A 68,004-nucleotide genomic window follows, 5' to 3' on the forward strand; every position below is an offset into this window, starting at 1 on the left:
ATCTCGGCTGGAAGTTCTTTCAAAATGTCAATGTCATCAAAATAAAACGAAACAAAACAGACTGAGATCCAAACACCTGGCACCTAAATGCGGCAGACCCTCCTGGGAGAGTGGGGGAAGGCAATTCCCTCTCTCTCTTTTCCTTCCCTGTCTGAGGGTTGGTTTCTTTTCTTTTCTTTTTTTCATTTTATTTTTGGCTGTAAAGATATTATTTGAAAAATTGACAAAATTGGAAGAGAATCTTTGGGTTAGAGTGTAATATTGTCTCAATGCTGATTTCCTGTCACTGATGGATTGCTGAGGGTTTTGTAACAGAATATCCCTGTTACAGAAGGCACATGAGAGAATTTAACCCACAGGGACCCTATCAGTGCACACAAACCACGACTTTAATCCAATTCACCACAGTCAGGGTATTTTTCTTCCTGAGATTCTAAAGCAACACAGACCTCTACTGATAGGGGACTGAAAACTTGGAAAATTTTAGCTTAAGGTAAAAAGTCATATGTCTAGCAAGTGATGTGTATGTTAAAGCTTTTGTTTCAGAAACTACAGATGAGGCCCATCCTGGCCCCTGGGAAAACAGCTGACCTCCTGCTAAAGATTACCGCCTGGGGGCAAGTGGAGTCATCCAGACCTTTGTGTTCCAGGGAGAGCAGGTGACCACTGTCCCTGGGAACAGCTAACTGCCCAGGACAGGAATGTTGCAGCTTCTGAATCCCGCCCCCCCTCCCACTACACCTTGTTTATTTCCTGTTATGAAAAGTCTGGCCTGGAAAGCGAAGACAAGATGGTCTGTTAGGGTATGAACCCACCATCTTCTCAGATTGCTGGCCATCCGAATAAAGTGCCTGTAACGATTCAATTGCTGTCATTGCTTATTGAGTTTGGCAGTGACAAGCAGCCTGAATGCCAGTGTCTTTTCCAGTTTCACTACCTTACTACCCAAAAACACCTGAGAAAAAAATAAATTTTCCAAACACTTTTACTCAGAAGAGAAGGATGAGGACATTTTGTTATGATTACTAACCTATAAGCTTCTAACCACCTGCTGGGATGGGGCAAGAAAGAAATGGGGTTGGTGTGTGAACACTGAGGTCCCTAAAAATCTCTGTGGCAGAGCTCAGAGATCTTCCTGAGAAGGGAGGGCCTGGGATGGACTAACAAGTCTGACCACACCGGCTCCCAGAGCTTCAGACTCTTTCACTGGGACAGCCAGGCCCCAAACATTGTCGTTTCCCCACCCCTCCTAGTTGGAAGCTTCCTGTCCAGACCAGGTTCCTGCCTCAGGTACCACTAACCAAAAACAAGCATGTGCCCACCTTGATATTCTGTCATTGAAATATGCCCTGTTAAGTTTGGAGATGCCCTTAGACACAGTTTTCAGCAACTCCCTCCTCTTTTCCCAGCCTCGCAATGTGAGAACTCTGCATATGAAACCTCTGCTGGTTCACTCTTCCCTGACACTTTGCTGCGTCAGGCTATGTATGGGTGTCTGTGGAAGGAATGCTGACCTGTGACTCTTTGTTTCAGATAAAGAGCATTGGGAGGACTAGGGAGGGGAGAGGAGTGAGAGTTCATGAGGTGCTGAGGACCCTGAATCAGGGGTGGGGTAGATGAGGGGGCTCACCTCCTGAGGAGAAAGTCACTGGAGCAGGGAAAGTGAGGTGGAAGAGGAGAAGGAGCCATTCTTTGGTGTGGTATTGAGAGGCGGGATGGCTTTTGAAAAAAAAAAAACAATGAGATACCTGAAGACTCAGGTGAGTGCCTTTGATACTGGGACCCAACAATTCATTTGGAAAGTTAAGTGTGTACTGCTATAGCTGGAAAACAAGTACAAGAGGAGGAGAGAGAGAGAGAGAGAGAGAGAGAGAGAGAGAGAGAGAGAAGAAGAAGAAGAAGAAGAAGAAGAAGAAGAAGAAGAAGAAGAAGAAGAAGAAGAAAAGAGAAGAGAAGAGAAGAGAAGAGAAGAGAAGAGAAGAGAAGAGAAGAGAATGAATGGTGGGTGTGCTGGGAGTGGACAGAACATGTCACTATGCAGAGGTAGCCAGAGGAACCAGCCAGCTCTAAGTACTGGGGGAAAAGAGCATGCTGTTTAGGAATTGGTGGCCCCAGAGGAAGAGGAGATGAAGCCCTGGGAGAGAGGGGAGAGGGATATGCAGGGTGAGAGAGAGACTGGGGAGGGAGAAGGGATGGGAGGGGGTGGGAACCATGCAGTAGTCTGAAGGCTGAAGAGGAGCTGGGAGAAGATCCCAAGAAAAAAGGAATTCAAGGGTCTGTGTCATATTTGAAGAAGATTACAAAACTCAAGCCTGGGGAAAGGATGAGAAAGGCCAGAGGCCTGGTGTTGGGGGAAGCATATAGGATAGAGTCCAGGAGTCCCCTTTTCCAAAATGAGGGTCCAGGTTATTTTTGTAAGGTTCTGACCAAGGGGAGACAAGCTCTGCCCATGTTTTAAGGCCACTCTGAGTCAGGCAGTTCAAGCTTCGCAGGGAAGCACCTTAGAAATGTAAACTGTTGCCTCTCCAGTACTCTAAAAATTTTGATAGCAAGGCTAAAATTGAGAGTAAGTGTCCACAAAGGAGGCACCCAGTAGAGGGTAAGGAGCAGAGTGACAGTGGGTATTGGGGGGCCTGATTAAAGGGTATCCTCAGAGGTCTTGAATAGTTGAGTTTTTGATAGAGGTTGTATCAAATATGTACACAGTTGGGGTCTTCCAGTTCCTGAATACAGATGTCTTTCCAATTTTTTTTCTTTTCAGTTTATGACAGCAACATTTGGTGGGTGGTTAACTTTTCCCAAATATTTTATTCTTGCTGCTGCTATTGTAAATAAAATTGTTTTCTTAATTTTATTTTGGGTTTGTTCATTGTTGTGCAAAGAAATAAGGATGCTACATGTTGATTTTTTTTCCTCCGGAAATTTTGTCTTATTTATTAATTCTAACAGTTTTTATGTGTGTATGTCAGAATCTTTGAGGCTTTCTTTTTTATTCTATTTTATTAATTATGCTATTATAGTTGTCCCCATGTCCCCTTTTTGACCCCCTACACCTAGCATCCCCACTCCCTCTGGCAATCCCCCTGCTCTGTTCATGTCCATAGGTCATGTATGTAAGTACTTTGGAATCTCCATTACCTCTACTGTTCTTAACACCCCTTGGCCTATTCTGTGACTACCAATTTGTATTTCTTAATCCCTTCTCCTTTTTCCATAGTCCCCCAAACCCCCTCCCAACTGGCAACCATCCAAATATTCTCCATATCTATGATTCTATTTGCTTAGTTTACTCTTTAGATTCAATTGCTGATAGCTATGTATTTATTGCCATGTTAACATTCATGGTTGTGTTCTTCTTGTTTTTCTTAAATAACTCTCTTTAACATTTCATGTAATATGATTTGGTGATGATGAGCTCCTTCAGCTTTACTTTGTCTGGGAAGCATTTTATTTGCCCTTTGATTCTAAGGGAAGATATGATAGCTTTGCTGGATAGAGTAATGTAAGTTGTAGGTCCCTGCTTTTCTTCACTTTGAATACTTGCCAATCCCTTGCATCCTGCAAAGTTTCTTTTGAGAAATCAGCTGACAGTCTTAGAAAATCCTGCTTTTCCCTTGTTGCTTTTAAGAGTTTCTCTTTACCTTTAACCTTTAATATTTTAATTATGGAGTGTCTTGGTGTGGTCCCATTTGGATCCATCTTGTTTGGGACTCTATGCCTCCTGGACTATTTCCTTCACTAAATTAGGGAAGTTTTCTTTCATTATTTTTTCAAATAGGTTTCCAATTTCTTGCTATTTCTCTTTTCCTTCTGGAACCCCTATGATGTGAATGTTGGTATGCTTGAAGTTGTCCCAGAGGCTCCTTACACTATCTTCACTTTTTAAAATTGTTTTCTTCTTGCCGTTCTTGTTGGATGTCTTTTGCTTCTTTATGTTCTGAGTCACTGATTTGATTCTTGACTTTATCCACTCCACTGTTGATTCCCTGTAAATTGTTTTTTATTTCAACTAGTGTATCTTTCATTTCTGATTGGATCATTTTTAGGCTGTTGACTACCCAGTGAATTCTTTGAGCCGCCCTATCACCAGCGTTTTGAACTCTGCATCTGATAAATTGCTCATCTCCATTTTGTTTAGTTCTTTTTCCGGAGTTCTGAGCTGTTCTTTTTTTGGTCCATGTTTCTTTGTCTTCTCAGATTGGCAGCCTCTCTGTGTCTTTTTCTATGTATTAGGTAGAGCTGCTTTGACTCCCTGTCTTGGTCGTGTGGCCTAATGTAGTAGGTGTCCTGAAGGATCCAGTGGCACAGCCTCCCCTATCACTCAGTCTGGGTACTCGAGATGAGCCCTCATGTATGCTGAGTTCAACTTCCCCTTGTGGTTGAGTCTTGATTGCTATTGGTAGGTCAATGGGAGGAATTTACCCAGTTCAGCCAGTTGGTAGAACTGGCTTGACCACTGGCCACCAATCACCCCCCTCAACAGCTTATAGAGGTGGCGGTGCTCCGACGTGGTTTGTAAATGTCTGCAGGGTGCACAGGCTCTGGGGTTCCTTGGGCAGTGGAGGCCAAAGTCAGCCACCACCACCTGTGTTCTGTCTGGGGCCACTTAGCATAAGCTATAAAGCAATCTGCAGATGGCTGCTGTTCGTGATGGACCTGTGGCGACTCTGCGGGAAGTACAGGGACTGGGTTTAGCTGTTGCTTGTTGGAGTGGATTTAGGAAGCTCTGAAGCCTATACCTAGCCAAGCCCTTCATATGAACAAGCTACTGTTACCAGCTTGCGTATTTCCCTAAGTTGGATGGGGTGAAGCCTTATTAATCACCAGGACAGGGAAAACTGTGTGAGCCAGAGATATGATGGAGCCTCAGATATGGTGCCATTTCCCTGTGGCTTGGTGTGGAAGAGGACTTAGAAAAGGGAACAATGGCCACTGCCTGCAGTTCTGTCAGGGAGGAAGGTGTCCCCTACCTCTCACCCTGATGCCAGACATTTCAGTTCCTCCCTGTATGCCACTGATATCCTTCAAGCTGCTGCCTCAGTGCTGGATCCCAGAGGGAATGAGTGAGTAAATTGGTGTGTGGAGCACTTTAAAAGGAGATGCCTGAAAATCTCACCTAGGATGGTAACAGGACATGTGACATCAGCCTCAGGAAATTGCGCACACACTCTTGTTTTCCCACTTCATACAAGCCCATATGTCAAGTGATTCAGGTGGGATTAGGCAGGGAACCTGCCTCCTAAGTAGAAGCCTCATTGGTCAAAGTGCACCTTCACCTCCCAGGTCATGGTGATGACCTGCAGCTGCAGAACCCCGAGGGCTCTGCTACCTCCCCAGCTGGGATGGAGACGGGCACCAGACCAGTGGAGGATGGGCCTGACATGGTGAATCTCTCTCTGGATTCCTCTCCTCCCCACCCCAGATTCCTGTGAGCCCTGCCCTTCCCTCCCATAGAGAAACCCCAGCACTGGGAGAAAAGACAATGCCTTTATTCATCAGACACATGTGGCCACTGTTGGAGTGTCCAGCTCCCACAGGACCAGTTCAGCTTCTCCCAGGCCCTTCCGTATGTTGCTACCGGGTCACAAAGTGTGTGGTTGTGCGTGTGGATGAGAATTCATGGAGAAGATGGTAAAATAACCCAGCGTTTTGTTGTGAGGTCACAGGGAGGATTTGGTTTAGGGGTCAGCAGGGGCTAAGAATCACAGGGAAATAGAGTGAGTAGCGTGGTCATCCCACACCAGAGAGCTAGGGACAGCCCCAGCCCCACCACCCAAGCCAGGTAGGGGGCAGGAGCAGCCCCATTTTGGAGATCTTCAGGAGCAGCTCCACTTTGGCGATCTTTATTGACAACCCCAGGGAACTCAACTGTGTGGAATGGTCCAATCATGTTGGTGTGGTTCAACAAGGAGTTGAAAGATTGGGCCATACAGCCCTGAATGCTAAGTGCAGAGGTCAACCCACCTAGAGAGTGAAGACAGAGTCAGAAGGGTCTCAAAGCAGTGCACACTTAAATTCCTAAGACCCGGGAGTCCCAGACCCTAACATTTCCCCCCTCAGACCAAGAGATCAGGCTCCTTGGCCCCCCTCCCCACCTTCAGATCTAAAACTCTGGGTACATGACACCCTCACCCTCAAACCCTTGAGCCAGGATCTCAAACACCCTCCCACTACAGCAGCACTGAATCCTGGCCCCCAGTGCCTTCATCCTTGGGACCTGGCCTTCAGCACTCACCTCCTTCGAGACCAATGTAACCTTTATAACAACCAGTGGCACCCTTAGGGCACATGACATTTTCAGAGTCTGTACAGACTCCACTAAGCCCCACACAGGTGGGACACTGCAGGTCTCCTGGGACAGGAGCAGCTGGGGAGCAGAAAGAAGGTTGGGGTGCACAGCTCTGTACCAGCTGCAGGCACCCTCCTTAAGCACAGAGATTCTTGTCTCTGGGGCACCATCTCCCCATGCCCCCTTTCTCCCCCTTCCCCTGGGTCCCCTACCTGGAGGAGGGAGGGAGTTCAGCAGGACGCTGGTACTACTGGCACTGTTGCACCCGTTGGAAGAGCAGACATGGGTGTAGGAGGCGATGAGCATTCCAGGGGGCCCCAAGTGGATGGAGACAGTCTGGGAATTCTGTGTCTCCGTCTTGATGCAGCCTTTGCTCCCGACAATGAGTGATGTGGGTCCTGTGGGGGAGGGGAGTGACAGCTGGGTGGTGGTAGGGAGGGGTCTGAGCCAGGCAGGAGCCAGGGATTCCTGGATGCTTAGCAGGTAGAGGGTGAACATAGGTTCCCTGAGTACAAGAGCATGGGTGATTGCAGGCAGGGCCAAGACTGGAGCCTGAGCCTGAGTCCTCCCCTCAACTCTGTCCCCTCTCAGTTCTTGCTCAAATGTCACCTTCTCAGTAGAGCTTTCCCTGATTTCCCAGTTTTCAAATTGCGATCTTCACCCACTCTCCCTATTTTCTTTCTCTTCTGGATTTTCTGCTTCCCCACTGGTGCATAGAGCTGCAGGAAGGCAGGCCCAGCAGGTTCTACAGAGCCTGGCACAAAATGCGTGCTTAGCAAGACTCACAATCACTGAAGTGACTGTGCACCAGCTCTGTTCTCAGACCTGCATGGACCATCAGATATATCCTCATGATGTCCCAGCACATTACGTAGTAACATTTAGCACCTAGTTTTCAGAAGGGGACAGCATGGTGCAGAAAGAGAAAGAGAAAGAGTGAGGTGTAGAATTCCAGGCATTTGAAGTAGGTAGGAAGTTCAGGGAACAGAATCCAGGATGGGAGACTCAGGATGCCATGCCATGGTCCCACCCTGGTACACAGTCCACGCACCTACATCTATGAGCAGAAGAGTCTCCTGGCACACCTCCTCCAAACCACATGTCACGTTCGTAATTGCATCCCATTCCATGGGTTTCTTAGCCAGATTTGGTTTAATTTGATGCGTGATCCCCTGTTGACAGGTCCGAGAAGCTGAGAAGAAGAAATCACCAGCATTTGTGTCAGCCCAGGAACAAGCCATGTCTCCTCCTCCAGATCCCGCGTTTGGGAAGGTGATCACGTTCATCAGTCACACTCAGGTAAGCTGGACACAGTCACTTGATCTCACGTGGGGAAGGAACCTTTGATGTTTGTATCCACCTCCATTCCTTACACCACCACGTCTGCTCCAGTATCTGCAGGGACCTTGCTCAACACCCCTGAAGGCTGCTCCTCCCCTAGGGTGTGGCAGAGAAAGATGGACCTTTTTTAACCTGAGCCATCTCTGCTTCCCTCGCTGGGGCCCAAGGTCCCCATCTGGATAACGAGGAGTGTAGGTGGACACCTTATATTCTTTTAACTGAGAAATCCTATGTCCCAGACAAAGTTCCTCCAATGCCTAGTGTGCGTACTGAGCATTTACTATGTGCCCAGCTGTGGAGACTGCTTTCCAGGGAGTAGCCCATTTAAGGTTCCCAAGGCGCTCTCTTGTCCGGGTTACCTCATTTACTCACAGTGGCCACCAGAGTAGGTGGTGTTATTTACTGCTCCCCATTTTCAAGATGGAAAACAGAGGCAGAGGAGTTGTGAAGTAGATTTCCCCATATCCCACCACTAATAATTAGCTGAGCTGGGCTCCCTGGGGCTAATGATGGAGAAGACAGGGTTTGATGACTGTGCTCGGCTACCTTGACCTCTGAGGCCCTCAGAAGTCCAGTGTGAAACCCAGTAGCCTAGACCTTCACGTACAGCCATTGTGTCACCAGCAGGCATGTGTCACATGATGCAGGAACTCCTGGGCTGATGACACAGCATCCACCAACATGTGCAACCTTCACAACAGCCTCATGAAGCAGGACCACTCATTCCCTTCCCTCACAGACAACAACACGGTGGCTCCTGCTGCCCTTCTCCCAGCCTGGCCCCTGCTCTCCCCTCCCCCACCTTCCAGGTGTTGGTCAACAGCAGCTCCTGACTTGCAGTTGCCCACGTTGAGAACATTGCTGTCTTTCTTAACAATCTCTGTGTCTTACACCCCCATGTTGCACCCATCAGGATATCCTGTGGGCTTAAGCTACAGAATGATTCCAGACCCTGGCCATTTCTCACCACCTCAGCCGCTTCCATCACTGTCCAAGACCCTATTGGCTCTCACCTGCTTCTTCCTGAGTTTCCGCGGAGGTCTCCACCCTACACCCACCTTCCACTTAATCTATATCTTACTCAGAAGCCAGCAGAATCTCCATAAAAGGTTGGTTGATTCATATCACTTCTCTGCTCAGAAGATTCGAATAGTTCCCCACCACACTCATAATAACATTTTCTCTTTGGCCCCAGAGGCCCTGCCTCTCCATCCATATGTCCTGATCTGCTCTCTTTTGAACACACTTCTGAAGCTATGCTGGCCTCTGAGCTCTTTTTTGAGCCCTCAGCAGGCCCCCACCCACCCCAGGTATGTGCCCCTCTGCTCCTGACTGTCTGGAATCACCCACTCCTCCTTGAGTTTGGTGAAAGAGGCTCATAGAGGTGGTGATTCCCCAAAGCTGGTTCAGTGGCCCAACCCAGATGGGAACCTGTATCTCCCCGGTTGAGACCTAAGCTCTTTGCTGCTGTGCTCCTCCTGACAGTGCAGACCCACTGCCCTCACAGGCACCACGGCCCAGTTCCTAAGGGTGGGTGGCAGTCAAGGCCATTCATGTTCCAGCTCTTTGTTCTCCTTCAATGGGCTCCTGCCATGGCCTGTTTTGGGCAACCTGTGCTCTTGCACCCAGCCATCCCCCAGACCCAGGTCTTCCCAGAAGCTGTCTGTCACCCTGGAATGCTCTCTTTCCTCCATGATGTCTTGTTTTACTCCAACTTCTGATGCCTGGTCTCACTGTTGCTCAATAAATGTTAGTTAAATTCCTAAAGTGAACTGAACCATAGAGGGCAGACACATCCCCTAAGATCTAACTCCAATATTGAAAGCTAACAGAACAAGCTTATGTATTAGGAATATTCACTTGTGGCATTGTAGCTATGTTTTATGTGGCGTGTGTGTGGTTTGTGGATCATCTGTGTATGGTATGTGGGGAAGTGTGTGTGGGGGGTGTATGAGGTATGTGACATGTATATGATATGTTTTCATGGGTTGTATAGTATGTGTGGTATGTGGGTATGATGAATGTTGTGTTTTTTGCCCAGGTGCAGCATGGTATTAGTTTTTTGTGTCTGTGTTTAGTTTATGTATGGTGTATGTGGCATGTGATGTGTTGCGTGGTCTGTATGTTGTATATGATATGTGGTGTGTGAGGTCTGTGGTGTGTGTTATAAGGTATAAAAAGGCATGAGTGTAGTATGTGATGTGTCATGTCCATGTAGCATTGTGAGTCTGATTATGTCTGTAGTGTGTATTGGGTGTGTATCTGTGTGGTATGGTGTGTTCAATGGATTAGGTTTGATTTGTTTCAGGAATGCCTTGTGGATTAAGAATGTTTCCTAGTCTCAGAGATGAGGGCCAGACAACTAAACAGAATTAATCAAAAAGAGGGACTCAGACTGTTCTTATGTGGTCAATACCTTTCCATTTTTCCCTTGGCCCAAGAGAAATGTGAACCCTTCCTCCACCCTCCCTCCCTACACCAGCACCAATATCCATTCCCAAGACATGCTCCAGATCAGATCTGGCCTCCCTGGCCTTCCACCACTGATCCTTCTACTTGGATTACCTATTCTGAGGTCTCGCACACGCACTCTGTCTACCTGAACAACTGGTAACCACCCCCAAGTCACAGCTGCACCCATCCTCTTGACGAGAACTCAGACTGAGCTGAGGAGCCCTTTCTGAAAACAGCAGGCTCATTGCCATCTCCAGGCCTTTGCACCTGCTGTTTCCTCTGCTGTTCATGTCTTCTTCCTCTTCTACTAATGAAATGCACCTAAGCTTTAAGGCACAGCTCACAGGCCACCTCCTCTGTGAAGACCTCCCTGCCCACCCCCAAGACACTATTTTCCTGCTTACAGCTCCCTGAGACCCCTTCACCACAGCCCTGTGACCATCTGCATCTGTGACATCTCATCTCTTTGTCCTGGATGCCCTTTAGGACAGGGACAGGGTCTGAATCCTCTGCAGTCCCCACAGGAGACCTTGGAATCCTACACAAACTCACTTTTCATTTCAAGATGGCCCTTGTGCTGCCTCAGGCTATAAACATTGTTGTTGGTGACATCCAGACCCTGTACTCAACACTCCCAGTCCAGTCAGAGGGATTCAAAAACAGAGGACTGTTTGATGAATCCACTCAATGTTCTTCTTGAAGCTTTAAGGGCTGGGTGCCATGGGCAGATGAGGAAACTGAGGTTCAGACAAGGAAGGTCCTCTTCCTACTCTGCTAAGTCCCCACTCTCCTCCCTGACTCCTGTGCTTCTCCTGAGACACTCCAGGGCACTGTCAGTCTTTCTGGGGCATGGCTGGGCTGTGTTTGTGTGGGTGAGTGGGGACACCTTCAGTGTCCCTGCTTGGCTCATGCTGCCCCTAAAACAGCTGAAGCACCCCCAGTTTTCTCTGACCTTTCTTCCTCTACAGCACAGCTGCTGGGCTGCTCTGGTACCATGGGTGGGAGATACATGAGGATGGGGGAGGCAGGGTGGTGGAGAAGAGGTGAGAGATGCAAGGCTTCCCAAGGTCAAGAGTGGGAACATAGAACTAAAGGTAATGAGTCACTCCTTGCATGAAAACCAGGCACTCTGCACTTCCTTCTACATCCAATGGATGAAGCGGAATTCAAAGCAGCCAGCCCTGCATTCCACTTGACCTTTCTCCGTGTTCCCTCCCACATGGACAATCTACCTTCACTTAGTTGACCAGTCCTGGTGTCTCTTAAAACACCCACCAGTGAGATCCTGCCCTATACCGGTCCCCTGGACCATGCACCCTCTCCCCTTCAAGTGGAAGCCTCCTGTGAGTACCTGCATCCCAAAGCACCTACCACAACAATCCCTCACATTACACTGCCCTGAGTGAGGAATACACTTCTTAATTACTTGTGGGTGCTAGTGTTGGTGGATGTGCAGGATGCAGGACTTTCACAAGGGTCACTGTATCCTAAGCCTTCAGGGATGGTCACAGCATTGTCTTCAGGGCATGGAACTCACCGTCAGTACCACATTTTTCACTCACAGACAAGGATCCGATCTCCCGAGTCTCATTAAGTAGGTTGCAGGCTGCTTGGGACATGCATCCCTGGACTCTCAGTGTGCTGCTGATGCCCCCTGTGGGAAGGGCCCAGGCAGAGTGAGAGAGGGTGAGATGACAATGAGGAACCATCCAACCCCGAGAAGTCAGACCCACCCTCCGTCAAGTCCCAGGTCTCAGCTGCCCTCCCTGACTTCAGTGCCTACAGGGAGCCCCATGTTCCAGCTCACCTCCCCGGAACTGGAGGATCCCATTGTAGCAATGCGAATGCCCTACGGGACATGTCACCTCTGTTGCAGATTCACAGCCTTCTGTAGACAAGCAGACTGGGCACCGCACAGACCCTGGGACTGGGAGGTGAGAGGGAGGAAGAAAAGACTGAGCTGCCTCCGTACTTGGATCTGGTGCCTTTTACCCAATCCTATTTCCTGACCCCAGAATTAACCTCCTCAGTCTTCCCAGACTTGCCCTGCTCAGGTCTCTCTCATGTCAACCTGGGGTGCAAAAATTGGCGTCATGTGGTTGGGGAGAGACCAGAGGGTGGCATGAGATCTGGGAGGGGCACCAGGGACTGATACAGGAGGTGTGCCCTGGGAGGAACCAGGACAGAGTTCACCCACACACCCACTACCCAGTCCCAGCCAACAGGATGCCCGAAAGAAAGAGAAGGCAAACCTTCACCCCAAACCCAGTTTAGGATATACACAAGATTAGTGAAAAGTTATGGCCAAGTTTACTTCAGAATAGAAAATACCAAAACCCTAAAGGAAACATGAGTGCACCAAGCCCAAGAGTGTATAAAAGGGAGCACAGCCCAGGTTCAGGCCGTCGCCAGAGTCTGAGGTGCAGTCTGGTTTGCTGCCCCAGGACTGTGAGAGGAAGCTATGCCAGGGGAGGGAGTCCTGGAGAGTATGGACAGGCTGGGTGGCCAGGAGGGGTCTAAGCGAACAGTCCCTCTGTGCTCCCCTCCTCCCTACAACCCCTTTTCTCTCCTCCTCCTCCTTTCCCTCCCCTCTCACCTGCAAGAGGGGGTGGGGACCAGAGAGGGCGGGTGGTGGAGAGGTCATTGCAGAGGTCCTCATGGCGACACACACGGGTGTAGGAGACAATGGAGAGGCCAGGGCCTTTCCGGTGCTTGGTGACACGGGCCTCTTGATCCTTCTCCTGGGTACAGCCCTTGGTGAACACTAGGAGCACTTGGGGTCCTGGATGACAGAGGGGTCAGGCTGGGGGAGGATCGGGATTCTGGGTTCCTAGATGGAGGGTCTGTAGCTGGGGTGAGAGGCTGGCGTGGAGGTACCTGGGCTCCCAAGTCTTCCTCCTACGAAGGAGGGGACAGCTGCTGGTATGAGGGAGGGGGTCTCCTGAGTCTCCACACAGAACACAGGCAGCACTGGTCAGGAGGAGGAGGGAAATCCCTGCACATGTGAGGGTGGTGGTCCTGCCTGGGGTGAATGGGGCCCATCTCACCATTCTCAAGGAGCATCAGGGTGTCTTGGCAACCCCAGCCCTCACTGCAGATCTTCTTATCTGCTGTCCACTGAAAGGGCAGTTCTGCCACGTTCTTCACAGACAGCAGTGTTCCCGACTGACAGGTCAGTGCCTGAACTCCTGAGATGAGAACAGAAAATCCATCGTGGCCCATCCTCCCAGGAGATCCCCTCCCGAGTTGGGGTCTTCACTCACGGGGCAGCGCGAGGGTCAGTCCCAGGAGGGCTGGCAGCAAAGCAGGGCTCATGGTCAAGGCTGCTACAACTCTCACGCTCCTGCTCTTTCTCCCAGGAAACGGAGCCTTTTTATACCTCTCCTTGCCCAAGGCAGCCAGGAAAGGGTGCGGAGTGGATGACCTTGCCAAGGTTGGCCTGGGCCTATCCTCTGAGTCTCACCAGCTAAAAGGCCAAGAAACCTGAGTCCTTCCGCTTCCTTATGTCCCAAGAGTCCAGCCTCCCAGCCCCCTTCTCTCTCAGCTGCAGAAGTCCAATCTTCCTCCTTACTCAGACCCAAGAGTCCAGAACCCAGACTCCTGAACACTTAAAAATGGAAGCACCCTGACCCCCAGCCTCCATTGGTGAAGATCACAAGCCCTCTTTCCTCCTGAGCCCAGCTGTGCAGGTCCTTACCCCACTTTGTTACAGGGTGTTTGTGAAGGCAGTTTCTTCATTTCTCCAGGCAACCAAGCCACCTTCTGGCCCCAGGTGGGGAAATGGCCCAACTGCCTGTGAGGACATGAGTGGTGGGTCTTGGCTGGTCCCTACGGCTTTTCTACCCTGCCCTCTGCTTCTCACAGATAAATACATCTCTTTTCTTTCTCATCCCTTCCATTATGGCTTTCCTTTTTATTCCCCCTTTTCATGATCTTCTTCATGCTTTTCTTCTTCTTCTTCTGATTCTGACTCTTATTCTCCTTCTGTTTTCTCCCTACCAGCACAACACAGGCTTAGAGCTCCTGGTTCCTGTAGCCCAGGATGGAGCTGAGGTATCACAGAGAGAGTAATAGCTGTGGAAAAACTAGGCTATTCCTTGACCAAGCAACGTTTCTCCACCGGAAACAGATGGAAATGGTGATGTACTAAAAAAAGCAGCTTTTCAGAAAAATGGCATCAACAAACCCTGCATCATAATGTTGGCCTATGGTTGAGGTGTGAATTCTCTCACCACATCTGATTTTGAAGCTACCAACAGATTAACAGCGAGCTTGCCAAATCCTAAATAATTAACAATAGGTTTCACTGACATGTCCAAAACAGTTCTAGCCCACTGGGTAGGAGGGAGACTGGAAAAGATACAGAGCATCTGTCAGTGAGTGCAGAGGCTAAAAAAAAAGAGAGAAAAGAAAGAGTGAGAACAACAGTAGAGGAGAAAGATGAGTGAATGTGAAATTCACAATGCTATGTGTATTTTTGACATTTTCATATGCTCTATTTTTATTTTGTTTGCAGCGTTCAGATGTGTCACACAGACATATTATAATCTCCTATCTCCCACTGAGTCTGCACCACTAACTGGCATATCATGGGTACTCTGTAGATATTTACTGAGTGAAGGAATGAATGAATGAAGAGGAGGTTAAGACGGCACTACACTCATGTAGGTTGTGCAATTTTCAAACGCTGTCCCCTTCCCACCAATTCACGTTGTTGCTGTGTGGATGGTACCCTCTGAAGCTGTGCATGGCCCAAAGCAATCCCTGGAAGAAGAGGGGAAAGGAGGGGGCAAAGGGACACATAGGCTATCAGGTCATCCATTAATTTCTTGGTTTAGTAAACAAATATTTACTAAGGCTGAACTTTGTGCCAGACACTCTTTCAGTTGCTGGGGATACAAGAAGACCAATAAGAATGAAGGTCTCCCTGCTTCTGTGGAGCTCAAAGCCTAAGAAAAAAGACAGACATTAAACAAGTGCATGAGCACAAAAAAATCTTAGATGGTCCTGGGTGATGGGCAGGTGATGTGAAAGCAAGTGACTGAACTGTGAGCAGGGAAGGCCTCCCTGAGATGAACACTGAGCTGAGGGCAGAGTAAAAAGAAAGAGCCTGCCATGGAAAGACAGGTGGGAAGAGTATTCAAGGCAGAGAGGAGAACATTAGCAAAGGCCCTGAAGTGAGGTCAAGCTTGGATTTTGTGAGGGTTAGGAAGAAAGCAGGGCTGGAGTGTCATGCCTAAAGGGGGAGTGATAGAAGACAGGAGGGGAAAGGATGGCAGGGGTCCAGCCAGGTAGACTAAGTCAGGACATTGCAGCACCCTTCCTGGGATCCTGATGCGGACTCCGGCCAGCGGTGTCTGTGGTGTTGTGGATGTGACAAAGAAACTCCACACGGACTGCAGAAGTCCTGTGGAGAAAAGGAACAGCATGGCCACTCTCTGAGTGAGAGAGTGCCCCGACTCTTGCCTGGACAGGCTTTTATTGCTTTCTGGGAGCATTACATCAAAGAAGGTTCTCATTCATGCTTGAGTTTGTTTTAGGTGATTAATTTTTACAGATAACAAAGAAAAGAATGTTGCAAATGCAAGGGAATGATAAAAGTGATTGATCTTGTTACACTCCATCCTTGGGATGGCTTAGCACCGACTTTAGGGCATTACCTTAAAGATATACATTAAACATTTTCTGCCTTAACTCAGGGTGAGGTAGTTCTAGCAAAAGCAAGCCTCCAAGCAGCCTCGATATAATGCAGGCCTGGTCTCCCACGTGAAAGCCAATCTGTGGGCCTGGATCCTATGTGCCACTTTGTGCCTGTCAGTTTTCCGAACCAGAGCTGAGTTACATTCACCATTGCCATGCAGGCCGGTTCCCTACAGGATCCTGCATCTTTCAAATGGCAAAGTCAAAGTCTGTGTGTGGCGCTGTTTAGCAAAAAGTCTGACAGTTCTTGGTGTAAAATTCCATTGGCTACCTGGGCTGATTCTGTTTGCCCCTGACTATGGAATCTCAGGATTTTCACTTCCCTTCTCTGAACTTTCTTCTCCTCTGTCACATAGGTGTAATGATTATCTGCACGTCATGGGTGGAGGATTATCCCTATGTAACCCAGAGTGGACTCTCCACAAATGATAAAAAATATGTAATATTATGAGCCCTTACTCTGTCCAAGCCCTAGTCGAACCACTGTGGGTATTTCAACGCATTGATTCATGCCCACAACTATGAGGGGATCTTATTAATTGATCAGTTACATATGTAAAGAGACTAAAGTCCAGAGAGGTAAAATAACTTGCTTCAAGTCACAGAGATAAGTGTGACAAGTGTGACAGAGATAACTACCCACCAAAGATCTTTGCCCCCTTCAGGGTGTAGAGCTCTTCCTAACTGATGACTGTCCAGCTAGAGACTACACATTTCTGTCACCATTGCCTGTAGGTGGACCATGTGATTATTTTCTACCAATGGAACAAGAGCAGAAATGATGGGTGTCAATTCTGAGCCTCAGTGATTAAGAAGCAGGAGTGACTTCTTCTCCCATCTATGTGGCCTTCAAGGGTGACCTTGAAGCCAGACTCAGATTGTGGCACAACCTCCAGCAGCCTCAGTCCCTGAGAGTGTGAGTAGGGGAGAGGAAAACTTCCTCCCACCAAATGCTCTACCAAGTAGACATGCTGCAACAAAGAAAAATCTATTACATTAAACCACAGAAATTTCATTTGATGATGTACTTATTGTAGCAAGTAGAATTTCTAATACATGACACGCAGCTAGGAAGTGTTTTCCTTGAGATAGATGTTCTAGAAGCAGGGCCTCAGACAGAGCAGCTTCTTCAAGTGCTTTCCTGAGGGAGCATTATCAAGGAAGGGGAGTGAGGGAAGCAGGCTGGGAGGGCAGGGAGACTGAGGACAGAGGGTCTGGGCTGGAATCACACTTTAGTTCGACCCCACACATATCACCACAGAGTTGGACCAGCCATGAAAGAAAGAATACCATCCTTTTACATCTCCATTCCAGTCAGCCACTGGCCAAGGTCTGCCCCCTGAGTAGAGGGAGTGAAGGGTGTGTGGTTACTAGCTTCCACTGAGTGAGGTCAATTCTCGAGAGAAAGGGCAGCTCTGAGGTGTTGTCAGCCCAAGCCAGCTAGACAAGGGCATGTGGGTAGGACATGGTACATCCACTCCAGGGCTGGGGATGTGACCCCAGGGGCTGGCTCCTAACCATGACACCTGCATGGGGATCGGTGAATTTCTAGGAATACCAACTTCACCACAAGAACAGAAATACAAACAATGACAAACACTACCTTATGTTACCAACTGTATAGAGTGCCCTAGTTAAGAGTTCTAATGAATTCACCCAGCACTGCCAGGACAGCTTTCTTTCCTTTCTTTCCTTTTCATTGGGTGCAACAATGGCAATGACTTTCTGTTCTATAGAGAAGAGGATCCAGACACCGACAGAGGGAAAGAAGCCAGCCAAGGCCTCCAGGTCAGGCTGTGTCCAAGGGAGAGTCAGATGTGGGCCCCTCAGCTCACACTTTGGCAAACTCATTCTGCTTTCTCCTCCTTCACTGGCCACTGGGCTTGGCATGTCCATGGGGCTGCCTCCATACTTCTCTCCAGCAAACACACTTCTCCCTGAGACTCCCTTAGTGACTCAAGGAGCCAGTACTTCTCCTTGGGATTTCCCCAGGTCCAGCCCTTACCTCTGTCACTGCCCTAATCTTCCTGGGCAGTGACTGGTCTTGTCTGTCTCCTCATTTCTAAACCCAGAGTGAGGCCCCACGCAGGCCCTGGTCCACACAGGAGGGCTATGAAGGGTCTAGAAGGTCCACCTGTCTTTAAAGGGTTATTTCTCTTTGTTCCGTAATGTTTTTATTTACAAAGATATCCAACCCACCAAAAAGGTTCAAGGACACTCATATCCTTAGATTCATTACTGGTTATCATTTTGCTGTATTGATTCACACACAGTTTTACAATATTTTTAAATTAAAATAACAAGTGGTAGACTTTGTGACTTTTCCTGCTAAGTGCTTCAGCAACTAGAATAAAGACCCTTATAAATAAAGACCTGAGAATGCCATGTAACCTCAAGTCCAGGATCATACCCCAATAATTTACACTGGTACAAAACTGTGATATATTTGGTACCTTTTCAATTTTCCTCCTCTGTGCCAACAACATCCTTCTCATTGTTTTTGTTTTTGGTCAGGGATACAACCTTGGGTCACATACTGACTTCCCTGGTTTGTCTTCTCTCTGTTTTTTTTTCAATTCAGAAGGGTCCCTACTCTGTGGCACATTCCACATATAATGCCCCACATCCTAGGTTTGTGTATTTTTTGCTTAATGATTCATTTAAATGATTTTTCTACATAAGGGACATTGTGTCTTTCCTAGTGCATCACATGGGGATTTTAACATCACTTTGTTGCATTTTGGGCTAGTACATACGTAATCTGTGGGGTGAAGCTTTGAGGCCATGTGAATGTCCCCGTCCCCACCAGTGATGAAAATCCTTCTGTTTCCTTGCACATACTGTCCCGGAACCATTTTTAGGGAATCCATCTTTATCGACACCAACCACATGTCTGTGGATTATTAACTGACCGTGCAGAAGACATAGGAGAGTCCAGAAGAAGGTCAGCAGAGAAGGCCAGGGAGAAACAGGAGAAAAGATGGTCCTGGCAGCCCCTCGACCAGCAGGGATCAGCCCAGGGGATTCTCTCTTGGAGTCGATCCATAACGGTGCCTCTTATTTGAACAGTTTTCTATCCCAAGATTTAGGTCAGAGACTCTGAATATTTTACAGTTAATACACTGACAACCTGGCCAAATATTTATCCTCCTTCGCTGAGGGGAAACTGTGCCACAGGTGGCACAGTCTCTAAGGCAGAGTCACACAGACCATGGACAGCTGGTCAGAGTCCCTCAGGGTCTGTCAGCATCTGCAGCCTTGCCCACTCCTCTACACTGACTACGCTATTATGTATCTGTGGTTCCCTAGACCAACCACTGGCTCGGATCATTCTTCTTAGGTGTTTTCAGCTCAGAGGGAGAGGTTCTGGCCTGGGGAGTGAAAGGAAATGGAGACCTCATCTGGTTTTACTACAGAACCAAAGTACCTGCAAAGTACCTGTGAAGTCAGTCCTGGGAATGCCCAGGCCTCCCCGTCAGGTGGCTGATCCCACCTCCCTACCCTGGACTTGAGATCACTTCTTTGTTTCCCCAATGTGTCGGTGTCATGGTGTCACAGATACGAAGAAAATGACTTTCCCATGTCCCTTCCCACTCTATAGCTGCAACCAGCTTAGTGATGAACCTGTAACAAACACTTCGTGCTTTTGATGAATTAGAAGGAAATAAGTGGTAAATGAATGAATGAATGAATGAATGATCAAAAACCTCTTCATAGACTGGAACCAGAATGCAGAGTCCCTTGAATTCAGGCCACACGGGACAGGCTCCCTGTCCTTCCAGGACCTGAGACCCCTGTCTTCGACCCTTTGCTGCTCTCTAGAGAAACATTGCTTCCTGCAATTGGTCTTAGGCTGTGGGGTATTAATCGTAAGTTTCACATATGCAAGCATTTTAACTTCTTTTAACATATTTTATCTTATAACCACCAAACACAAATGGTTAGCAAGGGCAAGAATTTCAGCAAGTCTGTTCCCCACTCCTACCCTCTGACACCCCTTCTGCACTTGCGCACGTCCTCACCTGCCCTCAGCAGAGGTAGGATGACATTAATGACCTTGGGCAGAGCACCTGGTTCTGCTGCCCTAGTCAGCGCTTGCCTATTCCCCTCACTCTATTCTAGATCATTCCTTGGACTCTGCTCTGTTATTTATTGGCTCACTGGCTCAAGTCATTCACACTCACTGGTTAGTCCTGACCCACATTTTGCCCCAGGAGCCTGAGTAGTCAACTAACACTGGCTTGCTCCTGGTGCTCACGTGTTAGTTTTTCTCAAACCCCAGTTTCTGGGATGTCCTAGGAGATGGTGCCTCATAGAAACACACCTCAGTGGGGTGATGGAGGGCTGTGGAGCCTGAAGGCATAATGCCTCAGCTGGGCAATGAGGGACCAGGAGAAAGGCATGTGTGTCTCTGACTCCCAGTCTGTGCCTTTCCACAACCAAACACTGACACTAAACTGACACTGAGAAATCTGTGCTTCATCCCAGACACAGAGCTGGAGGACTTACGTTCTCTGAGTGCTCAGGTCCTCATGCATTTGTCTCGTGATACTTGGACCTGCCTTGCCCTTTCGAAGACCACAGTTGGCTGAGAGGTGAGAGGTGATGACTCTGATTGCAGAAGCCTTTGGGGCAATCACAGGTACCATCCAGGGCACTGTTCTCTCTGTTATCTGCACAGCAGAGTTACCCACACCCAGCATCACAAGCAACAACTCTGACTCTGAGAGTTTTGATTTGTGTTTTCGTAATGATAGTGATGTCCAGCATCTTTACATGGGCTTTGCAGCCTTTTGTATATCTTCTCTGGAAAGATGTCTATTCAAGCATTTTGCCCATTTTAAAATCAGGTTATTTGGTTTCGTTGTTGTTCTTTTTGTATTCTGGATATTAACCCTTTCGTACCATATTGTATATAGTTATAGTTTGCCAACTATTTTCTCTCACTCTTCAGGTCACCTTTTACTCTGTTGATTGTGTTCTTTTGAATAGAAGTTTTTTGTTTGGACAGCATCCAATTTTTCTAATTTTGCCTGTGTTCTTAGTGTCATATTAAAAAAAATCATTGCCAATTCAACATAATAATGCTTCCCCCTATATTTTAAGAATTCTATAGTTGTAGGTTTTCGTTTTAGGCTTCAATCCATTTTGGATTAATTTTTGTGTATGGTATAAGGCTACGGTCCATTTCACTTGTTTGCATGTGGACACTGCTGTTCAACACCATGTGTTAAAAAATTGTCTTTCCCCATTGAACAGTGTTGGCTTCTTTTCTGAAACCATTTAACTGTGTCTTTTCATGAGCGGACGTTGTTTTGTGCCAGTGTCACACTACTTTGGTTGCTTTAGCTCTGTAGTGAGCTTTGAAATGAAGATGTGTAAGAACTCCAATTTCATCCCTTTTCTTTTTGAAAGATCATTGCAGCCATTTGAAGGTACATTAAGATTCCATATGCATTCTAGAGTAGATTTTTCTATTCTGCCCAAAAGTCATTGGGATTTTGATAGGGGTTTTATCAAATATGTAAATAGTTGTGGGTCTTCCAGTCCATGAACATGGGTGTCTTTCCATTCATTTGTTTCTTCTTTACTTTCTTTCAGAAACATTTCATAGTTCTCGGTGTACACATCTTCCACTTCCTTGCTTAAGTTTGTTTCTAAGTGTTCTATTCTTTCTGATGCTGTTGTAATGGGAGCTGTTTTTTTAAAATTCAACTTTATGATTGTTCATTGTTGTTGGGAAGAATGGATATGATGCTGAGTGCTGATTTTTGTCTCTTGCAAAGTCATTTTATTAGTGAGTTCAATTTGTCACTGTTTTCTTCGTGTGTGTGTAGGGGGACAGAATATTTAGTTTTTGACATATAAAATTTTGCTGTCTGTTAATAGAGATAATGTTTCTTCTTTCTTTACAATTTGAATAACTCATTTCATCTCCTTGCCTAATTGTTGGCCAAAGTTCTGGTACTATTTTGAATAAGTGGAGAAAGCAGCATCTTTGCCTTGTTCATGATCTTGGTAATATTTTTGGTGTTTCTCCATTAAATTTTGTGTCAGCTGTGGGTTTTTATGTGTGGCCTTTACCATGCTGAGTGATGGTTTTCTTCTATTCCCACAGCTCCTGTCTTTTATTAAAGCCATAACCACTTCTCTCTAGAGATTTAATTCACCAGGATCCACAGACAAGAGATAAAGTCCTGTTCAGACTAAGAAATCCTTTAGATGAAACTTCCTTTAGAAATGTAATTGCAATTTGTAATTGCAGATACTTTCTCTGCTTTTTTTTTGGAAATATACATAAATCTTCCTATAAAGCTTCTTGCCAGTTTTAGGACCCAGAGAATATCTGTAGCAAGAGCCTGGGGACATCCCTTGAAATGTAATACTCCTGGTGTTTGTCTATGGTTTCAGTCTATGAGGGTGGGTTGAGCCGAACTTGGGTGGGGACCTTCACAATCAACTGGGCTGTGAAGACGGCCAAGATGTAGGACAACCTCTTGTCAGGATTTCATGAGAAGTCTTACTTTTGCGTGAGGCCAACTGGCAAATGCAGATGCCCGAGATTCCTTCTGCTGTTTTAAAATCTCCCCAGCCTTCTGTTCCAGGGGCGTTGAGTTCAGTCTCACTGCCTTGCTGCATGGTCTTGAATCTAGTCTTTCCTGCCCCTTTAAATTTGTGTGATGCATGGTATACTTTGACATCACCTACCTGTAACTAGCTGATCCTGTCCTCTTGCTCACAGTGTCGATCTGTGCCATATTTTCAAATCTTCCAATTTCTTTCTTGATTTGACTTCAATTTTTAGAATAAATGTTTCCAATTCCCCTGCCTCCCTTCTGATTTGGTATTTACAGCATATCACCTGGTTGCCCAGATTCTTCTGGAGCCCAGGTGGCCTCTGTGTGGCCTTTTTCTCGGAATCCGAGAAGACGTGCCAGCATGAAAGGTCACACCTTGACAGTGATGTAACCAACAGTGTTCTCATTCCACATACATTTTCACTGCATTTTAGAAGTTCTTTTATCTTCACCAAGCTTTGCCTTTAGAGAGAGAGGAAGAGAGAGACAGAGAGACAGAAACATTGATGTGAGAAAGAAACATCGATTGCTTGCCTTCCATAAATGGCTCAACAGGGGGTCAAACCTGTAACCTAAATATGCGTTTTGACTGGGAATCAAAACTGAAACCCTTTGGTCAAGGGATGACGTTTCAACCAACTGAGCCACATCACCCAGGACTTTACTGCACTTGAAAGGAGCAAGATCACAGAGATTTAAAAAAATATTCTGCCATAAAGGTCAACTACGCCAGTAAGTAATCAAGTCCCTGTCGCATCAGCCAGGCCTGCACTCGACGAGCCTGTTGTGTGCCCTCTGTGACACTGAGCTTAGGCCAGAGGTCATTGACCTCATTCTCTGTCCTTGCGGTTTTCATGAACTCCGCGTGACTGTCCTGAGAGAACCCAGAACCTGAATCTGGGAAACGGGAAGTCCATCTCTCCTCTGGCTCTGTTTTTACTTATTTTTCTGCTCCTTGTGGTCTTTGGGGTATTTACCTGAAAGACTTGGAGACCTGGCTGGAGGTGAATTGTGGATAAGCAAAAGGAGCCTGGGAAGGACGGCATCTGCTTAGAATCAGGATAAGAAATAGCAAAGCCTTGCGTATTTGGGGGTATTAAGCATTGTATGGGCTCAAGGGGACTTAAGGATGCCTCAGAAGAGGGCTCTTTTTGCAGGGTCTCGGGATGGGGTTGAGAAAAATGAAGGACCTGACTTACCTGTTGAGGGAGGAGCCACTGGAGCTGGTGCAGTGAAGTGAGGGCGCCATTCTCCCGGACTTGGATGAGCGAGCGTGGTGAGAAACAGGGTTGGCGAAAAGAATAAGTTTCATAGAGACTCAGAATAGTGCCCTGATACTGGGATAAGAAGGAGCCCCAGATGTACAGGCTGGCAGAGGACACAGGACATGGGATGTGGGAGAGGGAACAAGAAGAACATGGGCATCCAGTGTGGGGCCAGGAGTCTGGAGGGCAGTGAGGATTTGTAGAGATGGGGACACCATGAACACAGATGATGAGTTGAGGGAGTTTGGGGATTTGAGTCAGGAAAGGAGTTGGAGAGCAGGGTACTCAGACTGGAAAAGCAGTTGGGGTGGAGCCTGGGGGAAGTGAGAGGTGCAGGGCAGGGCAGGGCAGGGTTGGCGGTGAGGATCAAATAGTAGGTCAGAGTCTCTAGTGCCTACCCAGTAGGGACATGTGCAGCTGGCTCTTAAAGTGTGCTTTGAACCCTGGCTGGTGTAGCTCAGTGGATTGAGCGCGGGCCTGTGAACCACACGATTGCGGTTCGATTCCCAGTCAGGGCACATGCCTGGGTTGCAGGCCAGTGCCCGGCAGGGGACACACCAGAGACAACCATACATTGAAATTTCTCTCCTTCTCTCCTTCCCTTCCCCTCTAAAGATAAATAAATAAATAAATCTTAAAAAATAAAAAAATTAAAAAAAAGTGTGGTTTGAAGGCAGTGGTTTCAACAGAGCCTGGGAGAGCTGTGAAAAGCCAGGCCTTCCTTTCATACCCCAAGACGTGCCTCAGCTGAGTCCACAAGTCAGTCATGTCCCAGGGAACTTGTGTGTCGGTGAGTAAAGCTGATGAGGAGCCTGGGGACAGGCAAGGGAGTGGTTGATGCTGTGCATGTGGGACAGGGGTTGAGGGCCAGGATAGACTTGGAGTGTGTGGGGCTTTTTTCCCCTTTATTGACTGACTAGTCAGAGTGAACTTGCTGTAATTCTACAGCTTGGAGCTATGTGACAGGTCACACAGCACTAAGTGGTTGGTGACAATGGTCTTGGCCAGGTGTCCTTGTCGAATCCAGGATGTATCACTTTTACCTGTGAGGGATGCTGCTCTCCCCACCTGTCCATATGTTCGTGATCTGAGTGTGATAGAAGCCAGGTCATGATGAGGAGGTCTGGCTACTGGGTCACATTACAACCCACAACGAGACTCTCCATCTCCCCCGAGGCCTGAAAGCCAGTTAGGAGCTATCGTGCCATTGCCATGGAAGGCACGGCCGTGCTGCAAACCCTGAGTCTGCATGTAGTTCTCTCATTAGGTCCCACCAGAAACTCACAATGCACCTTTCATTCTTCTGACATTAACTCAGTGGAAGTGGAAACACAACAACATGTGTTTTAGTCTGGAGGGTACGTCCAACATAGCCCAGACTGTGTGGCAGTTCCCTGACTGGTCACAGATGTGGAGGTCCCTACAACTCATGCTTTGATAAAATTGCTATCACTAGAGCTGACGATGTCCCTGGTGTCACTGTCCTCACTAATGTCATTGTCTTAGGGCATCCACACGAGCAGACACCCACTTGCACCCCTTCAGAGCACATGTGTCTCACTAAGGCTTTCAGAAAACTTGCTGTTTTGTTTGCCTTTAGTGGGAAAACCTCTAGTTCTCACCATTAAGGATGGCATTAACTACAGGTCTGTAAGGTATTTGTGACTTAAGTTTGGCCTGGAATTGACTCAGAAGATAAACACATTCATTTGCCCTGGTAGGAAGGGCTAGCTGGCTTCACAGGCTCACAGTCTGTGCAGTCATTTAGAAAGACCTGAGGTAGGGCTAATACTCTGCTTTTGCCATCCCGAAATTATTAATGTCTTTCGTAGAAAGAGACCTGGATTTGCACTTGACAATGTCTTTTTCTGGTTCTGTCCCCAGGAGTGACCCTGGGTTGGAAAGAAAGGTTTAACCCCATTGGAGGCGCAATTTGTAATGTGACCACCAGAGGGCAGCACCACCCCACGGTAACCTGGAGGAGGTGTGAAGGAACGTGGAGTTTCAAGTTGTTTCTATTATATTTGTATCGTTACCAGTGTCTAAAGAGCGGAACCACCTCACCCCCAACTTCCGTAGATCACAGAAGGAAGGTCCTCTTTCTCTGATACACTTCAGAGGTTCAAATTTAATGAAATCACAGCTGGTTGGCTCAAATGTGAGTAGTAGCATTAAACAGACACAATAAAGTCTACACTAAATATTGTTTTTCAGGAACATACTGGAGAGATGGGATGGGGAAAATGTGGTGGTGATGGGAAAGCAAACCGCTGAATCCTCCTCTTCCAAGAGGGAAGGCCTTGGATTAGATGATGTCTCAAAGCATGTTATTCAGGGAAGACTTCACTTCCATCCTGGAGATCTGTTATTTTTAGGGGCCGCGGTCCTCATTATGTCTGAGACAAGGAAGCCAGAACCTTCCCGTGATCACGTTGAGCACATGGAGACTCAGTGCTTATCACAGCAACAGCCAGTGTCCCAACAAATACAAGGAGGAACATCCATCAGGAACGAGCTCTGAACTGGCTTTGCTCACAGTGTGAATATCAGACTTTGAATAATAATTTGATGTTTCGTCTGCAGTAGGAGTTAATCTTTCCCTGGGGTTGTAGACGTTCATATCAAAACAATATACCCCCCTCTGGGTTTTACACGCTGATTTAAAATTTGTTCCAGAAAAGCAAACTGCTTGGCTTTTTGTCTCAATGACACTTGATGGGCACAGACATGTTCTCTGTATTTCTTTTTGTTTTGTTTTTTAATATCAGAAACATAGCACTAAAAATAATTACCCAGCTTCTTGAAGCAGTCCATAAATGGTCTGCCTTTCTATTGTAGGAAAGTATTACTTATTTAACTTATTTTTTATATAGTTGGAAACAGACTGAGTTTGTAGCTTCCAGAATCATCTCCAAAGCAATAGTGGAGATTTGCCTCATTAAAGAAGCTGCTGTTACTTCCTGGATAAACAAAACAAAACAAAACAAAACTTGGAAATAGACACACTGCATTGGTCTTGGACCACAGCCTCTCTGCAGCCTCTGTTGCAAGTCTAAGGCCCCAGAGCTCCACGGCCTTGAGTGCCAAGAGAGGTATAACTCACATCTCACAAAGCCTTCTCCTGTGAGTGTTAGGGTTGTGGGTCTTACATGTAGATCTTTTATCCATTTTGAATTACTTTTCTTTGTGTGCGGTATAAGATTCCTTTACACGAGAATACTCAGTTCTCCCAACACCTTCCATGGAAGTCTGTTTTTTCTCCACTGGGTGGTCTTGGCACCCTTTTTGAAGGTCATCTGACCACGCACAAGGAGGGTTATGTCTGGGATCTCTGTTTTGTTCCATCGATCTTCATGTGTGTCTTTATACCAAGAACACCCTATTTTTACTTTTGCTTTGTATCTTGAAATCAGGAAGTGCAAGCCTCTGTATTTGCTTTTTATGAAGACTGTTTTGGCTCCTCAGGGTCTCTTAAGATACTATACATTGAGAGCATTATTTTATATTTAAAAATGTCACTGAGATGATAATATATTACATTGAATATTTGTGTAGTATGGACAGTTTAACAATAGTAAGTCTTTCAGTCTGTAGGTTTATTGATAATGAGGATGGATTCTCAAAGAAGCAGTCGCTCTGGTTCCCTTCCCTGCCATTTCTTTGTAGTGACCTTTCTGCTGGGTTCACACACCTCTCCCATCCCACTTGGTGACCCCTGGAGGTGAGAACGGGACAGGAGGTTCCAAGACTTTAGATCCAGGGATTGTGTGAGGAGATTGTGCAAGCTGGACTCTTTTCATGTTCCTTCCAGTTTTTCTATCTAGTTGAACTATTGGGTAACCTAATGGGTTGTTCTATTCTGTAGTCCATCCTTTTTTTTCCTCCTCCCAACTCTAGCTCAACTGAAACAATTTTGTCTGGTACAAAAAAACTTATTTAGTAATAATAATAATATTCAATGAAGAAAATATATGTTTTAAGAATGTTTATGATGGTTCACTAAACACATAACTAATTCTTCAGAAATATTTGAAAGTCATCTATGAGAAATGTAGTCAAATTATCCATTAAAATTCTAAAGCTTGATCTAAGTTTTTTATTTTATTTTTTAAAAAGATGTTACTTATTTATTTTTAGAGAAAAAGGAGGAAGAAAGAGAGGGAAACATGAATCTGTCTCATCCCCTACATACCCCAACCAGGAGCAGAACCCACAACACAGGCATGTGCCCTGAGCAAGAATCTAACTGGCAACCTTTTGCTTTGCCGGATGACACCCAACCAACCAACTGAGCCACATCAGACAGGGAAAAGTATTTCATTTTCTTTTCTTTTATTTTGATGTTTTTGCAAATAAAACTGTTTTGTCAATTTTGTTTGGGGTTTGTTCATTGTTGCAAAGAAATGAAAATTATCATGTTGGTTTGCCTTACGTATTGGTTTTAAGAGTGTGTGTGTATATGGCAGAATCATTAGGGTTTTCTACACACAAGACTATGTTGTCTGTTAAAGGAGATGATTTTTCTTCTTCCTTCTGAATTTGGATACTTCTTCTCTTACCTTCTTGCTTAATTTTTCTGGCCAGGACTTCTGGTATTAAGTTGAATGAGTGGGGAAAGCAGCATTTTTGTTTTGCTATAATCTTAGTAATGTGTTTTGTGATTTTTCATACAGTACTATGTTAGCTGTTGGCTTTCATATATGACCTTTACCATATTGAGTAGTTTCCTCCTGTTCCTACAGTCCTTTTCTTTTGTTAAAACCATAATTACTTTTCTTCTGGAAGAAAGAAAAGTATTTGGCTGAAATAAATCCAGCCAAGATTTATTTCATCATGGTATTTAATCTTCAGGCTTGGAAATAAGCTGTGTTCAGACTGAGAAAACCTTTAGATGAGATTTCTTCTGGTCCCAGGTCATGAAGCCTGCCTGGCTTGGGAAATCTTTATTTTGTATCAAATTATCCAACAAGAGGTTAATGCCTTCTCACTTACTAAGTAAAGAGAACTAAATAGGAGAACTAAGTAAAGTTCTCTTAGCCCCAGAGACAAACAGAAGTGGTAAGCCTGCCTCCCCCAACATGTGCAGAAGTTTACATAAGGATCTTTTTTAAGTGAAAGAACATTCTATAAAAGGATACATGAAAGCTCTGAAGAGGAAAATTCCACCCGTTGATGAGGTTACAAGACATGTGGACTGGAAATCGGTTCCCTGTGCTGATATTACAAGGATAGTCACAGGAACATGTCAGAGGTCACTCTGGGGTTATCTTGGGTCAGAGAGGCGGTGCAATTCTCTCCTTACACATTGTCACATGAACAAAGACAATCATCCTTCTGCAGAGATTAAGGCCATCTTCTGGTGACCTTTACTAAGCTCACTATGGACTGTGCAGAGTTGAAATGTCTGACGGGGGCAGTGGTGGGTTCAGAGAGTGTTGACCACAGCAACACCAAATTCACAGACCCTAAAAGTGTCATCGTCCTGACCTACTACACAAGTGGGATCTCTTTCCAATGACTTTTCAGTGCGTTAGTCTGTGTTTCAGTGAGAGTATGAAGCAGTCCCAGAGCCAGAGAACCCTCTCTATGGACCCCATTGGGAGGGAGGATGCTATGAACTCTCTGTTTGAAGTCAACAACAGCACCAGTTCTCATCCATGTAAGCCCCTTGAGCTGGATGTGAAATAGAAATGATCTTTCTCTCTTCTCTGTGGTATTAAACTCTGAATGATTTTTCTGTGCTTTTTAAATAGATCTGTTATGAAAGTGAAGTTTTTAGAAGACTTGCATCCAGTCAGCCAATGCTCAAAAATGTGAGCTGACATAGTCACTATTGTTGGCTTAATGTCACATTCCACACCCGATCCCACCTCTGGTTGGTCTCCATTGTACCATCTCTACAGTGCAGGTGACACCAAGTCCATCAGAGGAGGAGCAATGGTCCTGTAATGATGGACAAAAATGTGATGAGCTGGAATAAAATCTGAGCTCTGTCCCTCCTCCAGGGGGACATGTGGACAGCACCTGGACATTGCTGTGGAGAATGGGAAGGACAGGAGGACACCCCTTCGAGTGGCAACACTGACCTATTTTTTCTAGTTGGACTTCTCCCAAAGAATTCTAGTTTTTTTTTAGTATTCCCATTTTCATGGCAATAGACTTATTTGCATAAGTTTAGTACCAGTATGACTCTGTCCGCCTTGTTAATAGGATATAATAAAAATATTGGTAATACAACCAAGGCTTTGACTCAAATGTCCTTGTTCAGGCTGATGCCCACGGCATTAGAAATGACCTCACCCTTTATGAAGCTAAGTTAGACCTGATGGGTCTTTTGGTACCTCTTGGAGAAAAGGACATCACCTAAAGCTAGAAAGACTGCAAGTGAAATGTAAGGGGAGGCTTCCTTACATCGAGAGGCTGTTAAAACTCCCATCTCAGGTCTCAGAAAAACCTGGATCAGAGCAAACTACATGGTGAATATCAGTTCCTTTGCTCTTAGGTGACTAGTCAGGCCAAATCACCTGGCAGTGGCCATATTGTAGAATCAAGAATACTCTCCCTTTTTAGAGATGACATTTGATCAAAAGGGAAGGCAACTGTAGAGAAAAATAAAATGTCTCCATTAAATACTTTAGAGGCAAAGCCTTCTGGGAGATCAGATTCTGGCCCTGTTAGGAATTTTTCACCTGTTTATAAATAATTGAAACTTTGCACCTGTTTATAAATTGCAGGAACTGATAGAGATGAAAATTCAGTCTTGGCTGAATCCACTGAGCCACACCAGCCAGGGCTGCAATGCATTTTTAATATTTGGCCTATTCTACATTATTTTTATTGTGCCTAGCCCCACACTATGCCCCCTACCACCCAGTCCTTTGGATTGATGAAACATTCAAATGCTATAATTAAAATCCAAATAGGTAAAATTCCAAAAGATTTTAATTTCTTTTGGTCAAAATCTCTTCTTATAGCTCTCCTCAACCCGAAGTGTACTTCTTTTGGTAAACACTTAGATTTTCGAAGAAACATGTACATCAACTTTACTAAAAGCATTAGTGTCAAGGACTTAGCCAGCTTATAGGAACTGATAAATCAGTGACATTCAACTCACAAGTGTGCTCTAGGGAGGTGAAGACTTCAAAGACGATAACTTACTTTCTCCATTGGGAAAGACATCAGTTAAAGAATCTCTCTGACATTGTGGGAGGGGACCTTAGCCAGTGTCCAACCACAAATCGAAATACAGTGATCAAAGTGTCCTGTAGGATGAGAAGGTGATAACTTCAAAGACAGACAACTATCCCAAGATCTCAACAAAACCTGTACATTTATGTATTTATGCTAAGATTTTTTAGTTTGTTTGTATTTACTTGTCTGTTAATATTAGTTGCAGTAATAATTATACTAGTTAAAGGTGCTTTTCTTAAATCTTGTGTATCTAGCCCAACTTTTAGGAATTGCTAAAGGTGTATGTGTAAACCTTTGTGTTATAAATAATACTCTTTTTATGGTTTTGCATTTGAGGCAGGTTAGTAAAAAGCTGAAAAAATTCTGTGCTAAGTGGAATTAGGAAACTGAGATGGATGGTTGAGTACACTGCTGGAGAAATTCACAGCCTGATACAGAAGGTCATGAGAACAGAAAGCCTCAAGTGCCCTGCAGTGGGCAAAGCTGATGCCAAATCTCTCTCCTAGGGTGGCCTTTCCCACCCTGGCCTGACTCTGGTCATGTGGTTTAGATCCTCTTTCCTGGCACTGACCAATCAATAGAGACCATGACCATGAGAAAGAACACCTAATGCAGCAGAGAGAAAGAAGGATCTCCTACCCTTTGTGATATCATGGATGGGGCTGGAGAGCATTATGTTAAGTGAAATAAGCCAGGCGGTGAAAGACAAATACCATATGATCTCACCTTTAACAGGAACGTAGTCAACAAAACAAACAAGCAAGCAAAATATAGCCCAAGACATTGAAACTGAGAACAGGCTGACAGTGATCAGAGGGGAGAGGGGAGAGGATAATGGGGGAAAAGGGTGAAGGGTTTACAGGAACAATTATAAAGGACACGTGGACAATAACACGTGGGGGAGGAAATGGGGAAGGGAGGCTGGGAGGGTTGGGGTGGTGGGAAGGGGTGGGAGGAAAAGGCAGAAAACTGTACTTGAACAACAAAAAATTGATGAATATTCTATCGAGATCTTTAATTTCTTTAGACCTCCCCTAAAATCCTTATCTTTGGAGAGCAGATAAAACCCCTGAGGACAAAGAAGCCAGCAGATGCCCTCCTTGGGGCATGCCCAGTAAAACCTGTTTGAGTACATTTTCTTTTTTTTTTTCTAACTCTAAGGGGTCCTCACAAGACTTGCAGTTGGGGAAAAATGGACAGCAGCAGCTCATCCCTGGAACCCCCCCCATACTTGTCCCCAAAACCTATTTTCTGACTTTCCACTGAGCTGGAAGCTGCTTGGCCCAAGCTCACTTCTTTTCCATAATGTTTCTAGAAAGCCGAAGCAGCCCCACCTAGTCTCTCTTCTGCTACGTTTCTCCTAGGCCCTTCCTTGTTTCGCGGTGCTCAGCTTTAGTGAATGTGCTCTCAAAGTCACCTGGCTGTGTGTTGTGAAATCTTTCCTGCACAGAGGCAAGAACCCACATGTAACAGGCCAGCCTTAAGGAAACCTGGTCAGGGCCTATGTCTCATTCCAGTAACATTTTTAAATTTAGAAGGAATGCTAATCTAAAAAGAAAGGAAAGGGATGTGTTTGTTTTGAAGAAGTTAAGAGTAGTTTGTCCTAAGAAGTTGGTTATTTCTGAATGAGTAAAAAAAGGCAAACTAAGAACAAGGGAAGGTGTAGACATTTAGTGGAAAAATATTGAGACAGAAATTTTATGTGTAAATGCTAGAATCTAGTTATGGAAATGTGCGTACGCCCCAAGTCAGCAGGGACTACTAACTACATGCATTCAAATGGAAGCTGAGTTGGCTGTAAAAGTACGACCATCTGTAACTGCTGAGGAGGCATAAGAAATTTAAATTAAAAACGTTTACTGTCATCATGGCCTGTACGTTTTTTAGATGGTAATTATAATTTAAAGCACTGTATTCTTACACACTTGTCCCCAGATGAACCTTCTTAAGGCTACAGCTTTCCGTTGCACAACTAACTGGAATCAGATGAACAGTGAATGGCACTGAAGTATTTTCAACAAGAAGCAAATGTGCCACAGTAAATAAGAACCCACCTCATGGTCAGATTGGGAGAACTAGATTTGTGTGTGGTGTGCCCTCAAACTCTAAGTCAATGTTATACAAGATGCTAAACACAGAGACATGAGACAGAGAAGAATCCTTGGATCATGAAAGCTTATAGGTTAGAGGTGACCCACAGAGTTCTTCTTGACAAAGGTTTATGGGGGCCTGACCGTCTCCCCTTTACCTGCTCTTCCTTTGGAAGACTGGAGCTGACCTCCACCCCAGGTTACAGTCCTGCCCCACCCCCGATGGCCCATCATCGAGCAAGTCATATGCTGACACTAATACTTTCCAAGAATGAGCCTTTGCAAAATTGTGAGACTATGTTATCAAATCAGAATTTTGGTCATCAATGCGTTCTTCAGATTGATTTACGACAAAAAGGGGAAAGTATTGCTGGAAAGGGGGGCCATGTACTCATCCTGATGAGCTCAGGGGAGGCCTGCGTGGTGTGCCTTACAAATGGAAAGACCTAAAGTAACCACATAAGGTGGTGTCAAATCAAAACTTTTTCACTAAAAAAGAGTAATTGCGGGTAGTCATGTCTTCCCTGACAAAGGTCAGTCTTTGCTTTAACTGAGCATTCCTGCTGTCTTTTGGCACCTGTAATAAGAGACCTTTGGACTGTCAGGGTAATTTCTGTTTCTCAAGACCCCTCACTGCATCAGAGCAGAGACCACCTCATCGCTCATTGTTATTTTCATTGTTTTGCTAACTGCTAACTATCTGGTACTAACCCATGTGAAAAAGAGTATGTGTCTATTTGTTGTGGTTTTTATCCAATCCCAGAGGTTTCCCCACTTTGCCTTTTCCTGCACCCCTAATTTATCACCAATAGATTTCACATCACCCCTTATACCTCCTACTTTGATTGTAAGGTATAAAATAGGTTGCAAAATTGCCACTGTTTGAAATATTTTCTCAGTCAATTGAAATTTGGCTTCCTGGCAATTGTTGTCAGTTTGGCTTGAATAAACTCAGAAAAATTCTCTACAGGTTTACACATGTCTTGCACTGACAGCTGAAAATCCCAAGCTTCTAAGTAGGACTTCGCCTTCCTTGTCACCTGTCCTCAGCCTGAAGTCACCCTGAGGCCTGTCAAGAGTTGCCTCGTAATGACAAAAGACACTCTTATCACCCTTGTGATAAGTTCCAAGAGTTTTAGTTGCTCTGTTCCAAGAACCAGAACAGTAGAGCAAACGTGGTTTTCCATAAACATGAGGTGGGGTCACGCACCCAGAGCCACACAGTCTGCAGGTGGACTCAGACCTGCTGTGTGTTGCCTGTTGGCACTTGTTGTCTGTGCTCCATTGTTCCCTACGTTCCATCTTTTACCAAAGGAACTGAAAAATGAAACACTACCTTTTTCCCACTCAGTGACTGAGAATCCAGATGTTAATTAAACTCAGCCTCTGGGGTGCACTTGTTCATAATTCAGAAGCTGGAAGGGAGATGGAACCATTATTTCTGTTACTGTGTTGACTGAAGTGTGGGCAGCAGCAGAAACAGGTTTATGTGAAGGAGCAGGTGTTTCTGTACCTCTGGGCGGGGCTGTGGCCATGCGACCTTGAGACCAGACTTCCAGGGGCAGTTCTCTGGCTTCTATTTTCTAGCTCTTCAGTCGTTTTACAAGAAATGAACTCTTTGTGTTAGAGACCTTCCTGTACAAATTTTCATGGCAGGTGTACTTGTAAGAGCCCAAAACTGGAAACAACACAAATGTCCATGAAGGGGTGAATGGATGCACACATTGGGTACATTCCTACAATGGAAAAGAATAAAGAGATAAAAAACTAAGAACTATTTTTAAATAATTGGGGTGAGTTAAGAAGCCAATCTCTACCCAAACTCATGTATCATATGATTCATATTTTAGAAATTCTAGAAAATGCAACCCAATCTATAATGACAGAAAGCACAGAGAGTTTCTTTAGCACCAGGGGAAGAAGATGGGAAAAAGGCAGAATAAAGAGCTAGAAGAGGACCTGAGTAAACTTTAAGAATAAGAGGCACGTTCATTATCTTCATTGTAACAACTTTTCTGGTACACGTGGCAAAACTGAATTAATTGTATACTTTTAACATGCTGAGTTTATTATATGTAACTATGACTCAATAAATATGTTTAAAATTATATATACAGATATGAAATATCGCTTACACTATAAGTTAAACGTAAAATCAAAACAAAAAACATCTAATTCGAACGTGACTTTTTTGAACAGTTTTCTGCTTGTCCAGCAGAGGGCGGCATAGCTACTCTGCAGCCTGGAGCCTCCTCAGGGGGCTGCTAACCCTTCTCAGCAGCACCCACACAGCCCAGCAGGGTCCAACCTCACCAGCGTCACTCGGTCCACAGTCCTCCTCGCCCTCCAAGCTGCCCACACTGGACTCTGTCAGCTCCTCCATCCATCCAGCTGTCTGTCTACCTGAAGTCTGGCCCTCTGCAGGCAGCTCCTCCTCACCACCCTCTGTATTTCAGCAGGGCCAAATGGCCACTAAATTTGCAGGTCTCAGTCAAGATGTCACCTTCTCAGAAGTGCTATCTGTGATGGGTGTTGAGTCTGCTCAGTGTTGATTTTTTTGTCCTGCAAGTTTCCTGAATTTATTAGTCATAACAGGTATATTTATTTCTTTTTTGCATTCAGGGAGTGAAGTTTTTACAATTTTCTACATGTAAGATAATGCCAGTTGAAAGAGAAAATTTTTCTTCTTTCTATCCAATTTAGATATTGCCCGTTTCATCTTTGTGCCCAATTTTTCTAACCAGAAGTTTAAGTACTACATTGAGTAAGTAGAAAAAGCAGCATTTTTGTCTTGTTTGTGGTATTCATATAGTTTTGATGTTTCTCCATTGAGCATTGTGTTAGCTGTGGGATTTCCTGTATGGCCTTTAATACACTGGGTGGTTTTCTTCTATTCCTGTAGTCACTGTCCTTTGTTAAAACCATCACCATTTCTCTCTAAAGATTTGTTTATGGAGGTAGTCAATCCACAGGCCAGGAAGTAAAGTGCTTCACAATGAGAAATCCTTTAGATGGAAATTCTCTGAATCCAAGGTCATGAGACTGGGTTGGGTCATCTTTATTGCTTAATAAATTATTTATCAAGAGACAACGATCTTCCCACTTACTATAATTTCCCACGGCTCCAGAGATGGACAGAAGTGGTAAGCTGGCCTTCCCTAGCATATATGGAATTTTNGTTTTCTTCTATTCCTGTAGTCACTGTCCTTTGTTAAAACCATCACCACTTCTCTCTAAAGATTTGTTTATGGAGGTAGTCAATCCACAGGCCAGGAAGTAAAGTGCTTCACAATGAGAAATTCTTTAGATGGAAATTCTCTGAATCCAAGGTCATGAAACTGGGTTGGGTCATCTTTATTGCTTAATAAATTATTTATCAAGAGACAACAATCTTCCCACTTACTATAATTTCCCACGGCTCCAGAGATGGACAGAAGTGGTAAGCTGGCCTTCCCTAGCATATATGGAATTTTACATGAGGAGAGGGATTTGGTTTTTTTGAAGCCAAAGGAAAAAAATCTTTCCTAATGATATGGTTGTGGGACACATGGGCTGGAAAGGGGTTCCCTGTACTACCTCTGCAGGAACAGGTCAGGGCTCACAATGAGGTGACCAGTGCTTAGAGAGAGCACACAATTCTTTTTACAGGTTGTCATCTGAAGAAAGATAATGGTCCTTCTACAGAAGCAGGACCATCCTCTGGTGAACTTCACAGAGCTCACTGTGGACTAAGAGAGGCTGAGATCCCAAAGGAAGCAGTCTGGTCCCAGTTCTCAAGCCCACTCACAATCAGTCATGTTTTTTGTTTCTCCACAGAGCCTCTGAGAGTGCCTACCCTTTTAGCCCACAGCACCACAGAAAATTGCTGTGGCTGTGACCTCTACACAAATGTGGTTCTAACCTGTGTTGGTTCAGTCGCAGGAATCAGCAGCTCAGGAGAAGAACAAAGTTGTTCTAGAACCACAGAAATGTCACCATGGACCCCATCAGGAAAAAGGATACTAGGGATGACCAGTGTTAAGTCCCTGACCCATCAGTTCTGTTGAAAGTGCACCCCCTGGAGGTGGATGTGAAATTCTCTCCTCTTATTATTAAACTCTGAACAATTTTCGCACCTTTTTAATAGATTTATTGTCAAGGTAGATTGTCCTTAAATGACTTGCGTTGAGTATATAAACACAAAAAATGTGTGCTGACATTGTCCTTACTGTTGACTGAAGGTCACGTTCCACACCAAATCCCACCTCTGCTTTGGCCCAGTTGCACCTTCTCCATGGTGGAGGTGAAGCTGAGCTCCTCGCAAGACAGGAAGTGGTTGTTTGATGGCCAGTGGAAGCACATGAGAAGCTCACAGAAAATTGGACTTAGTGCCTTCACCAGGGAAATGTGTGGTGGGTGTGTGGACACTGTAGTTAGCAATGGGAATGGACAAGAGAACCCCCATGTGGGGGTAGTATACTGATATTTGTCTCATCATTTTGTTTCTCCCCCCAAATTTCTAAGGCCCACTTCAGTATTCTCACTTTTATGGAAATAGACTTATTTGCATAAGTTCATTGTTACTGTGACTTCTAAATAAAAATTAATTGAAAACATTGGTAATACAACTAAGGCTTTGGCTCAAATATCCTAGTTCAGACTGATGCCCACAGAGTCAGAAGGGACCTTACCCTTTATAAAGCTAAATTTCACTTCAGGGTATTTTGATAACTTCTGGAGAAAAGAGCATCACCCACAGCTGGAGAAACTGAGGGTGCAGTGTGAGGGTGAGGCTTCCTTACCTCAAGAGGCTGTTACAACTCCCATCTCAGGTCTCATAGAAAACCTGCATCAGAGCAAACTGTGTGGTGAATGTCAGCTCCTCTGCACTGAGGTAAGTACTGAGGTGAAATCAAGGGACAGTAGCCATGTTGGAGGAGGAAGAATACTCTTCTTCCTTGGACCTGATGTTGATTAAAGGAAAGGTGACTGCAGGAAAAAAATGTAGTGTCTCCATAAAAACAAAACAAAACAAAACAAAACTCCAGAGCACAGTCTCTTGTGATCTCATCCTACTTCTGCCCAGGGACTCTCAGGTATTTTGTGGCTGTTTGTAAATTGCTGGGAAGTTGCACCTCTTTATAAATTGCAGACACTAATGGAGATGCAAACTGGGTCTTGGCTGAATAAGATTTAGTTGTATTTCTCTCCATTATGCAGAAAGCAGTTTTGTTATGACTTAGAAGCCTTAATGTTCCCCTAGAGTCTCTAATCTTCTGACAGGTGTTTATAAATACAGGCCTCTGACCTCAAATTTTATAGAACATTTTCTTTAGAAATGTAATTGAATTTGTGGTTACAGATTATTTGTCTAATCTTTTGACATAGGAACTATCTATTCAAAAGTTATATAGATTTAGAGTAATGACTCATTGTCTTTGTTAAAATCTCAAAGTCCCTTAAAACACCCATAAACACACACAGTCCTTCCCCTCTTTGTTCAGGCAGGGGTACGGTATCTCAGGAAAAGAAATAGATGTCGATGGCTGAGGTAGCTCCTGGTTCTTCCCAGTCATCCGTGCTTGGCTGGCAGGACTTGCGCGGTTCCCAGCACCATTACCTGTGTTGCGGGATCTCCAGTTCTTAATCCAAATCCACGCTGCACCCTTTCATGGCCTACCAGAAAGAGTCTTTTCACCCCTTTCCTTCCCTGCAAAGTCTCACATTGTCCTTGTCCCTAGTCCTGCATTGTCTCTCCTGTTTCCTAAGCCTGCGGCAAAGAGAGCCCCAAAACCCTGTGGGTCCACACAAAACTGCATGGTTCCAACCCCCAAGGCTGAACACCTGGGTTTAAATCCCAATGTCAATCTTCCTCTGCATTCCCATTTCCAACTTCTCCCACAATCAGCTACACCTGCCAGCACTCCCATATTTTTTCCAGCTTTTCTGGGCTGCCATAGTAAGTCCGGGCTGGCATGGCCCAGTGGCATGAAGCCAACAATCCACAAGCTCTCCCTCAGGCTCTATAAACAGGGGAAGTTGCCTCCCAGTTACATTCTGGGTCAAAGTCAATCCCATCTCCCTGGCTCAGAGCAGGGCCACGGCTAATTAACATATCCACGAAACTAACCAAAAGTTATAGAATGTTAGATGACCCATTTTGCAGTTATTTGCAAAATTGTTGATATGCAAAATATCTCTCAATGGCCCTTCTCCAGGTGTTCCATTGCCCAGTTCAGACTTGTGGGGGTGAGGATATCCTATATTTTTAATATTACCTGGACACCCTGAGTTCTGGACCCCATTACAAATCTCTCTTGGGGGGGGCCTGGTTTCACCCTGTGACAGTTTCACTGTCTGTAAGATGGCAATGATTCTAGTGCTGTCAATGTGTAGGAATGATGTAATGATTAGCCTCCTTCCTGATATCTACTGTTATGTAACAAAAGATACCAACCTTAAAATTGCTGCCTGTCTGACACGATAAGAGTCCTGTAAACAACAAATGCCAAACATAATAATAAATAATCAATTTTTGCACAAGGTACTGAAGACCCAAAATCATGGGCAAAGTTCTCTGGAGAAGAGACACTGTGATCCTTCCAAAGGGTTTCCCTGCCTGGCTTTTTTCTTCTTCTTTTCTTTAAAATATATTTTATTCATTATGCTACTACAGTTGTCCCATTTTTCCCCTTTTATTCCTCTCCACCCTGCACATCCTGTTCTATCTGCATCCCCTCTGCTCTTAGTTCATGTCCATGCTTTGTAAATATAAATTCTTTGGCTTCTATATTTCCTATGCTATTCTTAACTTCCACTTGACTATTTTCTTCTATTTATGCTACTTACTCCCTGTATCCTTTTCTCTACCTCCCCTTCCCCTGCCCTGCTGATAACTCTCCATGTGATCTCCATTTCTGTGATTCTGTTGTGTTCTAATTGTTTGTTTTAGTTTTTAAGTTTGGTTGTTGGTAGTTGTGAGTTTGTTGTCATTTTACCGTTCATAGTTTTGATATTTTTCTTTGGTAAGTCCGTTTAACATTTCATATAATAATGGCTTGGTGGTGATGAACTCATTTAACTTGATCTTATCTGGAAAGCATTTGATCTGCCCTTCCATTCTAAGTGATAGCTTTGCTGGATAGAGTAATGTAGGTTTTAGGTTCTTGCCTTTCATGACTTCGAATACTTCTTTCCAGTCCCTTTTTGCCTGTAAGCTTTCTTTTGAGAAATCAGCTGATAGTCTTACGGGAACTCCTTCATAGGTAACTGTCTCCTTTTCTCTTGTTGCTTTTAAGATTCTCTTCTTATATATTTTAATCTTGGGTAATGTAATTACGATGTGCCTTGGTGTGTGCTTCCTTGGGTCCAACTTCTTTGGGACTCTCTGAGCTTCCTGGACTTTCTGGGAGTCTATTTCCTTTGCCAGATTGGGGAAGTTCTCTTTCATTATTTGTTCAAATATGTTTTAACTTTCTTGTTCTTCCTTTTTTCCTTCTGGCTTCCCCATGATTCAGATGTTGGAATGTTTAAAGTTGTCCCGGAGGTTCCTAAGCCTCTCCTCATATTTTTGAATTCTTGTTTCTTCATTCTGTTCTGGTTGACTATTTCTTCCTTCTGGTCCAAACCACTGATTTGAGTCCTGCTTTCCTTCTCATCACTGTTGGTTCCCTGTACATTTTTCTTTATTTCACTTTTCATAGTCTTCACTTTTTCTTCTATTTTGTGACCATACTCAACTAATTCTGTGAGCATCCTGATTACCAGTGTTTTGAACTATGCATCTGATAGGTTAGATATCTCTTCATTGCTTAGTTGTATTTTTCCTGGAGCTTTGATCTGTTCTTTCATTTGGGCTATTTTTTTTTGTCTCGGCAGGCCTGTTATGTAGTAAGGGGGCAGAACCTTAGGTATTTGCCAGGGTGGGGCAACCCAGGTAGCTATGCTGTGGTGCTGTATGTGAGGGAGGAGTCTGAGAGAGAACAATGCTGCTTGCTTGGCTCTCAGCTGGCCTTCAGTTACTCCTCCACTACCCACAGCCAAATTGGGCCCTTCTGGTGCTGATTCCCAGGTGGGCAGTTTGGTGTATATTCTAGGACCCTGTGGGTCTCTCCAACAAACTTTCCTGTGAGGCTGGGAGTTTCTTCCACTGCCTCAACCCCCACAGGATTTTTCAGTCAGAGGTTTTGAGGCTTTATTTTCTTATAGTGGAACCATGGGTTGTCCAGAGAGTGTGGAACCCTGGGCTCAGAGAGTTAAGTCTGTCTCACTCCCCAGTTGTTCCTCCCAGTTTATCTGCATGCAAATGTGGAACTGACCATTCTGCCAGCCACTGCCTCACCCAGTCAGCCAGCTACCACCTTGCTATGAGTCCTCTCTACTGAGTTGCCTGTCTCTGCCTCTCCTTCAAGTCGGGATAAATGTTTCTTTAACTCCTTGGTAGTTGGACTTCCATACAATTTGATTTGCTGTCACTTCTGGTTGTTTTTTAAAAACTTGTTGTTGTCTTTCTTTTGTCATGTGAGGAAGCAAAGTGTATCTACCTACACCTCCATCTTGGCCAGAAGTCCCCACCTGGCTTTTTGTGCCTCTAATCACTCCATCTCTGAAATGACCCTGAAGGATTCTCATTCTCCCCACACTGCATTTCAGAGAGAAAGCAGGCCCTTACTGGGGCTGTCACTTCACAAGGCACAGAACTCGGTGGGGCTCTTCTGTCACCTCTGCACTTACCTACCCACACTACATGGATTAGGCACATGGATCAGTGTTGCTCCTTTTACTGAATATGGTGTCTCTGACACACATCCACATTGGCATGTGTATTCCTGGCATCGCCATCACCACGAGATATTTACACTTCCTCAAAAAAGGACACCTTTGTTAAAGGCAGGATCATCGACTGTCTATGGGGCATGATCTGGATATTTTGAAAGGCAAAGACCATTACATGTTTGAAAGCATATTATACCTTTCAAAAGGGAATGTCTTTACAATTAATAAGGAAACACTATTACTTTATTTTCTGTAAGGACAAGTTCATGACTCTTAATTAAAACTGGTTATTGCATTTTTAAATAGATGATTATTTTATTGTTTGAAAAACCTATAAACTTATTTTAATAAATGACATAATTATAAAGGACAAGTGTTATTTATCAGAAATGGGTCATTATATTTTTGTAAAAATATTATTTATATTAAAGATGGAACAATTATATTTAAAGTTAAAGTGATCATGAAACAAAATTGTGAATGTTACTTTATAAACTAGTTTATTTTAAAAGCCTAAGAAAGTTCATATTATATAGACATGAAATTAACAAAACATAACCAAGCTAACAGCTGGGTAACCACCTGAGAAAACAGTGGAAACAGTTCATTGAGTCAGGAAACAGTTCATTGCCAGAGACCTGGGGTTGCATGGAAAGAAACTAAGGCCCAAGAAGCTGCTGAAGAGGAATCTGTGCCCTGGGTGGGAGAGAGGAATGGAGAGAGGTTGAGGACTCAGAGAGGGAATGGCTTTTGGGGCTCCAGGAATGTTGAGCCAAGGCCTGCCTTCCCCTGTGGGGTGCCAGCCAGGGACCCAGAGGTCCCTGGGAAGGCTGGGCATCCTCCTTGCTGCTGCGTTCCTCAGCTGGAGTCCAAGGGAGAGAGAGAGGGAGGCCACGAGCCAGGAAGAAAGCTGTTTACCTGGAGGGGTGTGAGTGTGTGTGTGTTGTGTGTGTTAGTAACCAGAAGGGAAGAGAAGATTCCAGAGGGCAAAGGGAAGATCAGTAAAACAGGCCCAGGGTGGGTGAGTCCAGCATGAGGGCCATGGCCCAGGGCTGAGTGTCAGGTTCAGGAGCTGTGATAAGAAATCATGTCTCTCAGGGAAATGTTGATCAAAATGGCAATGAGATTCCTCAAACATTAAAATAGAACTACCACCCTGGCTGGTGTAGCTCAGTGGATTGAGCACGGGCCTGTGAAGCAAAGGGTCACCAGTTTGATTCTCAGTCAGGGCACATGCCTGGGTTGCAGGTCAGGTCCCCAGTGGGGGACACATGAGAGGCAACCGCACATTGATGTTTCTCTCCCACTCTTTCTCCTTCCCTTCCCCTCTTCCTAAAAATAAATACGTAAATAATTAAAAATAGAACTACCATGTGACCCAGTAATGATATTTTTGGTTATTTATCCAAAAAATATAAACACTAATTCAAAAAGAAATATGATCCTTTGTGTCCATTGCAGCACTGTTAACAATAGCCAAAATATGGGAGCAACCTAGCTGTCCACCAATAAATGAATGTATAAAGTAGAGGTGGTATGTATATGCCATATATGTATATTAAATGTAAGTACACATGTATGTATAAAATAAAGTGGAATATAAATCAACTACAACAAAGAGTGAAATTTTGCCATGTGTGACAAAATAAATGGTGTGCAGGGTATTATTTTAAGTAATATAAGTCTGACACAGAAAGACAAATACTGTATGGTGTTACTGTATGTGAAATCTAAAAAGGAAGACAAATAAACAAACAAAAGAAAACAAAAACAGACTCATGGATGAGGAGAATAAACTGGTGGAGTCCAGAGAAACATGGGTGGGAAGATGGCAAAAATAGCTAAAGGAGGTTAAAGGATGCAAACTTCCAGTAATAAAATTAATAAGTCTCTGGGATGTGCCAAACAGCCGAGAGAACATAGTCAGTAATTCTGCAGTAACTTTGTATGGTGGCAGAGGGTAACTAGATGTATTGTGGAGATGACTTGGTAATGTAAATAAATGTCAAGCCAATATGCTATACACCTGAAGCTGATAGAATACGGAAAGCCAATTATACTTCAATTTAAATAAAGGCTGACAAATACAATGAGATTCCATTTCACACCCACTGGGAGGGCTACCACCAAAACCCAGGAAATGGCGAGTGCTGGCGTCAATGAGGAGAGGTTGGAATGCGCGTGCTCCGTCGGTGGAAGTGTAAAACGACACAGCTGCTTTGGAAAGCAGTATGGCCGCTCCTCAAAAAGTTATACACAGAATTACCACGTGAGTCAGCAATTCCACTTCTGGGTGGACTCTCAGCTTAACTGGGAGGAGGTTCTCAAATAGATGTTTGCACACACACGCTCATAGCAGATTTATTCACAATAGCTAAAATGAGAATGCCATCCATCTGTAGATGTGATATAAACAGACAATGGAATACTACTCTGCCTTTAATAAAGAAAATTCTGTAATACGCTACAACATGGATGAGCCTGGAGGCTGTGATCCTGAGTAAGATAAATCAAGCACAAAATGTAACTACTTTATAATTCCAATTATACAAGGTACTCAGATTAATCAAAATCACCGAGACACAAAGAATAATAGTGGTTGTCAGGGCCTGGAGGGAAAGAGAGTAAAGATTTTAGAAAAATTTAACGGGTAGTGTTTTGGTTTTATAAGATGAAAGGAGTTGTGGAGATGGATGTGGAGAAGGTGGCACAACAATATGAGTGTGTTTAATACCATTAAACTGCATCTTAAAGGCTCAAAACAGAAAATTTATGTTATGTGCATTTTATCAGCATAACCAGTTTTTCATATTTTGTGTCTGTGAATGTCAGTGGTTTTGTTGCGTACAGAATGAAGACTGTCCTAAGTGCATCGTTTGGCTCTCTTGGTGGCCAGAGTGGTTGATTTTTAAAGAAATGGTGGCTTGGTTTCCGTTCTGTGACTTCACAGCTCTCAGATGTTCTGAGAGGGCGCATCGTTGCCCTAACCTGAAGCTTGCTCATGGGAGGAAGTTAATCAACTGAGACATTGTTTGTGCCCCTTAAAATTGTTCCCTCTGCCTTAACCACCTCTTAATGCCACGAGTAACTCTCCTTCCTCCTCTTATGCCATAGACTACATGCTTCAACATTAGGGTTCTAACTCAGTTTAATATTTTCAGAAAAGGCAAATGTTTCTTAAACACAAGGAGAGCATCAACGACCACACAGGGCAGCTGACTTGGGAAGTCCCCACCACTGCTCACCTAAGATGTGTCTCTCCTCATCACCCCTGTTCTCATTGGTCCTGTATTTTACACCTTAGAGTCTTCAACTCGCTTAAGTCTTTGGTTTGTCCACCTCTTCAGACTCAGTCTCCCTGACCAGTCTTTGCACCCCCGCTAGAACTCCCCCCACCCCCCGCGCTCATTCCCTTCAGTTAATGAGAGTCATGGGAACTTTGGACCCCCTTTTCCACCATACGCTTCTGAGATGCTCAGAGGCCCCAAGACCAATGGCCTGAAACTAAAAAAGAGTGCTGAAAAACAGGAAATAAACCCACAAACCACACTCTATTAATCATGCACAGAACTTCCGCTGTTAATGTAGAATATTCTCAAAGGCCTCAAGGTTCTTAAACCTAAACTTTTCTTTTTCACTTAAAAAATTCTGTGAGATCATATGGTATTTGTCCTAAATGGATTTCAACCTAATGAACAAAACAAGCAAGCAAGCAAACTATAACCAGAGGCATTGAAATAAAGAACAAACAGACAGTAACCAAAGGGGAGAGGAATAACAGGGGGAAAAAAAGGAAAGGGTCGCCAAGGAACATGTACAAAGGACCCACGGACAAAGCCAAAGCAGGGAAGGAGTGAGATTGGAGGTGAGGGTGGTTGGGCGGGGGAAAGTAGTGACAGGAAAATGGAGACAACTGTACTTGAACAACAATAAATTTTTTAAAAATCGGTTTAATTGTATTAAAACCCATCACATTAAATTCAGCATCATAACCAAGAGCTCATGTACAGCTCTATAGTGTCATATATATTCTAATATTTATAAAACAGACCTCTAGCACCTTGTCATTAGTGAAATTTAAAATAGGTACCCACTGAAAAGTGACACCCCATTTCCTCCTCCCCCAAATTCTCTTCCATGACCAATCTGCTTTGTTTCTATAAATTAGAATATTTGAGATAACGATTAAGCAGAACACATCATTCTTGTCTTCTTGTGACTGTCTAGTTTCACTTAGCATATCTAGAATTATCTTTTTCTAAGGCTAAATAATATTTTGTTATATATGTACATATATATACACACATATATATGCCATATTTTCTTTTTATATTATTCTGTCTAGGGCTGTTTCTACCTTTTGGTTAGTGTGAATAATGGTGCAATAAAAATAAATTTGCAAATACTTCTTCCATGTCTTTGGACATAAAAGCAGAAGTGAGATTGCTGGACCATATGGTAAGTCTATTGATTGATTGATTTTCTTTCTTTTTTTAAAAATTTCTATTAGATGTATATATATTTTTCAGATTTTATTTATTTATCTTTAGAGGGGAAGGGAAGGAGAGGAGAGAAACATCAATGTATGGTTGCCTCTCGTGAGTCCCCTGCTGGGAACTGGCCTGCAACCCAGGCATGTGCCGTGACTGGGAATCGAACCGTGATCGTGTGGTTCGCAGGCCCGCGCTCAATCCACTGAGCTACACCAGCCAGAGTGATTGATTTTCTTTTGAGAGAGAGAAATCAATTTGTTGTTCCACTTACTGATGCATTCATCAGTTGTTTCTCATATGTGCCCTGACAGGAGATCAAACTTGCCACTTTGGCATAACAGAACAGACCTGTAACCAACTGAGCTCCCAGGCCAGAGTCGATAAGTGTATTTCTTATTTGTAGTGAAAGCTCTAAACTGTCTTCTATGATAGCCATACCATTTTGCATTTTCATCAGCTGGGCTTGTGTTCCAATTTCTCCACATCTTGCCATCTTGCCAACTCAGGTTACTTTCTGTTTTTTTTTTTTTTTTTATAGTGACTATTCTAAAGGGTGTGAGGGAACATTTCATTGTTGTTTAGATTTGATTTCTCTAAAAATTAGTGATGTTGGACATCTGTACATATGCTTGTCTTGTTTGTAGAAATTTTTATTTAGGTGTTTTTATCAGTTTTATTCATGTAACTTAACCTTTTTTGTTGTTGAATTGCAGGGTTTCTATATGTGTCCTAGATGTTAACCCTTAACAGATTTTTGCGATTTGTAAATATTATTTTTGTTCTATAATTTCCATTATACTCACTGGATGAGCAATTGTTTTTAAGCTTGATGTAGTCTTAATTTTATATCTTCTTTGTTTTCTGAGCTTTTGGTGTCTTATCCAAGACGTCACTGCCACAACCAGTATCAGCAAGGTTTTCTTCTGTGTTCTGTGTCCTGTAAGTGTATAGTTTTAGTTCTTACATTTAGATCTTTATTCTATTTTGAGTTATTTTTTTGTGTGTGTGGTATAAAATTCTTTTACATGTGACTATCCAGTTTTCCTAACACCTTTTGTTAAAGTCTGTTTTTCCCCCATTGGGTGGTCTGGGCACTTTCATTAAAGATCATTTGACCATGTAGAGGAAGGTTTATTTCTGGGCCCTCTGTTCTGTTCCATTGGTCTATGTGTTTGTGTTTAGGACAGGAATGCTCTATTTTAAATTGAACTTTGTAATGTGTTTTTAAATCAAGAAGTGTAAGCCACTAATTTTGCTTTTTGAAGATTATTTTGGTTCTTCAGGGTCCCAGAAGATATTACATGAATTGAGACTATTTTCTTTTTTTTAAAAAAATCATTGTGAGTGTAATCATTGCCTTGAATCTGTAAATCCCTATGGGTAGCATGGGCAGTTTAATAATACTATAGCTTCCAATCTATGATTTTGTCATTTATGAGCATGGATTTTCAAAGAAGCAGTTGCTCTGGTTTCCTTCCCTGTGATATTTTTGTACTAAAACCACTCCCACCACACTTGGTCTCTCACGGAGGTGAGAACAGGACAGGACAGGATGGGACAGGGGTTGCAAGCCTTCACATCCAGAGGCTGTGTGAGGAGGCTGAGCAAGCTGGACTCTTTCCCTGCTCCTTCCATTTCTTTCTCTCCAGTTTAGCTATGTGTTAACTCCATTGGGGACTCTATTCTGTAGTCCATCCTCTTTTCTTCTGACAACTGAGCTCATAGGAACAATTCTGCCCAGTGCCAATAAGAGACATATCCAACAGAAAACACCTGTTTTAAGAAGGTTCACAGTGGCTTAATTGGACGCATTACTTACTTGTCAGAAATATTTGAAAGTCATCTAGAAGAAATATAGTCAAATGGTCTATTAAAAATTCTAAAACTTTGTCTTTCATTAATGAAGTAGCTGAATTCTTGGAGGACAGAATGAGGACAGAGTGTCTGTTAGCCTCAATCCCGAAATGACTTTAGACCAGCAAAATTGGCTTCTTTCAGGGTCCCAGGTCTGACCTGAGCAGAATCCATAGCCTTTGGAAGTGCTCTTAACCAAGGACCGTGCTCACTGGTGCCCAGCCCCATTTTCTTTCCAGTGTCACCACCCTGGAGCCAAATCGTCTGGAAGGATGTCTGACAACAGAAATGCTCAAGGAGGGGAGAGGTAGTAGGACCCTCCTCCAGAACGGGGACCATGAGCAGCTACAACTGTGGGGTCCACACTTTCCCTGTTTAAGTACCTAGGATCGTAACGAGGTAGCTGAGTTTTATCCCTCACACCTGTGACTTATGTTTTTTGGCAAAAGGCACTTTGCCCATGTGATGAAGTTGTAGGTAGTGAGATAGAAAAATTACTCTGGATATTCTAGGTAGTCCCTCCATGTAATCTCAAACGTTCTTTGAGAGAGAGAGAGAGAGAGAGAGAGAGACATTAAATGACATAAAAAAAGAGCAGCTGCGTGACTGTAGGTGCAGGGGGAAGGAAGGCATGTGTTCTCATTGGAAAACATGAGCCAAGAATGAGAACAGCCCCAGAAACTGGAAAAGGCAAAATCAGATTCCCCCATAGAGTCTGAGGAGGAAGAAGGGTCCTGATGACACAGAGCATGTGTCATCTTCAGCACAGGGGGATCCATTTCAGACTTCTGGTCCCCAAGACTGAGTGAATGCCTTATTTCCTCAGATGCATGTTCGAGACATCCAGATGACCACTTGCTCACTCTTTAGTCCCTTATCTGAAATTTCTTCCACAGCTTCCATAGGATGGCCCATTAAGCCATAGGAAATAGTTAAGGTGTCCTCACAAACATTTGTGGGAACACTGAACAAATAACACGTGTGGTAAATAATTAACGATTTGGTAGAGGCCTGGAAGGACCTTAACCACCAACAGTGTTCCAATTCCACATACATTTTCACCTTACTTGTAAGGAAGCAGATACACAAACCTTTCAAAGATATCCTCTCATAGAATCTTTTTTAAATTGTTGTTCAAGTACAGTCGTCTCCATTTCCCCCCACTGCTCCTTCCCACCCCACCTATCTCCACCTCCCGCTCTTGATCCTAACCCACTTTGGCTTAGTCCATGTGTCCTTTATACCTGATCCTTGATGACCCTTCCCCCTTTTCTCTCTGTTATCCCTTCCCCAGTTCCCTCTGGTTACTGTCAGTTTTTTCTTTATTTCAATGTCTCTGATTATATTTTGCTTGTGTGTTTTTTAATGGTAAAAAAAATTTTAAGTTGATTTTTCTTTCCTTTATCTTAAATTTGCTCAAGAACAGCTGTCTCCATTTTTACCCCACCATGCCCCCTGCCCCACCCATCCACACCTGCCACCCTCCAGTCTACCCCTTTTGGCTTTGTTCATGTGTCCTTCAGATGAACAAGGGCTATGTTCCTTGATGGCCCTTCTCCTATTATCTTTCTCCCCCATCTTGTCTGGTTACTGTCAGTTTGTTCTTTATTACAATGCCTCTGGTTGTATTTTGTTTGCTTGTTTGTTTTCCTGATTAGGTTCTACTTATGGTGAGATCATATGGTATTTGTCTTTTACTGCCTGGCTTATTTCACTTAGCATAATGCTCTCCAGATGCATCTATGCTGTCGTGAAGGGTAGGAGCTTCTTCTTTATTTCTGCTGCATAGTATTCTATTGTGTAAATGTACCATATTTTTTAAATATATATTTTATTGATTATGCTACTACACTTGTCCCATTTTCTTCCCTTTACTCCACTCTGCCCTGCACACCCTCTCCAATCCCATTCCACTCCCCTGCTCCACTTAGTTCATGTCCATGGGTCATACACATAAGTTCTTTGGCTTCTACATTTCCTGTACTATTCTTAAGCTTCTCCTGTCTGTTTTCTACCTACCATTTATGCTACTTATTCCTTGTACTTTTTATCCCTTTCTCCTCCTCCCCCTCCCCTGCTGATAACCCTCCATGTGATCTCCGTTTCTGTGATTCTGTTACTGTTCTGGTTGTTTGCTTAGTTTATTTTTGTTTCTGTTTTTTAGGTTCAGTTGTTTATGGTTGTGAGTTTGTTGTCATTTTAGTGTTTATAGTTTTGATATTCTTTTTCTTAGATAAGTCCCTTTAACACTTCATATAATAAGGGCTTGGTGATGATGTCCTTAACTTGACCTTATCTGGGAAGCATTTGACCTGCCCTTCCATTCTAAATGATAGTTTTGCTGGATAGAGTAATTTTAGATGTAGGTCCTTGCCTTTCAAGACTGAATACTTCTTTCCAGCCTCTTGCCTGTAAGCTTTCTTTTGAGAAATCAGCTGACAGTGTTAGAGGCACTCCTTTATAGGTAACTATCTTCTTTTCTCTTGCTTTTTAGATTTTAAGATTCTCTCCTTAACTTTAATCTTGGGTAATGTAATCATGTGCCTTGGTGTGTGATTCCTTGCATCCAACTTCTTTGGGACTTTCAGAGCTTCTTGGACTTCCTGGAAATATATTCCTTTGCCAGACTGGGGAAGTTCTCTTTCATTATTTGTTCAAACAAGTTTTCAATTTCTTGCTCTTTCTATTCTCCTTCTGGCTTCCCTTTGATTCAGGTGTTGGATCGTTTAAAGTTGTCCTGGGGGTTCCTAAGCCTCTCCTCATTTTTTTTTGAATTTGTGTTTCTTCTGTTCTGGTTGACTATTTATTTCTTCCTTCTGGTCCAAACCACTGAGTCCCAGTCTCCTTCCTTTCACTGCTGGTTCCCTGTACATTTTCCTTTATTTCACTTTTCATAGTCTTCACTTATTCCTCTATTTTGCGACAATACTCAACTAATTCTGGGAGCATTCTGATTACCAGTGTTTTGAACTGTGCATCTGATAGGTTGGCTATCTCTTCATTGCTTAGTTGTATTTTTCCTGGAGCTTTGATCTGTTCTTTCATTTGAGTCATTTTTTTGTTTGTTTTGGCACACCTGTTCCTCAGGGGAGGAACCTTAGGTATTTGCCATGGTGGGGCAACCCAGGTAGCTGTGCTTTGATGCTGTATGTGAGGGAGAGATCAGAAAGGGAACAATGCCACTTGCTCCACTCTCTGCCAGCTTTCAGTCACTTCCCCCCACTACCCACAAGCAAATTAGGCCTTTTGGGTACTGATTTCCAGGTGGGTGATTTTGTGTATGTTCTAGGACTCTGTGTGTGTCTCTAATAAACTCTTCTGTGAGGCTGGAAGTTTCTTACACTGCCTCAACCCTCACAGGTTTTTTCAGTCAGAGGTTTTGAGGCTTTATTTCCTTGCATTGGAAGCCTAGGTGGTATGGTCTATCTCGCTCCCGAGTTGTTCCTCCCTGTTTATCTGCACACAAATGTGGGACCACCCACTCTTCTAGCCACCAGCTCCGCCTGACCTCATCCTCCAGGCGCTGCCTTGCCACAAGTCCTCTCTGACTGGCTGCCCATCTCTGCCCTTCCTACTGCTCTAGATGAATGTTTCTTCTTTAACTCCTTGGTTGTTAGACTTCCATACAGTTTTTCTGTCAGTTCTCATTGTTTTTTTGTTTTTAAATTCATTTTTGTCCTTCTTTGGGCTGTGCAAGAAGGCACAGCGTGTCTATCTATGTCTCTGTCTTGTGAACCATAATTTTTTGATCCACTGTTTTACTGATGGTCACTTAGGTTGCTTCCAGCACTTGGCTCTTGTAAATTATGCTGCTATGAACATTGGGGTGCGTAGGTTCTTTGGGATTGGTGTTTCATGATTCTTAGGGTGTAATCCCAGAAGTAGAATTGCTGGGTCAAAAGGCAGTTCCATTTTTAGTTTTGTGAGGAAATCCCATACTGTTTTCCAGAGTGGCTGCACCTGTCTGCATTCCCACCAACAGTGCACTAGAGTTTCCTTTTCTCCCCAACCTCGTCAGCACCTGTTGTTTGTTGATTTATGATGGCCATTCTCAATGGTGTGAAGTGATATCTCATTGTGGTTTAACTTTGTATCCCTCTAATGGCTAGTGATGCTGAGCATCCTTCCATACGTTTCTGGGCCCTCTCTATGTCCTCCTCAGAGCATTGTCTGTTTATGTCCTTTGCCCATTTTTCAATTGGGTTGTTTGTTTTCCTGGAGTGGAGTCATGTGAGTTCTTTATATATTTTGGAGATCAAACCCTTGTCGGAGGTATCATTTGTAAATATGTTTCTCCATATTGTTGTTTCCCTTTTTGTTTTTCTGATGTTTTCTTTAGCCATGCAGAAGCTTTTTAATTTGATGAAGTCCCATGTGTTTATTCTTTCCTTTATGACCCCTGCTCTAGCGAACACATCAGTGAAAATATTTCTGAGTGGAATATCTGAAATTTTTCTCCTTATGTTCTCCTCTAGGACTTTTATGGTGTCATGACTTATATTTAAATCTTTTATCCATCTTGAGTTTATTCTTGTGTATGGTGAAAGTTGGTGACTTTAATTTTTTTACTTGTAGCTGTCCAGATCTTCCAATACCATTTGTTGAAGAAGCTATTTTTGCTCAATATTATGTTTGCTTCTGCCCCCTTTGTTGAATACTAGTTGACCATAGAAACTTGGGTTTGTTTCTGGGCTGTCTGTTCTGTTCCATTGATCTATGTGTCTGTTCTTATGCCGATACCAGACTGATTTGATTACCATGACCTTGCAGTGTATTTTGATGTTAGATATTGTCATTCTTCCTATTTTGTTCTTCTTCCTGAACACTGCTGCAGCTATTTGGGATCATTTATTTTTCCATAGAAATTTTTGAAATGTTTGCTTTATGTCATTGGTACTTTCATAGGAATTGCATTGAATCTATAAAGTTCTTTGGGTAGTGTGGACATTTTGGTGATGTTGATTCTTCCAATTCATGAACATGGTATATGCTTCCAATTATTTGTGTCTAAAAATATAGAAGGCTTCACAAATTTGTGCATCATCCTTGCACAGGGGCCATGCTAATCTTCTCTGTATCATTCCAATTTTAATATATGTGCTGCTGAAGCAAGCACTTCTCATAGAATCTTGACTGTATGTGGGGTGTAAGGACTCCTTCAGAGGGCAGTGGGGCAAAGGCCCCAGATCTTGGGCATGAGGAACCAATGCCTTCTCTGTCCTGTGATTGCCAGGAGACCCCTGGAGTGCATTCGCAACACAGGAGACATTCTTGGCTTTTGTCACTTGCATAAATTCCATGTGCCTGTTTCAAAGAGTCCACAAACAGGAAATAGGGTATTGGAAAGTAGACACTACCTTCTGGTTCTGTTGGGCTTTGTTGGCTCTGGTTGCCTCCTGAGCATAGAGCAAAATCCTAGAGAGACCTGTAGGCTGGATCCCATTGTGAAGCAAAAGGACCCTCAGGAGGCCAGAAAATAGGTAAGGTCTTGGAGAGAATTAGATGGGAAATTTTAATGATTGGAAAAGCAGAAATGAGAGGAAGTGCATATGTTGTAATCTTGGTTTCAAATGAAGATAAAATGTAGAGAGAAGAGGGAGAAGGGCAGATTTTTAGGAAAAGGCTGAGAAATCCAAAGTGAAGGAGAGGTCACAGTCCAAGTGCAGAGAAGGGAGTCATTGGAGCTAGTTGAGGGAGGTGGAAAAGAAGAGGCAGCTATTCTTCCAGATATGGTCATGGTCTTGGGAGGCAGGATGGCTTTTTGAAAGAAACAATAAGGTACTTGGAGTCTCAGATGACTTCCCTTGATACTGGGACCAAACACTTAATTAGGGGAGTCCATGGAGGGGGTGTACACTGCTATAGATGAAGGAAACAATAAAACAAGAAACTGTCAAAAAACCCCCCCAAAACAAAACAAAAGAAAACATAAACACCAGTGAGAAGGGTTGGGGTTGTAGTAGTGCTGGGAGTAAAAGGAGAGAATGTGTCCCTCAACAGAGGTAGCCAGAGACACATGTGGGCTCAAACCGTGGGAGTGCAGGAACTTGGCTTTTAGGGCTTGTGGTTCCAGGTAAGGGGCAACAAGGCCTTTGGAGAGGTGTGAGAGGGAGACTGGAGGCCACTGAGGGACCAGGAGGCTGGGTAGCAAGGACAGATGAGAGGGTGTAAAAACTGTGCAGGTAAACTGAAGCAAAAGAGGCAGGAGGAGATTTCAAGGAGAGAGGAATTCTGGGAGTGAATGTCAGATCTGAAGAGGGTTTTAAAACTTCATTCTGGGAAAACAGTGGGAAATGCAGGTGAACTGGTGTTGAGGGAAGTGTGCAAGCCAGAGTCCAGGGACCTTGGTTTCTATCATAGATTGCAGGCCAGGGTTTTCAGTGACTGGCTCTGGCTAGGGGGAGACTGGTGCTGCTTGTTCCCCAAGGTGGGTCTCGGTCCAGCAGTTTCATCTTGGCCTGGAAACACCTTAGAAACACAAAATCTTACCTCTCCAGTACCCTAAGACCTTTGACCCTAAGGCTGAAATTGGCTGTAAGCACCTATAAAAAGGCATAAAAGGCACAGAGTGGAGGCCAGGGAGCAGCCTGGTGGCGGGGGTTGTGGAACCCGACTAAAGGGGAGTGAGGCAGGGTGTTCTTGAAGTTTGCTGAGCTTAAGAAATTGAGAAAAAAGGTAAGCGAGGGTTGTGAACTCAGGACCTCAGATACCCGCAGGGACTCTGGTACTTTTGGTGCCCAGCCTAGAACCACCTGGGCTACAATGTGATACTGAAATGGTAGCTGCTTATCTGGGCTTTGGGGAATGTCAGAGAGGTCATGCTGTGATCCAAGGCTAGCTGCCACCAGCACTAGGCCCGGGACCACTCAGTAAAAGAGAAAGGCACACTGAGTGTTTGTAAGTGAGTCTGTCTGTGCACAGGCTTTTTAAAAGGAGACATGCATTTCTGAAGCCTATTTCACCTGGATGGAGTCCCTGCTGAATCAGATGGCCTCAGGGAGTCATCAGGGCGGGGTGAGCAGTGTTGACCAGATTAAGGCAGATTTAGATTTGGTGCCCACCTGCATGCTGTTTGGTGGCCAGGCTCAACTCAGATACACTGGCCACCCTTGCCTTTATGCCACCCAACTCAGGTTTTTTCCTAATTTCTCTGGTCCATTATGGGCTGCTGTCCTGTTGCTGGAACTTAGAGTGGGTGTCTGTGAGCAAGTGTCTATGTGTGGGTCCTTTGGGAGGACATATTTGTTTCCAACAGCCTGCACTTCACTGGGACAGAATCCCCACCAATTTTCATGGCCAGCTGCTGTGCGGACTCCTATTCCTTGCACTGGGGTCTTAGGTGGCGGAGCTTTCTGTGGGCCTAGGATCATTCACTCCCTAGAGGACTTCTGCAGCCGACATATTCTTCCTGATTCTCAACCACCACGTGTGACTTGGAGACCAGCCTGTTTTATGTTTTCATTAGTCTTATCAGTCTAGGCCTGATTACTTTTTTATATCCATAGTTATATTATAGTTTTGTCAACTAGTCTTCAGATGGTTTATAGCTTTATTGCTCTATAATTTGCTTGTAGTTCGGATATGGTTGTAGGAGGAGGAAAGCTCAGTATTTGCCCACTCCACCATCATGATCTGAACCTCTGGAGGAATCCCCCTGGATCTTTGATCCCTTATTTCTTGGTTATGTCTGTTAGTGACACTGTCGTTAACCTTTCAGAGCTTTTGTTTCTAAAGATGCTGTGTTAAGAGCCATCTCTTACATCTTTGCCCACCAGCTTGTGTTCTGATAGTGCAGCTTATTAGGGTTATTACTCCCACTATGCTTTTGATGGCTATGTGCTGGCCTCTGTAATTCTCAGATCCTATCACCCCTGTTGCTACTACAAAGTTTTGTTCTGTAACGGGATCTCCTGTTTTCAGTTCTGATCTCTTGAGGATACCCACCATGTGCATTTCAGTGACACAATGTTTCTTCACCAGTGTGGACCTCAACAGCACACCTGAGGCTCCTACTTGGGTTTAGGGTTTCCAACTAATATGGAAGATGCATCTCAGCATGTCCCCTTTTCTGAAGTTTATAATTCCCAATATCACTGTAAGAGTGTCTGTGGGGGAGCTCTGCCCGCAGAGCTCCCTGTCCACTGCAGATGAGAATAAGTCTACTAAGACATGATCTGCTTGGGGAGGAAAGGTGGCCAATCTTTCAAAGGAGAAGGGCCAAGAGCCTTTTCCTCAGTGGGCTTTTATTAGGTTCATTTTGCACAAGAATACATGTAAAGCTCATTAATCATTGTCAGGTAGTAAGGATCAAACAATAGATAACATAGAAAGGACTACCAGGGCTTATTCTGAGTCAGGGTCTGTTAGCTAGAGGGCTACAAAACTTTGGAAAACAAACTCATTTCCTGCTTGGACCCTTATTATTTAATTGAGAGGATTCTAAACAAAGCAGGTTTCACAGGATTTTATGTATTCTTTCTTAGGCCTGATTACCTGGGGAACCTGCCCTTTTCAGCACAGGGCTGCAGCACCCTCTGTCATTGTTTCAGGCTTAAGTCAGGTGGGGTAAGTAAGACAGCCAAGAAGTTAGGAGCCTTCTGGCAGACAGAATGAGGACTCAGGCTATGTCAAAGCCAAGGGGTGAGGGTCCATCACCCCCTTTTGGTATAGCCCCCCAAGTCCTTCCCTGGGGCCTCCGCATGATCGTGCCTGTCTTAGGTCGTTCCTCCCTTGAGGAATCTTACACGTCATTGGCTAACCGACCAAGCATTGGGGACCAGGCAGGGTGAAGTAAAAGGAGCAGAGGTGGTGCTCCTGCCAGGGAGATAAACTTTGTCGCCTCAGTGGCTTATGGTCTGAAGGTTGCTCACTCAGCCTTAGACGGGGGTGGTGGGGGGTGGTATTTACAGCTTCTGAAACCAGGCAAGGAAGCTCCCAACAAGTATCCTGCAATTCAGTTCTGAGGCTCACCATCAGAGTTAGCACAATTCCCAGTGGCTAAAAGTAAAAGAAACTTTCTTCATAAGACTACCCTGATATCAACACTAGCCACACATGTGGAGCTCCAAGGCCACCCACACTTTTGTCCAATGAGCCACTTTAGGGGTTCCCACAACCCCAACAGATTGGGTGTTTTTTTAAAATGACTCATAGAACTCAACAAAATTCCGTATTTATGACTATAGATATATTACAGCAATGTAATACAATTTGGAACTAGCAAAAAGAGAGACATAGAGCTGTGTCGTTGAGAATTCCAATGTCAAATTAGCCAATGTATTCTCTTAAAGGAGACAGGACATACCATGCTCAGACACATTGAAGGCTTTAACAACCAAAAGCTCACCTGATCATTAGTGTCCAGAATATGTATTTGGTTTAATTGCATACGCAGTTGTGACTGATGTGGGCAATGATATTGAATTCGGTCTCTATTTCCACTTGTTTATCTGGATGTCAGGTTTGCTGAAAGCCCAATCTATTAACCACGTGGTTCATGTTTTAAGTGACCAGTTCTCATCCTGAGTTGTATTGTTAACATGAACTTAGATGGGATTCAAAGAGTCCTGAATACAAATTGTTGGTAAAATTTCCTGGGCTTGATAGACCAAATAACAAAGTTGACAACTCCAGAATTCTATCAGTTTAGCAGAAACTTAAGAATTCTGTAGAACAGGGCAGAATGGATAGGGGTATTGCTCTGAGACCCAACCCAGATAAAAAGGACACATTATTCATGTTATTTGTTTGCAAAGAACCAGCCTGTTATAAGAGTCAACATGCTTTTGAGAATAAGGGGGAGGAAAAGCACAAAGACTCCTAGGGGATTTATGGGAGCAATGTATGTACTGACCGAGATCTAGCCTGGGGGACAGGCAGTGGCCATATCACAGAATAGTCTCTGCTCCCCCACCCATCACTCCTGACTAACTTGAAAACCTCACATGCCCCTTTTTCTGCAAGGTGATATGAGGGGTCAACAAGGGGCTTCAAAGCAGAAAACATATTGAAGACACAGTCTAGAGTAAAAATACAGACACATGCAAGAAATAAACAAATTAAATAAAGCTAATCAATACTAGTCAAAAATTATTTATCACATCTTCTGAGACCAGAATCAGTATGCTAACAAGAATCAAAAGTTTAAGAGGCACTCAAGTGAGCCTCAGTGCACAGGTTCAACATCATTCCTTTGCCAATATAGTTACAATTTTCCAAGAAACATAATATTTGTTTTTAAAATTATATATATTAATGTATGTATTTAATTTTTTAAATGGAATGAATCAAGGTGATGTTGGTTAATATATTAATACAGGTTTCAGGTAGACCAGTCTGCAATATAGCCTCTGTATGTGTTACTGCATCTCTACCATTCCAAGGAAAGTCCCCTTCTCTAGATATTTATTTCCACTGTACATACTTTTTGCCTCCTTGACCCACATTTTCTTTGGCAATCAGCACACTGTTGTCTGTGTCCATGTTTCTTTCCATTATTCTTCAAGTTATGATGAAATTCTTTGAATATGTCAAATAAAAGACCTTAGGTTCTTGCTTTTTTCGTGTTTTATTTCTCCTTAAGAACTTCAGGGGCGGGCTTGAATTCTGCATCTTGTGGCTGGTGGGAAACAAAAATACCCTCCATATTCTGAAATCTTGTCAGAGTCTCTTCTTTGACATCTTTCATTTTCCCGAAGACAGTTTGATGTGTGAACAGCAGTTCTTCACCTTTCTCTAAAAAATGTTCCTACTTTTGAAGTTCTTCAGCAAATTCTGGTTGTGGGGCAGTTTCACACCAGAGTTTTGATGTGTTTGGCATCATTCATTACATCTTCGTTTGATCTGATGTGGAAGTAGACTGCTTGTTTGATGCTTCAGGTATTAGATAGCTGACACATTTCAAAGCAAATTCCCTTGCCTCACTGCAACATCGTTTCCAGTTCATAAAATGTGAGGTCAATGTGGTTGATAAGGCAACTGTCTTCGCTCTTTCTTGAACAGACTGCTTAAAGATTTTGGAGCTAATATCTCCATGATCTTCTTTAATTTATCTCTTCTTCTGTTTCCCCTTGAGTCAAAACATAAAAAAGAATTTAGTGACTCATTAGTTCATGTTGAAGTTTTTGGATACCCTACAAAGATTTGCAGTGGAATTCTTTCTCTCATCCAAATGCTATCTTCATGAGAGCCAACTTTCTCTCCAGATGAGTGGATGTCCAAATCATCTGGGGATGTTAGAGATCTCACACATTTAGCCTGACCAAAACTGGAAAAGCATCTTTGGCCTGTTAATTGCCTCCAAGGCCGTAGTGGCACTGCAGTGTGCCTCAGCACACAGGTTGAAAACTGCTGCTTTTAGGGGTACAGAAAGAAGCTCAGAACTCAGGCAGGTGGTCCTGATGGACAGGCCAAATGGGATAGAGCAGCAAACATAAGGTGAAGAGGGGATTCAGATTCAGCCAAGGCTGGAGATTTATAGACTGAGCAATGAATGGAGAATGGCATGAGGTCTCTGGGGAGACAGAAAGCTTGAGTTGAGTGTCAGAGCCAATTCCAAAAAAGGAAGTGAGTTGCCCCAGCCACCATGGATCAGTTGGTAGGAACTTTGTCCTCATACTGAAAAGTTGTTGGTTGGATAGCCTGTTCCTGTTCCTGTGCTTGTGATTGTTGGTCCAGGTGCATACGGAAGGCAACCCATCAATGTTACTCTCTCACATCAATGTTTCCTTCTTTTCTTTCCTTTCTCTCTTCCTCTCTCTCTAAAATGCATGGACAAAATGTCCTCAGGGAGGTTCAAAATAATAAAAACAGAAGCAACTTTAAAACAGGATGTGAGTGAAGTGTTATATTTTGGTGCCGAAGAGGTTTCATGAACTGCCATGGGGGAGGAAATGGCTGATGACAAGCTGGTGGAGGTGATAGAAAGATGCAGCAAACACAGTTTTTGGAGCTGGGGCAGACTTCTCAGTTTCGGTTCTTCACTGGCCAAGATGGCACGGTCGCTGGAAGTTCAGAACCAAGATTAACCTAAAAATGGGAAGAGGGTTGGTGACAGTGGGTCAAAATCTAGGAAAAGTGTAGAGTGTAGCGAGCAGAGCCCCAAAGTAAACATTGAGGCTTGTGGTTTGGGGTAGGGTGTCCCAGCCTAAAAGTCCTGGGCTGGAGAAACCAGATTAAGCTAGAAGATGCAAAGAGTGAAGATGTGGGTGTTGAGGAACAAAAAAGAGTTTGGAGTGTGTGCAGCCCAGAACAATCCAGACACATGTGGTCAATGTGAGATCAAGTGGTAGAAGGTTCTTGACTGTGGGGACCCCAGAAGAACCTGAAAAGGACAATGGGGACGTAGGGATAAAGTAAGGGGGAAAGATAAAGAGAGGGAAAGTATTATAGAAAATCAGAGGGGGGAATTCCAAGAATAGGAATAACCGCAGGGGTTGACACTGTTCTTTCCTTGTGCAAAGTGGCCTCAGTGGAATCCCACAGCGTTGAAAGCATGGGTCTGAAAGATCCCTTTAGGAGGGCAGAGGGGCTTGTCCAGTTCACACCATTACATGGCCAAGGTCTGTCCTTACACGTCTCGGGGTGGGGCAATTCCTAAGTGCAGAGCTTCGTATTCCCCCTTTCCTCACCTCAGCTGGTTGCTTGAAGTCTTCTGGCCCCAAGAACCTACTCAGGGCCCTATTCATTGCGCGGACTTCCTCCTGGCATCCATTTCCTGTCAGCTCCTCCATCTTGTTGTCGTCTTTCTGCAAGTGTGAGAATCCCCTTTACCAGCGCTGAGATCTGTACTCATGGCCAACACGCTTTGTTCTCCATTCTGAAGCAGGAGGTTTTTAAAGCCTACTCAGGACTTGACTGCATAGTTTTGCCTTTGAAATTTCTCTCTCTGGTAAATCCCCTGAGGGTTCACAGTGCAGACACCTCCTGCCCCATAGAGGTGCCCTCCCAGCTCCTGGTGGTGGGTTCCCCTGGGTTTCGGTCCCCTGCTCAGAGCCCAGGCCAGAGACTCAGATGCCAAATGGGAAGGAAGTCACCACAGGAACAGTAACCACACCATATTCTTGTAGAACAATGTTTCATTTTCTTGTTTTCAAGCTTGTCTTTCTTGTCAGGGAGGTGGAGGTGGTGTGGCGATGCAAGCTAAGTTGAGAAGCAAAATGCCAAGATCCCAGGTAGTTAAAGGTTCAGTGCAGGACTAAGTCGGGGAAGCCAATACAGCAGACTGTGTGTCCTCCTAAAGTTCATTATTTTAACATACCAAATTCACGTGTAGGGATGAAGCCACAGTTCTCTTCTTTGAATTCCTCATGGGGTATCATCTTATAAAAATAATATGTCAGGTTGTCTTCTAAGCATTCACAAAGATCACCTAAACAGGAAGCTGGCTTCTTTAACGGAGATTAAACCACAAACGCCTGTGCCGGATGGCGACGACACATCATCCTTCTAAAATAATGGGTGATGTTCCTTTGTAAAACGGTTGCATTAACCTGGTTGTACACAGCTGATGTTATCTTGCCAAGTAGAAAAATCAGTATCTCATTGATTAGAGAGGTACACAGTGGGTCCAAGACTATCAGGGCTTGCTCCATTCCGCATGCCTCTAATTTATGTCTTCCAATATCCCAGATCTTATCTGTGAAAAATTTAGCCAAAATGCACACTGTGGTCTCCATGCCTGGGTCCTTTCCAAATGAAGTTCAGAGTTCCAGATGAAGAATGTCACCCTTCCTTCCACGGGTTTCGTTGCAAGGAATGACATCACTGTGGCGAGTCAGCCTTCTTTATAGAGGAGTGCTGGACAAGCTCCTCCTTCTGAAGAGTGAAGATGTGGGTATTGAGGAACAAAAAAGAGCTTGAAGTGTGTGCAGCCCAGAACAATCCAGACACATGCGGTCAATGGGTGTGCGCCACATCACCAATAACCACTTGTTGTCTTGAGCTAGTTTCTGCTGACACAGAACTATTTTAACAAACCAGAGCCTTTGCTTTCTAAGCCAATACATGAAAAACATTCTCCCTTTAGTGGAAGGAAGAAGAACCAAACTCAAATTTTTTATGTTTATTTTTGTTATTTAAACTAATTTACAGAATAAAATTTATTATTCAGCCTAACCATACATGAAATTTTGTTTCCTAAAATTTCTCATCACCAATGGTTTATAGTTTTTCTCATCTTGCTCAGTTTGTCTCTTCTTAACTCATTTAGAAATAAGCAAATTTAGAACAGTCTATTTTCTCTTCAGTTTTATTTTAAAAATATATTTTCTTACATTATACCTTTTATTACTAAACATACATTATACCTTCTATTACTAAACATACACAATTTCTTTTCAGCTTAATTCAAATTATCTGCTCCTAAGTGCTTTAATCTCTAGGGATTCCTAACAAGTAAGCAATTCAGATCCTTCATTTAGTAATGTATGATCATCATAACTCTTAAAAACAGCTTCTTTCATTGGCAAATATATGTACAATTTTTAAAAGAAATATTAAAACAAATTTTTTACTGATGTACTTATTTAATGTCTTTGAATGGAATGAACAGAGGTGATGTTGGTCAACAAAATAATACAGCTGTCAGGTAGACCAGTCTACAGTGTGTCCCCTGCGTACTGTATTATGTGCCCACCATCCCAAGCAGAGTCTCCTCTCACCACCATTCATCTCCACTCTACCCTTGTTCTGCCTCCCCCACCTGCCTTTTCTTCAACAGTCAGCACACTGTCATTCTATCCATGTAGCTTTCTATTATTCTTCAAGCATCATGACATTCTTTCAAGTGTTATTGTTTGGAGCCAAAGAGGTTTCCTGAACTGCCATGGTGGTGGGGCAGGGGGGATTTGGCCAATCACCAGCTGTGGGAGGTGGCAGAGAGATGCATCAAACACAGTTTTTAGAGCTGGGGCAGGGTTCTCAGTTTCAGTTCTTCACTGGCCAAGACTTCACAGCTGCTGGAAGCTGGGTCTGGGTCTGGTGATTGCAGTGCTTCTCTCTCTGGGTCAGAAATGCAATGTTGACCTCCAAGGTTCCAGCTGCACTGCAGACAATTTTTCATGTAAGCAGATGTCTCCATCTACATGAAAACCTCATGGAGATCCTGTAGGGAGGCTGAAAAAAATGTCTGTGCAAGGTGAGGGGTCAGGGCAGGGATGGAGGGTGAAAGGACCTTGGAGTGTTCAGAACCAAGATTAACCTAAAAATGGGGAGAGGAGTAAATGCAGTGAGTGAAAAATAAGGAAGACTGTAGAGTGCAGTGTGCATTGCCTCCAAGCATGTAGAACATTTGTGGTTTGGGGCAGGGTGCCCAAGCTTAAAAATCCTGGGCTGTTAGAAACCAGATCAATCTGGAAGGGGCAGAGAGTGAAGAGGTGGGTGTTGAGAGTCGAAAAAGAGTTTGGGGTGTGTGCTGCCCAGAAGAATCAGGACAAATGAGGTGGTGTGAGGCCAAGGGGCAGACAGTTTCATGTTTTGCTGGGGAGCCCAGAAAAACATGAAAAGGACAGGGGGGATGTAGGGACAAAGTAAGGGGAAAAAGCAAAGAGAGGACGAATACCACAGAAAGTCACGGAGTTGAGTTCCAAGAGAAGGAATCATTTTACAGGGGTTGACACTGCTTGTCCACACTTTTCTTTGCTTATGCAAAAAGTGGTGTTAGTGGAATCCCACCCTGTTAAAACTGAAGGTCTGAAAGGTCCCTTTGGGATGGCAGAGGGGCTTGTCATGTCCACACTGTTCCCCAGCCAAGGTCCGTGCTCACACTTCTGCTGGTAGTTTCTGAAATGTAGAGCTTCATGTACCCCACTTCCTGGCCCTAACCTGTTCCTGGAGACTTCCTGCCCAAAGAAGCTGCTCAGGGCCCTTGATGGCTCTGACTTTCCTGTGGCAGCCATTTCATGTCTGCTCCTGCATGTTGCTCTTGTCTTTCTGCAAGTGTGGAAATGCCCTTTACTGGTGCTGGGATTAGTACTCATGGCCACCTCCTCTGCTCTGCATACTGAAGCAGGAATGTTTTTTCTTCTTCACTTTTTTTCATTGTTTTTCAAGTACAGTTGTGTCCATTTTTCCTTCACTATGCCCCCACATTCCATCCATCCCAAGTTCCCAGCCTTCATCCTATCCCCCTTTGGTTTAGTCTATGTGTACCTTATACATGTTGCTAAAAGCCATTCCCCTTTTGCCCCTCATTATCCCCTCCTGCCTCCCTTCTGAATACTGTCAGTCTGTTTCTAATTTCAATGTCTCTGGTTCTATTTTGACACAGGAAATCTTTATAGCCTCCCGAGGACCGGATTCTAGAGGTTTACTTGGAAACTTCTCTTTCTGATAAATCCCCAGAAGGCTCACAATTCAGACCACTCCTGCCCCATGGAGATCTCGTCTCGAGCCCTGGGGGGTTCCCTCTGAATCAGGACCCCACCCTTGTTCAGAACCCCAGCCAGGGACTCACCTCCCAAATGGAAAGGAAGTCATCACAGAACCACAATGACACCACATTTTTGTTGCATACATCTTTTCTTTTCTTGGATTCAAGGTGCCTTTCATGCCAGGGAGGTGAAATTGGTATGGCAATGAAATCAAAGTTCAGAATCAGAATTCCATGGTCCCTGCTAGTTGAAGGTGTAGTGCAGGAGTAAGTTGGGGAAGAGAATAAAGAGGAGATGGTGTGCTTTCCTGAAGACCATGATTTTAACATCCCCTATTTACCGGGAGTAAGGGAGCCACACTCTCCTCTTTGAATTCTTCACAGGGTGTCGTCTCCTAAAAATAATATGTCAGGTTGTCTTCTAAGCATTTGCAAGACTGTCTAAACACACATGGCTTCATAGGCAGAGATTAAACCAGAAACACTTTTGCCGGGAGGAATTTAAGTAACGTTGGCCAATAAAACAGCTTTCAGGTGGACAAGTCTACAGTATGTCCCCTGTGTGTTGTATTGTGTGTCCACCATCCTGAGGAAAGTCTCCTCCCACCAACATCACTTGCCTTTTTCTGCCTGCTTTGTACCCTTTCTACCCTTCATCTCATCTCTACTGTTTTTCTGCCTCCCCACCAGTTTGTTCTTCAACAGTCAGCACACTGTCGCCTGTGTCCTTGTTTATTTCTCTTATTCCTTAAGTTATCATCATATTCTTTCAACGCATCAAGAAAAGACCTTAGCTTCTTGCTTTCTTGGCACTTTTATTCTAAGAACTTCAGGGAATTGCTCAAGTTTTGCATCACGTGGCTTGAGGGAAACAAAACCCTCTCTGTAATATGAAATCTTGACAGAATCTCTTCTTTGACACCTTTTGTTTCCCTCAAGGCACTTTCATTTGTGAACAGTTGTTCTCTTTTTTAAGCAAAAAACGTTCTTTCTATTTATTTTTTCAGCAAGTCCTGTTGTGATGCAGTTTCACACCAGAGTTTTGATGTGTTTGGCCTCACTCATTACATCTTTGTTTGATCTGATGTGGAAGTACACTGCTTGTGTCCTGCTGGAGGTATGAGATCGCTGAAGTATTTCCAAGCAAACTCACTTGCCTCACTGCAACACTGTTTCCAATTCATACAATTTGTGGTCACCTTGGTTGATTGGGCAACCGTGTTTCCTCTTTCTTGAGCAGACTGCTTAATGATTCAGGATGCACTAATTCAGATCTTCTTAATTTATCCCTTCTAGTGTTTCCTATTGCTCCAAAACATAAAAAAGAATGCAGTTACTTATCATTTCATGCTGAAGTTTTTGGACATACTACAATGAGTTGTAGTGGAATGCTTTTTCTCAAGCAAATGCAATCCACACGAGAAACCAACTTTTTCTCCGGATGAGTGGATTTCCAATCCACCTGGGGATGTTAGAGATCTTCTCTTACATTCAGCCTGACCAAAACTGATAAAACATCTTTGGCCCAGTAATGGCCCCCAAGGGCATAGCTGCACCAAAGTGCATGCGGCACACAGGTTGAAAATAAATGCCTCTAGGGGCACAGAAAGAGGCTCAGAACTCAGGCAAGTGGTCCTGAGGGACAGGCCAAATAGGATAGAGCACCAAGCGTGAGGTGAAGAGCGCATTCAGAGCCTGGTAAGATTGATTATTCATAGAGTGAGCAAGTTCTGGAGAATAGCATGAGGACTCAGGAGAGACAGAAGGCTTGAGGTGAGTGTGTGAGCCAGCTCCATTAAAGAAGTGAGTCACCCTGGCCACTGTGGCTCAGTTGATAGGAGCGATGTTCCAATCCTGAAAGATTGTTTGTTTGACAGCCTCTTGGTGTGGTTCTGATCCTTGGTCAAGGTGCACATAGGAGGCAACCTATTGATGTTTTCCTTTTACATTGATGTTTCCTTCTCTTCTTTCCTCTCTCCCTTCCTCTCTTTCTAAAATGCAGGGTCAAAATGTCCTTGGGGAGGTTAAAATGTTCATAGTACTACAATTTACAATAATGAAGTGGTGGAAGCAATCTAAGTGCCCATGAGTGAATGAATGAATGAATCAAAACACTGTGGTCCATTTTCTTGATGGAATACTCCTCAACAGAAAGAAGGAACGTTCTCCTACCCTTTGTGACAGCATGGATCCATCTGGAGAGCATTATGCTAAATGAAATAAGCCAGGCCATGAAAGACAAATAACATATGATCTTACCTATAAGTGGAACCTAATCAACAAACAAACAAACAAGCAAGCAAAATATAACCAGAGAGAGTGAAATTAAGAACAAACTGACAGTAACCAGAGGGGAGGTGGGAAGAGATAATGGGGGTAGGAAGTGGGAGGTGTTTTCAGGAATAACTATAAAGGACACAGGGACAAAAGCCAAGAGGAGTGAGATCCAGGATGGTGAGGAGAGGTGGCATGGGGGGTGTTGGGAGCTGTCTCACCTGATTTCAGGGACTGTAGCCTTTTGTCCCATGGCTAGAGCTGAGTGAAAAGCCCATGGAGACATGAGCCACTAAGGAGACAGGACATTACCTCCTGGCAGGAATGCAGCCATTATCATTTATAGATAATAGTTCAAGAAACAACAGGGATTGTCGCTGCTAGAGGTTGGCTTTAGCTCAAGTGTCTGTTTCATAGCAACAGGGCAGAGCCAATCTCAAAGGAAACAATGTATATTCTTTCTCTATTCAGATTCACCCCAAATAGCCACCCCATCCATCACAATGTCTTTGGCATAGTTCCCAGGCTGAGTCAGACAGGGAGAGCAAAGCAGCCATGGACCAGGAGACTTTTTCAGAAAGACTGAGGACTCAGGCTATGACAAAGCCAATGGGTGAGGGTCTTTCTGCCTCTTCTCTGAAGACCCCTGAGTCCTTCCCTGATGGCCCATCATGACAGTGCCTGTTTTAGGTTGTCCCTCCTCCTTTGAGGGATCTTACCTGTCCTTGGCTAGATTGTCATCTGCCTGGGGCCAAGCAGAAGACATCCATGACAAGATAAGTTGGGACATGGACCAGGACAGAACACTAGGTTTACCGCCAGCCAAAAGCAAAAGTGCATGCGGCGAGAGGCACGCTGTAAGAACACTCACAAGCCATTCCCTGTGGCACAGCCCCCACCTAGGTTTAGTGTGGGAGAAAGAGCAAAGACTTTCGCTTTGATCAGTTTTAAAAGCAAAAACAAGTTACAGGGTTCTTTATGAGTGTCTCAGCTTCTCGCTGAGTGTGGAAGATGAGGCACTCCTCCCTCTGGCTCAAGGTCTCAGGCATCCCTACATGAGCGGGGACCTTGCAGAGGTGTCTGGGGTCAATCCCCAAGACATGCAGGGGCCTCATAGGGAATTCCAATCACAGTAATGTAATCTCGGCTTGTCTTGGGAAGTGCACACGAGGTGTGGTCAGCCAGCCCTCCAAGGCCCCCTGGCTGTTCTAGTCAAGCAGGGGAGAAACCAAGGCATGTAAGAGAGGCAGGGATGACCAAGAGGTAGCAGCCTTGGGAGCCCTCCTCACAAGCAGCATACTTTTGACCCACTACATTCCTCTCACTGGCAAGAAGTAGGACTTGAAGGTGCA

At 44.2% G+C, this 68,004-nt stretch overlaps 1 protein-coding gene and 1 non-coding gene across 2 annotated transcripts; both read right to left on the reverse strand.

The window, feature by feature from the left end:
- Positions 1-5,474: 5,474 nt before the first annotated feature.
- CD177 (CD177 molecule) lies at positions 5,475-23,611 on the reverse strand. Its single transcript, XM_037067790.1, has 12 exons — positions 23,562-23,611; positions 15,403-15,491; positions 14,938-15,033; positions 14,795-14,848; positions 13,132-13,272; positions 12,681-12,866; positions 11,892-12,011; positions 11,622-11,738; positions 7,341-7,481; positions 6,502-6,687; positions 6,236-6,367; positions 5,475-5,964 (listed from the first exon to the last, which is right to left on the reverse strand). Exons 1-12 carry the CDS (start codon positions 23,609-23,611, stop codon positions 5,696-5,698), a joined length of 1,581 nt encoding a protein of 526 aa, XP_036923685.1. The 3' UTR covers positions 5,475-5,695.
- A 29,407-nt stretch (positions 23,612-53,018) lies between these two features.
- On the reverse strand, positions 53,019-53,125 carry LOC119002130 (U6 spliceosomal RNA). The gene has a single exon (XR_005069690.1). It is a non-coding gene; the product is annotated as a U6 spliceosomal RNA (small nuclear RNA).
- Positions 53,126-68,004: the final 14,879 nt, after the last annotated feature.

Source organism: Sturnira hondurensis, unplaced genomic scaffold (assembly GCF_014824575.4).
Source record: "Sturnira hondurensis isolate 20B ecotype Veracruz unplaced genomic scaffold, ASM1482457v3 Scaffold0017418, whole genome shotgun sequence".
NCBI lineage: Eukaryota > Metazoa > Chordata > Mammalia > Chiroptera > Phyllostomidae > Sturnira > Sturnira hondurensis.

Coding starts and splice junctions, on each gene's coding strand:
- CD177 (XM_037067790.1), bottom strand. CDS start 23,611: ATGGCGCCCTCACTTCACTGCACCAGCTCCAGTGGCTCCTCCCTCAAC. Junction 7,482..11,621: donor TGAAAAATGTGGTACTGACG/GTGAGTTCCATG, acceptor TCTTCTTCTCAG/CTTCTCGGACCTGTCAACAG. Junction 6,688..7,340: donor TCTTCTGCTCATAGATGTAG/GTGCGTGGACTG, acceptor CCTCCCCCACAG/GACCCACATCACTCATTGTC.